General features: G+C 58.0%; 3 protein-coding genes across 4 annotated transcripts in view; 2 read left to right on the forward strand and 1 right to left on the reverse strand.

The window, feature by feature from the left end:
* Nucleotides 1-448: 448 nt before the first annotated feature.
* PDXK (pyridoxal kinase) lies at nt 449-26809 on the forward strand. 2 transcript variants are annotated; one of them, XM_027584099.2, is made up of 11 exons: nt 457-686; nt 11811-11865; nt 17948-18052; nt 18635-18718; nt 19736-19782; nt 20452-20537; nt 21518-21563; nt 23854-23965; nt 24484-24620; nt 26259-26325; nt 26606-26809. In XM_027584099.2, exons 1-11 carry the CDS (start codon nt 600-602, stop codon nt 26716-26718), a joined length of 939 nt encoding a protein of 312 aa, XP_027439900.1. In that variant the 5' UTR covers nt 457-599; the 3' UTR covers nt 26719-26809. The 2 variants fall into 2 exon arrangements, with proteins under 2 accessions (XP_035583705.1, XP_027439900.1); XM_035727812.1 differs by lacking the exon at nt 18635-18718 and having other exon boundaries at nt 449-686.
* A 9868-nt stretch (nt 26810-36677) lies between these two features.
* Nucleotides 36678-40173, reverse strand: CSTB (cystatin B). Its single transcript, XM_027581735.2, has 3 exons — nt 40018-40173; nt 37227-37328; nt 36678-37046 (listed from the first exon to the last, which is right to left on the reverse strand). Exons 1-3 carry the CDS (start codon nt 40081-40083, stop codon nt 36918-36920), a joined length of 297 nt encoding a protein of 98 aa, XP_027437536.1. The 5' UTR covers nt 40084-40173; the 3' UTR covers nt 36678-36917.
* Nucleotides 40174-50633: 10460 nt separating this feature from the next.
* RRP1 (ribosomal RNA processing 1) overlaps nt 50634-67751 on the forward strand; it is a 17219-nt gene continuing 101 nt past the window's right edge. Inside the window, exons 1-13 of the mRNA XM_027585780.1 lie at nt 50634-50805; nt 51995-52077; nt 53597-53654; nt 55328-55413; nt 57297-57358; nt 59612-59741; nt 59836-59900; nt 60085-60245; nt 64516-64595; nt 65219-65316; nt 65529-65548; nt 66420-66530; nt 67302-67751. The exon at nt 67302-67751 is cut by the window's right edge and continues 101 nt beyond it. Coding sequence (XP_027441581.1) covers nt 50673-50805; nt 51995-52077; nt 53597-53654; nt 55328-55413; nt 57297-57358; nt 59612-59741; nt 59836-59900; nt 60085-60245; nt 64516-64595; nt 65219-65316; nt 65529-65548; nt 66420-66530; nt 67302-67534 — 1320 coding nt within the window. The 5' untranslated portion in view covers nt 50634-50672 and the 3' untranslated portion in view covers nt 67535-67751. The remainder of the gene's footprint in view (nt 50806-51994; nt 52078-53596; nt 53655-55327; nt 55414-57296; nt 57359-59611; nt 59742-59835; nt 59901-60084; nt 60246-64515; nt 64596-65218; nt 65317-65528; nt 65549-66419; nt 66531-67301) is intronic.

A 67751-nucleotide genomic window follows, 5' to 3' on the forward strand; every position in this document is an offset into this window, starting at 1 on the left:
GGGGGCGGCACGACCGGCCGCTCCCGGTCCCCTAGACGGGCGCCCCGGGAGCGCAGGGCTGGCGCCGGTCCGCACGGGGGCCGGAGGGGCGGCCCCTGGCGCTGCGGGGGGTTCGACGGCCCTGACGCCCCTGGGGTGGGCAGCGGGCACCGCGGGGCGGGAAAGTCCCGCGGCGCGGGCCGGCCAAGTCGCACGCGCTCCGGGTCAGAGGCCGGCGGACCTCAGACAGTGAATGAGCGACGCGACGGTGCCCTGGCCGGGTGGACCGAGAACCACCCCCACGCCCGGCGTCCGGCCCCGCGGCTGCCCCGCCCACGCGCCGGGAGCGCGAGTGACGCCGCCGCCGCCGCCGCCGCCGCCCGGGCCCAACGGGGCGCGGCTCCGGCTTTCCCGGTCCCCGGGCGGGGCTGCGCGGAAGCCCCGCCCCCACCCCACCCCCCGCGCCGAGCGGGACCGGCGGTTCCCGGCCGCGCTGAGGTCACAAGGAGGCGGCCTGGCGCCCGAAGCGAGCGCCTGCGCCGAGCGGAGCCGAGCGGAACCCAGCGAGGGGCGGACACGCGGACGCCCGCTCGGCCCCGCGCCGCCGCGGCAGGCCCGGCATGGAGGCGGAGTGCCGGGTGCTCTCCATCCAGAGCCACGTCGTCCGCGGCTACGTGGGCAACCGGGCGGCCACGTTCCCGCTGCAGGTAAGCGCCTACAGCCGGCCCGGCTTACGTAACCGGCCGGGGTCCCCGCATGAGGGCCCGCGGCGGGGCGCCCGCCGCCGAGCCCCGTGACCTTGGCCCGGCCCGCGCTCCGCCGCTGCTGGAGCACCGGGGGCCCCTGCGCGGAGCGGGCGCCCGCCGAGCGTCAAGGCCCCCGCGCGTGAGCTGTGGCGCACTCGCCACCCGCGCCCCTGCCCGCAGCGGGCGGCCGGGGGCTCCCTGCCGACGTGAGAATGCGGCGGGCTGCCTCCTGACCCTGCCCCGGGGGCGCAGGAGGAGGGACGGAAGGCAGGTGTTCGCAGGGCTCACCTGCCGCGAGGGGGAGGAGCAAGCTCGCGGACTCTGGCTCCCGGGGGCCAGGGTGGGTCCCACCTTGCGGAGGACTCTTCTGGGGGGTGGTCGCCAAGGAGGCGGATGGGGCAGAGAAGGCCTCCCTGCAGGTGTTGGCTCTGAAGAAGAAAAGCCCAGAGACCGATTCAGGCCCGTACCCTTTTGGCTTTAGAAGCTGCGTTTCAAATGTTTTATAGCCTTTACTTAATGGTGGGCTTCCCTCCCTCCTCTCTTGCCTGTCCTTAATGGGTCTCCCAGGCCAGGTACCCACTGCTTCCTGCTGCGGCCCCAAGGTTATGGCTGGGTGGCCCTTGGAGGGGCAGAAGGAGGCCTGGATGCGGTGGGCTTTCATGCCAGGCCAGAGGCAATACCAGGGTGACGGGCACTTCCCTGCCTTGCCTGCCCAGCAGGAGTGCTGGGGGTGGCCACAGCAAGGTCGTGGCTCTCCTGGACTAACCACCTTTGGCCTGTTGTCCCTGGCCTGCACCCCCGGGGGCAGGAAGCAGGTGTGGCTGGGCCACTGCGTGCCCCCTCGCTCCTTGGAGTAGGGTGGATTGTGTGGGCAGGGTCACTGGAGTGGTCCTGTGCTTGGGGAGAAAGGTGCAGGGTCTCTGAAGCAGGAGCCCACCGGGAAGGCAGGACCAGGCAGGGCTCTTGAGAACAGCTTCAGCCTGCTGTCCCAGTGGTAGGAGCAGCCCTCGCCCTTCTTAGCCAGGGAGCCATGGGAGCTGGCCTTGGCAGAGGTGTGCAGGACCCCTGCTGGCTTCCCTGTGTCCCGTGCCCAGTCCCTCCTCCCGGTCCATCCACACCCACTCTCCTCTTTCTCCCTGCACTGGGCACACCGTTCCCCTCCTCAGCTCACCTGGGTCCTCCAGGGATGCACCCTTGTTCCTTCCAGGCTTCATCTGTAGAATGGGCATGACGCCGACTCCCAAGTTGTTTTAGGGCCAGGGGAGATGGGGTGTGTGAACATCTCTTGGAGTTGCTGGCTACTGAATGAGGTGGGTCGGCATGCCCGGGGCGCTGTGCTCACCCACCACCGTGCAGGAGGACCAGACAGGAAGATAGGGCTGGGTGGCACCTAAGTGTGCCTGGGGCATCTCGTGGAGGCTGGGGCCTCTGCCGGGAGGGGATGTGGGTTGGGTTTTCAGTTACTTACCTGTGTGTGTTTTTTGCCCTAATTTCCTCCTCTTTCTCCTAATTACCGGAATAAGATATAGTGTCGGGGGATGGAGAGGGCTGAGGAGGGGAGAAGGCCAGGGGCGGTGGTCCTCCAAACATGCTCCCCCCAAGCTGGACCCCAAACAGGGCAATGTCAGTGTGTTCGGGCGGCTGTAACAAAGTACCGCAGGCCGGGCAGCTCAAACAGCAGGTGTTTACGGTCCCTCAGTTCTGGAGACTGGAGTCCAAGATAAAGGTGTCAGCACGGCGGTGTCTGCGTGGCGTGTGGATGCTGTGTTCACTTGGTTCCTCCGTGCGTGTCTGTGACCTGATCTCAGGGACACCGGTCAGATTGCATCAGAGCACCTGGTGACCTTATTCTACCTTAATTATCTCTTTAAAGATTCTGTCTTCAAATACAGTCACATTCTGAGGTGCTGGGGGCCAGGGTTTCAACATAGGAATTTGGGGAACACAATTCAGCCCACAATGAGAACAATTTCCAGAAATTTCTTAGTTCACTGGACACACTTAGTGCTTCCTTGAGCAGAGTCTAGATTTCTTACCAGCCTGCAAATGCTTGTTTTGGCCCCGGTTGCTTAGCTCTGGGAGGATCAAACACTTAGTACTGCAGGGTGCTCCACAGGGTCCCATGCGGACGTTTTGCTCCCCACCCCACCCCCACCCCCATCTGTGCACCGCTGGAGCAGAGCCAGGCAGTGAGAGGGGTGGGGATGGCTGCCGAGTGACCTCGGACCAGCCTTAGCACAGGACGGGCTGGGTTGGACAGAGCCTGGAATAGGCTTGGAGGCCCGCACTTGCACGCTCCAGCAGGGGTCCTGAAGGGAATCATCCTGGAACGCCCAGAGTTGTGCTCAGTGGCGGGTATGTTCTCAGTTTGGTCGATCCGGTGGAGCTAGGCTAAGGCAGGCTTGTGCACGCAGCTGAGTGTGGGAAGAGAACTTAGCAAGGGCAGCAGGAGGTGGGCCCTGGCTGGGCCCCACAGATTCGGAGAGACCGGAGAAGCCCCTGTGGGGACTGGCTTGCTGTCCCTTTGTCTTGGAGTTCCGGCTCAGGGACGGGGCACTGCCGACTGAGGCTTTCCAAGCCTCGTGTGCACAGTGAGAACAGTACTCCTGGCAGTCAGCTGGGGCCTCGCTCCCGGGGCACTGCCCGGACGGAGCTCTGCCAGTGGTGGTGGGGGGCCCGTTCCTGGGGTGCTCCCGCCGCTGCACCGTGAGTGTGGTACAGACGTGTGCTGGCTGGAGGCCTGCAAGGCTGGGCTTCAGGACCCTGGTTCCCAAACTGCTTCTTGCCGGGTCCCCAAAACGCACCGCTTGCCGTCTCAGGCAGGCAGCCCATGAGCAGCCGCCCTCCCTGGGCAGAGAAAAATGTCAGATGAAACAGAGGAGCAGAACCTTGACCCTGTTTTTAAATTTTGTTTTCAGGCCGAGTCCAAAGTATATTCTAGTGACCAGTGACAGAGGAGGTAGGACATCAGGCGGGATGACCCCATGTTTGCAGAGCAAGGAGGGAGTAAGGGTATGGTCTTCATGGCCCTGTCCGTGGAGAGAGGGCTGCCAAATCAAGGCCAGACAGGCCGGTGATGCATCAGGGGCGCCTCCCTGTGCACGGCTGGGCCTTCCTGCTGCTCTGGCCTTCGATTCTGGGGCCAGGAAAGAGCAAGGAAGGGTAAGGCGGGGTGAGATGAAGTGCAGCCCGGCCCCTGCTGCCTCCCACACCAGACACTGGTGGGGCTGCCTCCTCTCGGAAATTGGAAACCTAATGTTCTCCCGGGCCCGGCGGTACGGTCCGAGCGAGCCGGCTGCGTGTATGTCTGCATGTTGGATCAGCAGCGCCTACTGTGGGGAGCGGAGGTCCCAGAATCCCCCAGGCAGCCGCGCCACCTGCTTCTGAGATATCGTGGTGAAGTTACAGCAGATCTGCGAGCCTTGGGGTGGCGTGAGTGTCCTGGGGCCAGTCTCCCAAGTGCTGCAGACTGGGGGGATTAAAACCACAGAGATCCTCTCGCCGCGCTGGGGGCCAGAAGCTGAAGTCAGGGTGTTGGTGGAGCCGCATGACATCTGAGGGCTCCAGGGGAGGAGCCTTCCTTGCCATGGACAGGTGGGATCTCTGTGCTGGGGTGGGGGCATCACTGGAGGGTCACAGTGGAGAGGTGCGGCCTTGAAAGGTCACCTCCAGTAGCCTTGAGAATCTGACTTGGGCTTTTGCCTAAAACCCACTTAAATCCCATGTTGGGATCTCCATGACAGTGTGGGGGTGGCAGGGAGTCGTTTATTTCCAGCTTTTCACTTTCAAGAACCCCTGGAGCCTCGAGGTGGCCTTCTTCAGAGGAAGATCTTGACATTTTTTCCTTAGCACTCCTAGGATAGAAGGGCCTTCTGCAGCAGAACTGCATTTGGTAAGAATGTCACCCTGCCCCCTTTAGAAGACATGGTTTTTGCCTTAATGTTTTTCCTGGTGATGCCCATGTTGGCAGACAGTACAACACCGCTGACATGTGGACATTCACATCCTTGGAGGTGGTGTGTTGGGTTTGGAACACGTCCAAGTGTGTTCTGGAATGTTCCTTGTGCTCCAGGACACGTAGCTCTGCTTGCTTCACTTCCTGCCAGTTGTCATGATTCCTGTTGCCCCAGCCTCTGGAAGTCCTCGGGCTGGTCGGGAATGTGCCAGTCCTGCAACCGAGGTGTGGCTTTTGCTGTTTCCCCAAGAAGGTCCAGAATTGCTTAATTTCTAGATTTCCTAACTCTCTTTCTTGGTTTGGGACTAAGGTTTCTGTTGTTCCTCTTTGCTTGTCATGGAGAAAGCAAGAACTTAATTGGTCGCATTTTCCGATCTTTTCCCCCGCCGTGTCTGCGTACGTGTGTGTGTGTGATGAGTATGTGGGCGTGTGTGTGTGTGTGTGTGTGTGTGTGTGTGTGTGTGTGTGTGTGCGCGCGCGCACGCGCGCTGTCCTGTGAGTGGGGCCCTGGCTCTGGGTAGCACTGTGCTCTCGGGAAGGGAGAGTGTGTCTGTGCGCAGGGGGCTTACGTGACCCGGGGGCCGTCGGCTTTGTGGCTCATGGGCTTGGTCATCCCCGGGGCACACCTGTGTGGAACTTCTGAGCTAGAACCAGCCCGTTCTGCTCACACAGCTGTGTGGAAGAGTGACACCGGGGAACAGAATAAATGATGGAGTTTCTCAAGAAGAAAGGAGGCAGGCGTGGGGCCCCGGGCCATGTGGTAGCATCACGTGGTTGGCCCAGGGGGGCAATGCCTCTCTTCCCTGCCCACCCAGAGCAGCCGCCCTGTTCCCTGTCCGTACCTGGGTGCTGCCGGGAGACCCCTTCTCTTAGGGCGTTGTAGCGCAGCCCAGCCCCCAGCAGAACCCGGTCGCTAGCACACGGACCCTGTGCAGGCCTGGCAGGGGGGCGTGGGGTGTGCTTTGAGCAGCACGGGGGTCCAGGGCTGTGACAGCTGAGGCCGGGGCGCACACGTGGGCAGAGAGAGCCGTGGGACCGCAGGCGAGCTGCCGGCCGCCTCAGGGATGGAGGGCTGTTTCCCGTTGGAGGTCAGAGGACAGTGGACGTGGGTAGAGCTGAACTGCGGGGCTGAGTAGTCACAGGAGGCGGGCAGGACAGTGGGCACTCAGCCCCGAGGCTGATCAGGATGCCCTCAGTCACATGACACTCTGGCGTCTCTCTTTCCTAATTCTCATTTCCTGTAGAAGCAGCTCCAGGTCTTGCAAAACAGCCATAGTGAGGATTCTTGAAGACAGTGACCCCCCTCCCCCAGAGGAACTGGGGTGGTCTGGGCAGGGTGGGGGAGCTGTGCTGGAATATTCCAGAGCTTCCCCACTCCTGCTGTTCTGAGTGCTCTGCATCCCTGCGAGGGCGGATCGCCTGCCGAGCTGCTGAGTTAATGACCGCGTCTTGCGTGGCTGTCAGCAGAGTGGGTTGACGATGCGGCAGTGAGGGGGATCTGGCCGCAGAGAACATGAGTCAGCCGCCCAGGGCCCCTCCCCAGGGGCTGGCTGGGGAGAGGGAGTGTGCCTTGTTGTGGGGGCTGCTGGGCCAGGGCTCCGGGTTTTTTCTGAAACGGGAGTTTGGGCTTGCTGGTGGAGCCCGAGGCTGGGGCTTTGGCCATGCCAGCCTTCATCCTGCGGTTCATGGATGGTGGACGCGTCCTAGGAGCTCACGGTCGGTGGGGCGCCCCAGAACCCTAAACCACCCCCGAGTCCGGGGGCTGCGGCAGAGGCTGAGAAGGCAAGGATCCGCACGAGGTCTCGGGGGCTTGAGACAAAGGTAGTCTACGTTCAGGACATCTGCTCACAGAGATATGGGGGTTTCAGAGCTTTTGGGGGGATCAGAACATGGGCAGCAGCTCTGCAGCCAAAATATGGAATCATGGCGTGCGGGACAGGCAGCCAGGGGGCTTCTGCAGGCTGGGGTTTCATGGGTACACCTGGGGGCTTGGGGGGGTGAGGACCATCACGCAGGCCTGGACTAGGTGGTGCGAACAGAGACGAGGCTGCCAGCCCGGTGCTGCTGGGAGGACGGGACTCTGCCTGTGGGCGGGGAGCAGCAAGAGTGGGTGGGGGCCATGGTCCCCCTCCCGTGGCAAGGCTTTTCTTCAGCTGTCCTTCCTGGGCCGAACAGCATTTCTTCCTCTTTTTCTTTCTTGAAGTATCTTTTGCATCTCTCCACTGTGTGCTGCTGGTGTGCTCGTAGATGTTTAAAGAGTGGGGGGTGGCGGAGGCTGATTCCTGTGTGTGTGCCCGTTTCCGCGGTGACCGCACACTGCCCGCGCCAGTGGAAGAGGTGTGTGCGCGGTGGCCCCCGTTATGGGGGATCCTGCCGTAGCCCAGTCGCTCAGGAGCGAGCTCACTGTAAGAGGTGGTGAAGTAATTAGGGAGGCTGGGGCTAGGCAAGTTGTTACATTTGTTTTTCATATGTTTCATGTAAGTTTTGTGACTCTGGCGTTAGGGACAGTTCCACATGAGACGGTCTTGCACCCCTTCCCTCCTCCAGAGGCGAATGCCCCTTCTGTTCCTCCACCCAAACACCTGCTTCCACAGCGCCCCTGTAGTGAGAGTGGACTCCACGGGGTGATCTCCCTGGGGCCCCAGGCCGTGATCGCAGGAGAGCGATCCCCCTCCATGGGGCCACCCACACGCAAATGGGGTTGTGCGGGTGGGCACGGTCGCTGGGCCCGTCTTTAGGCTCCCGTCTCCCCAGGTGCCGTGGGCTCCACCGTTCGCCGCGGCACGATGTGACTCTCACCCACGAGAATACAGACAGGCAGTGCCGTCCCTTAAGTTGGCCTGACACGGGGTTAGTCTTGTCCCTCCGCGGAGCCCACGGGGCACGAGGGACTGTTCCCATGGAATGGGACTCACGCGAAGTCTGTCCGGGGACAGGAGTTTGGAGGTGCGCCGCACACAGAGCAGACGGTGAGCGTGGCTGGGGAGAACCCAGACCACCCGCCCCAACGCTCACCGTGCATCCGGGACACTGCAAGGGACTCCTGGACCCAGAATCAGTCTGTGTGCGGCTCCCCCCGGGGCCCGGGAAGAGGCGGGGGCAGCAGGGTCCTGTCCAGAAGTGGGGACCAGAGCAGTTACCTCCACGGAGGATTTATTAGGTATCAACCGGGTACCACTGTCCCCCGCTTTCCGGAAATTCACAGTAGCCACTTCACTTGTACAAATGGCCTACTGCATGACTACCTCTTTACGCTAACCAGGGGAAACCTGGAGAGGATTTTTGCTTTTATGGAAAAACCATTACTGTACTGACGCAGGCCCTTCATTAAAGCGGAACGGAGCAATGTGAACTTCTAGAAAGCATGGGGTGCCCCTCACTTTCGGCTGCTTTGGCTTGCCCCAGGTTCCCGAGGGCCGCCTGCTTTCGGAAAGCGCGGGAAACCTGCATTCCGAGCCGCGGGGTCTTCGTGGAGGCACCTGCGTGGCCCCGCACCTGGCACCTTCCGGAAGCCGCCGTGCGGCCAGCGGGAAACTGGGAGCGGCGCTGGGCCCGCAGGGGCGTGTGGGGAGGGGCTCTGCCTGGGGTGCGAGCCCACTGGACGGGGCGGGGCCGCCGCGGCACCCGCTGGCTGGGTAGTCGGCCTGCGCCTGCGCAGTGGCATGCCCGCGGTGGTGCGTGCCCTGCGCGCAGCACGTGCACTGAGTAATAAGCCGCGTCTGCTTTCGCTGTTGAAGTGGAGAAGCGGGCCCTGGCCCGGGGCTCAGCTCACTGTTGTTCAGAAGCGCGAAATAGGGACTTCATTCTCCGATCGGTTTGCCAGCTTCAAAGGATTAATTATCTACACGTCCAAAAGCACTGGAGCAGGATGGGTTTTGGCAGGGGTTTCAGGATTTGTGTCACGGTCGCTTCAAAGCTGTTTCTTTAGACTTGATTAGAATCCTAAGGGATATGAAGCAGCGCTGGCTGAAGCTGGGGACAGGAGTGTGTGCATCGAGCAGGCAAATTTGCAAAGGGCCAGTTTTAACTGTAGTTTAACGAGACTGGTGATTTGTATTTTATTTAAGTTCTGATAATATCTGCTTAAATATTTTGGAGAGGCTTGTTAGATAGAGATCACAGGGGTGTAGCTCGTGAGCGATCACAGAGGGAGCTCGCCTGTGGGCCCCCCGCCATGGACAGCGGGGAGTGTGAGCAGCACCCAGACGTCCACTCCCCGCCCCCAGCTGCCCGAGCAGCCTCTGCAGACCAGCAGAGCAGTGGGGCGCAGCTCTGAAGGTTCAGGGGAGCCTTGGAGGGTGGGGTGCGTGGTGTTGGGGTGAGTGGGGGAAGAGGCTGGGACGTCATTGGTGTGCAGGAGAGGGAGGGGACGGCCAGGGACTGGCCACCCACGGCCCTTGGGCTCCTGTCCTCATTGTCTCTCCCACACGCCCGCCAGGCTTTCTCCTTGCATCTCCCCACCCCTCCGCTGTCTCCTTCTCCGGCATAGTCCACGGGACAGCAGCCCACCCCATGCGGCTCCTCTGTAGGAACTGAGGTTTCAGTGTCCCTGTGCCCTGTGGACTATCTGTGCGTCTCCGAAGTTTGTGGAAATCTCTCACGCGCGTCCCCTGTCCTGTCTCGTGGACCAGTGTCATAAAAGGCTCCTTTGTTCTTTCTCATTTTCCTGGGGTTGGGGAGGGAGAAGAGTCCAAAAGTCAGCAGGCTGGGTGAACCTGACGGCATTTGGTTCATGGGGGTGTTAACACTGTGAGGCCTCCTTCCCCTCCTTCCCCTGCGGCCACACCCGCTCTTCCATCAGCAGCTGGGCTCACGCGGCTCCGACGTCCCACACCCCCTCCGGGCGGCTGTCCTGGCCCTTCCGTGGGTGCCTCCCGGTGTTCCACTGCTTGTGTGTGGCTGGTGTGGCTGGGGTCTCCCGGCAGCCCGTGGGCGGCCTCAGCCCTGGGTGTGAACTGAGACCTGGCCCGGGGTGGGAGGGAGTAGAGGGGAGACGCCACGCGCACTGGGGGTCTGGAGCAGGGGGCCGGTGAGACAGACACCAGCGAAGGTGTGGCAGATGTGTCAGCAGATACTCATTAGGCCCTGCTCTGTCCCCACGTGTCCTGAAGAACAGGCTCGTGCCCTGCTGGAGCCCCTGCCCGTCCCAGGGGGCAGCTGTGCAGGCATGGTGGGACTGGGGGCCGGTGTGGCAGAGGAGCCCTGGGGGCCACAGAGGGAGCAGGTGTGGTGGGGCTGGGAGCACTGAGGAGAGGTGAGGAGACAGGATCCTTCCAGGCTGACGGGCCGGCCCCTTGGTGGCCTCATGCAGGCAGGTGCTGGTTGCTGGCACGGGCCCAGCGCCAACCCCAGAGGGAGCTGTGTGCGGGGACAGAGGGGGTCAAGGAGGGCTGTGCTTCCCCAGGAAGGGGTGACACGGAGACTCTGAGAGATCGTGTTGGCCTGGGCAGGACCCGGCAGGGGTGGCACAAAGCAGGCAGAGACGGGGAGACAGGTGCCGGCACGAGGTGAGCTCGGGCCGCCGGGTTTCCAGGCAAGGCTGGTTGTGCCGCACTCATGCCCGCGGGGGCAGGGTTTTCCTGGTCCGGCCTGTCCCAGCTGTGGGCCCTCCCGCAGTGCCGGGTGCCAGGGGGACAGCCGTGCTCTCAACGGGGGCAGAATCCAAATTAACACCTGTCTGTCGTGACATGGTTTCACATGGCTCCAGAGTCAGGGCTGGCCACGAGCCTGTCTGGACTCGAGTATCCCATAGACAGGTTGTGGTTGGAGCCCATGTGTGAGCCCCGCCGCCCGCCCCCTAGCCTGCCTCATTCACACGGGTGGGGGGCACAGAAGGAAGGCCTGAGTGAGGGCAGCCCTGTGCCACTGGCCCCAGGGCCCCACCCCTTGCTCTCGTTGGGGGCCTGCCTGGTTCCCACGGGTCTGGAGGACTTGGGCAGGCCCTGGTACACCGCTCACACTGATGAGGCTTTGGTTTGCTCCTGGGTGTTTGGGCCTCACCTTGTGGTGGCTGGCAGCTCACGGCTTTACCCTCACCCCGAGCCACAGAGACCTTTGTGCAGTACGGGGCAGACTTCCTCAGGCAGCTGGCTCTGGGAGGGATGAGGGACACAGTGGATGCTCTGAGAGCTGTCAAGGGTCCGTGTAGCAGGGCCCTGGTCCTGGGTCTGTCTGCAATGAGGCCAGCCAGGGCCAGCTGGGAGGGTCAGGTGGAAGAAGTCGGTGGGGCTTGGCAAGGACCCAGGGCCAGCGTAGGACACAAAGGCCGAGGGATGGGCTGGGCATTGTCCTGATGCCCACCGCCTCTGACGGTCAGGGGTCACGGGAAGGGCCCCACAGATAATGTGGCTCGTCCCCCAGGGGGCTCCGCAGCCGTCTTGTTGCCTGAGTGAATCCATCCATACCTGCCTGTTAAATGTGCAGAAACGGGAAAGGTGAGCAAAAGGAAAGATTGCTCTGGGATTTGCCACTTGACCGGCAAACAGCTGTCCACACTGGCTTGGGGAGGCATCTGGGCTGTTTGGGACATAACCTTTCTTCCCCTTCATTGAAGGAGGAGCTCTTACTTTTTATAAACTTCCTTTTTTACTCCGTGGCACCTGGAACCTGCCTGCAGTCACCTGTTCCCTGTGCTGTGAGGCGCGTGCCCAGCTGTGGTGCAGCCACAGGGCGGCCACCCGCCCCCCAGGCCGGGTCAGCGTGGCTCCGCACTGAGGTGTCCCGCCTTGCAGCAAGCGGGCCAGGGCTGAAGTGCCCCGGAGGCTCGAGAGCCAGGCTCCTGGGGACGGAGTGGCCAGCTGTGCCGTCCAGCGGGGAGCCCTTGGCCCCACCCCCCCAGAGGGGTCGTGGCCTCAAACCCACATTCTCGAAACAAAGAGGGCCTCACAGCCCTCTCTCCGTGTCTGAACAGATGGACGCCTCGCTGTCTTGCACTTTCAAGCGTTTTCACTTGGCAGGACTTCCAAGGCTTGGCCCTCTAAGCTGGTGGCGCCCCGACATGCTTCCAGACGCAGCCCCTCACCAGACACACATAGCACCGAGGCGCAGACGTTGAACCCAACTCAGGGAGAGCCTCCTGCCTGCCCGCGGGGTCCTGGCTCTCTCACACTTGGTCCTTCTCTGTCTCGCAGGTTTTGGGATTTGAGATCGACGCGCTGAACTCTGTCCAGTTTTCCAACCACACAGGTAAGGCATTGTTGGCCTGAGCAGGCACCGAAGAGCGGAATGTGGGCCGGAGAAAGGGCCTTTAGAAATCTGGGGGCCCCACCCCTCACCTGACGGTCAGGAGGTGGAGCCGGAGGGACCGCCCAGCATGTGAGGGGCGGAGGGGGCTAGGCTGGCCTGGCCTTGGGTGTGGACGCTGCATTTGAATCTCAGCCCGGTTGCTTGAAGCTGAGTGACCCGGTGCAGGTTGCGGGAGCCTCCCGGCACCTCAGTCTCCTCTGTGAAACAGGGACCTGCTCCTAGCACCTGCTGCGGGGCCGAGCCCTCTTCCAGGTGGCCGCGGGCCGTGAGCAGGGCCCCGTGTGTGCATGTGCCACTGGTGGACGGCGAAAGTAGGTCCTGATTTTCTCTGTTAAAAACCAGCGCCTCAGAAACTCACGTGGTGCTGTTGGTCTCAGCGCAGGGGGCACAAGGACACCTGTGCACAGAGGCTTTGAAACAGAACTGCTAACTCTAGGGCCCGTGAGGGACACTGCCCTCAGAAAGGCCCCGAGTTGTCGGGACAAGCTTCCTGAGCCCGCTCCCCACACCCCCTGGCCCCACGGCCTCGAGAGCGGCCTCCCCTATGACCCCACAGTGCCGTAGAGGCAGGGGCATGAGGCCATCCCCTTCCTGGAAACACCCCAACATCGCGTCTCCTGAAGTTACTCTGAGCGCAGACAGAACCGCAGGAGCCCAGAACGTTCTGAAGAGCGCCAGCAGCGTGTGCGGGTGTGCCTCAGCCCAACACGCCTAGGAAAGATAGCCTGTAGCTCTCTGGTGTGGCTTTTCTTGGAAGGGACGGGGTATCATGAGTCATGACCTGAGGGGAAGAACGACATTTGGGATTCGGAAGAAAACAGTTCTCACCGAAAGCCCTTCCCTCCTTTTGCTTTGCTGAGGGTTCTGGGTGCTGAGAAATTGGGAGAAGCCCCGAGAAGTTTAAGTCGATTCAGCGAACTTCCCTGAACCCCACAGTTTCTTTCTTTCTCTTTTATTTTTTTAAGATTTTATTTATTTATTTGACCGAGACACAGGGAGAGAGGGAACACAAGGAGGGGGAGTGGGAGAGGGAGAAGCAGGCCTCCCGCGGAGCAGGGAGCCCGATGTAGGGCTCGATCCCAGGACCCCGGGATCGTGACATGAGTCGACCGCAGACGCTCAACGACTGAGCCGCCCGGGCGCCCCAATCCCACAGGTTCTGTTGGCTGTTTTAACCACCTTCCTTGTTGTTTGTTTAAGTAAATGAGCCAAACCGGCTTGGCCACTAAATGTTGGAGTTAAATTCATTGCTAAATATCACATGGTGCCATAATCAGCATCGGTTCAACAGAAGCCAAGAAACTGCCGCTGCACTTTGCACAGATCCCAGGCTGAGGGAGGGGGTCTCGGGGGGCTTCGGGAGCACGCAGCTGCCTTCTGGGCTCCCACAGAGCCTCTTCAGTTGGTGGTGGACTGACCATCCCAAGGGGTCCTCTGACCCTGGTGCAGAAGGGGTGGATGAAGACCGGACCCTCGAGTGTGTGCAGCCCATGCAGGTGCAGGGGGTAGTCAGGGCCAGAGGGGGTGGGGGCTTCCCGTCCTGTGCTTCCTGGCAGGGCCCCCACCCCAGCCTCTGGATGCCATGCGGTGCCTGCCTGGTCAGGGGGCCCCTCAGGCAGTTCCTGGCCGGCAGTGACCCCGAGCACCCCCACTTGGGCTCAGCAGGGCTGTCTATGCAGCCTGATCCCAGATCTCAGGTGTTCAGTCCTGGGCTTTGGACCCAGAAGTATTTAAGGTCTGTTTTTTTTTTTTTTATCTTGCTCTCTCTATCTTTTTTTTTTCTAAAGATAGATGAAGAGTGTGGTTGTGAAGTCAGGGGGTGGGGCAGAGGGAGAGGAGAGAATCCTTTTTTTTTTTTTAAAGATTTTAAGATTTTATGTGTTTATTTGAGAGAGAGCGCAGCAGGGGGAGGGGCAGAGGGAGAGAGACAGCAGACTCCCCGCTGAGCACGGAGCCCGACACAGGGCTCTATCTCACAACCTTGAGACCATGACCTGAGCCGAAATCAAGAGTTGGATGCTCAACCAACAGAGCCACCTGGGTGCCCCCGTTTTTACCTTTTTATTTAATTTTTATTTTTAAAATTTTTTTAAAAGAGATTTTATTTATTTATTTACTTGGAGCATGAGCAGAGGCAGAGGGGGAGAGAATCTCACGCAGACTCCCCACCGAGCACAGAGCCCGGCGAGGGGCTCGATCCCATGACCCTGAGATCATGACCTGAACCGAAACCACAAGTCACTTCTGACTGCACCACCCAGGCGCCCCATTACCTCTTTGTAAAAAGAACCTGGAGCACTCACTGTGAACAGGTACCCATTAAGGCCTGTGTATGCGGGGAGAAAGTCACTGCACCACCTGTCCCCATCTGTGAGCGTCCTTGCCCAGCACTGAGCCGCTCCAGCTGTCTGGCCAAGGCCTCGCTGTTGTGCTGTTTCCACCATGTGGTCCTACTGTGTACTCAGTGCTTGGCTCACACCGTGCATGACTGGCCAAAACATTTCAACCACATGCCGTCTGTACCCTGCTCGATGAGCGGTCCCCTGGATCACACGCGGGGACCCCTGAGCAATGCCTGGTCACTGCAGAGGCCTCTGAACGCGGCCGCCCACACTGCTTGTTTCCTGGGGTCGGGTCCGTGTGGGGACGTTTCGAGCAGCTCTGTTCCCAAGTACGCAGTCCTGTGAGCTGTGATCCGCTCTTCCAGGTCAGAAAGCCCTTCTTGTTTTATTTTTTTAATTTTAATTTTTTTTAAGATTTTATTTATTTGAGGGGGAGAGAGAGAGCGTGCGCACACAGCAGGGGGAGCAGCAGAGGGAAAGGGAGAAGCAGGCTCCCCACTGAGCAGGGAGTCCGATGCGGGACTCGATCCCAGGACCCCAGGATCATGGCCTGAGCCGAAGGCAGACGCTTAACTGACTGAGCCACCCAGGCGCCTGACCTTTTTTTGAGCAACACCTTTCTTATATTTATGTGCCATCAAGTTAATTCACCTGGTGAGGTGTGTAGTTCGGTGGTTGCTAGTACACTCACAGAGGGAGCGTTTTCACTGCTCCGGGAAACTGTACCAGAGTAACTCCCTGACCCTCACCTTGCCCCCCTCCTCCTGGCTGCTGGACCACTCATCTCTCATTCTCCTCGGATCTGCCCGTTCTGGAGATTTCATATAAACAGAATCACACGATAGGTGACCTTTAGTGTCTGACTTCTTCCACTGAGCCTCATGTTCTCCAGGCTCATCCGTGTGGTAGAGTGTTCCTGTGTGTCACTCCTGGTCATGGCTGAGTAATAGTCTGTCACAGTACGGACAGACCACGCTTTGCTTCTCTGTCCATTTGTTGATCGGCACGGGTTTATGAATCATGGCTGTTAGGAATGCTGCTGGGGGCACCCGGGTGGCTCAGTCGGGTGAGCATCTGAGTCTTGATTTTGGCGCAGGCCATGATCTCAGGGTCGTGAGATTGAGCCCCACGTCGGGCTCTACACTCAGCGCTTGAGATTCTCTCCCTCTGCCCCTCCCCCCCTCAAATAAATAAATCAGTCTTTAGAAACAATGAGTGCTGCTGTTGTGAACATCTTTGTGCACATGTCAGTGTTCTCCCAGTGGATAGACCCAGGAGCACACTTGCTGGATCGGTTAGTAGCTCTGTGTTTGATCACGTGAACGACTGCCAGACTGTTCTCCACGCCGGCTGTACCACTTTTCGGCCCCACCTCAAAGTCTAAGAGCTCATCCCCTTCAGGACATCCTGTTTGACTTGTCTTCATCTTTTGCATTCTAGTCAGCCTAGTGGTGCGAATGGAATGTGTTAAAAAACGAAATTCAACCAAGTAAATTTGCAGATCTAATTGGTTTTGTTAAATGATTCATGAATCGGGCAGCATCCCATCTGGCAAGTAGAGGGGAGCTCCACTGAGCTGAACCGAAGAGAGGTTTTTAAGGACTTATTTATTGATTTTAGAGAAAGAGGGAGAGAGACAGAGTGTGGGGGGAGTGGCAGAGGCAGAGAGAATCCCCGGCAGACCCTGCACTGAGCGTGGAGCCCGATATGGGGCTCTCTCTCATGACCCTGAGATCATGACCTGAGCTGACACCAAGAGTCAGAGGCTTAACTGACAGCACCACCCAGGCACCCCTGAAAGAAAGGTTTTTAAAGGCAGAGAGAGCATTAAAAAAAAAAAGAAGAAGAAGAAAAGAATGTACTAGCAGGGAATACCTTACTTGGGCAAGACAGTCCCTCTAAGGGGAGCAGGGGGTCTATCAGCCAGTTTCCCAGGGTTGAAACTGCAGTTAGCTTCGGTATTAAGTCTTGGTTTACCTACTTGAGGTCTTCACATAAGTGACACCATTCCCAAATGTTTCTTTGAACAGAGCTCATTGTGGTTCGAGTCAGAAATGGCTGTAGATCAGGGCGCCTGGGTGGCTCAGTTGGTTAAGCGTCTGCCTTCAGCTCAGGTCATGATCCCAGGGTCCTGGGATCGAGTCCCGTGTTGGGCTCCCTGCTCAGCAGGGAGCCTGCTTCTCCCTCTCCCTCTGATGCTCCCCCGGTTTGTGCTCTCTCCCTGTCAAATAAATAAATAAAATCTTTAAAAAAAGAGAAAAAAGGCCACAGATTGAGGCCGGAGAGGCTCCATCCTGGGTGAGCAGGTTTTCCAGAGTAGGGCTGGCACACTTTCCCTGTTAAGGGCCAGATAACAAATAACTGGGGCTTGGCACCTTCTGTGCACTCGCGGTGTGAAAGCAGCCAGAGACCACACGTAAAGGACGGGATGCAGCTAAGGTCCAATAAAACTGGAGCTTTATTAACAGACACTGAAAATGGAGTTTCATAGAATTCTCACAAGTCATAGAGTATTACTCTTTTTTTTCCCCCAACCATGTAAAAACGTAAAAGCTCATTTTCAGCTTGGAGGCCACACAAAAGCACGCAGCAGGCCAGATTAGGCTCACGGGGCCTGGTTTGTTGACCCCTACTTTGGGTCCGCGTTTCTCGGATTTGCGGTGGATAAGAACCGGCTGGGGCCTTGCTAAACCTGAGTGCCGGGCCCGGGAATCTGCGTTTCAGATGAGCCCCCAGGGGTGCTGGTGCTGCCAGGCTCAGAGACCCCACTGGGGAGAGGAAGGGTGATGTGCTTTGGAGGAGGGAGGCTTTGGGAGCTCAAGGGTCAGAGGGACATTCCTAGGGGTTCAGGATAGCCACAGTGTGCCAGGGGCCCCCAGGACCACCCCCAGACCTGGCAGTTCGCGAGGGGACCTCCCAGGGCAAAAGCTGGTGGGGAGAAGTGAGACGCCAGGCCCACGCTCCAGAGCCACCAAGTTTTCATGGGTGAGCTGCAGGGTGTCTGCGGTGTGGCCCCAGCCCTCGGCCTGCGTGGGCAGGGGTCCTCCTGCGTGGCAGGGGGTGCCCTAGGAGTCCCATTGGCAGCATGCTCACTGCCTGTGTGCCTGGAGCGAGCAGGGCACCCCGAGAACCCAGGTCACATCTGGCTCTTGGTCAGAGCTCGACCCGAGACCGGCTCCGGTTGCAGCTGAGTCTTGCAGGGCTGGGGTGGCGGGACGTGACGGGCCCTGCCTACCGAGCGTTCGGCCTGGATGGGGGACGTGCACAGCAGAGACTGGCAGAGCGAGCACCCCACGCCCCCCACGCACCCCATAATTCAGGGAGAAGGCCACAGCTGTGTCTAGTGTGTCAGCACGCCAGCTTGGAGAGCTGACCGTCCTTGTGGCGCCGGATCGGTTCTGGAGGGTGCGGGCGCTGGGAGGGGGACGCCTGGTGTCAGCAGTCAGAACTCCGGGGGCATACGAGCCAGGGGTGTTTGCGGGTGGGTGCTGAGGCTGATGGTGTCAGGGCAGGGAGCCACTGAAGCGCGGCATCTCGGGCCTTGCATCAGCCCCCGGGGAGAGCACTGTCCCCTGGCCTCATCGAGCGATGGTCTGGGCCGCGGCGGGCCGCTGGGTGAGGCTGTGTCTCGCACACCTGCCCTGGGTGTCAAGGGCCTGAACGTTGTGCTCTCCCCACAGGCTATGCACACTGGAAGGGTCAAGTGCTGAACTCAGATGAGCTCCATGAGCTCTACGAGGGCCTGAAGCTGAACAACGTGAACAAATATGACTACGTGCTCACAGGTGAGTCCGCGGGAGCTGGGTGCTGGTCCCTGTGTGCCTCGCTCTAGCGGGGGGTGGGCTCGGCCCTGGTCCCGGCCTCCTTCAAGGACAATGGCCTTTGCCACCCGAGTGACCGCCAGGCCCCCGTAGCAGGACCTTGGGGGTCCCGGCCACATGGCGCTCACTCAGATGGGCCATGCTGTGTCACCACACTACTGGGGCCATGTGGGGGACACGTGGGGGTGAAAACACCTAGGTCAGCCACCTACTGCCAACCTGTTGCATTGGTTCCTTAGTCAAGTTTATGGTAAAAATATATATTTGTATTTATGTAGTTAGAAGGGAACATGCTTATTGAAAATGGAAAAGACAAAAGAGGGAAAGTGTTCCTTGTACACTCTCACTTACAGCTTCTTCCGTTCACTTAACACTTCTGGGAAATGCCTGGTGTCCCCTCAGTGACTGCAGACGTTGGGGACACTTTGCGCCCTGCCCACCGTTCTCTGGAGCAGAGTGGCTTTGGTGGTGCTCTTTCTCCTTGGGCGTGGTCAGTTGCTGTGAGCCTTCTGTTTTATGAGGGTTGCCCGGATTTCCCTCCCAAAGGTTACACGAGGGACAAGTCCTTCCTGGCCTCGGTGGTGGACATCGTGCAGGAGCTGAAGAAGCAGAACTCCAAGCTGGTGTATGGTGGGTGCCGGGCCATCACCTCCTCAGGCAGGGTGGACCTGCGGCCCTTGAGTGGTGGCTTGGTCTCCTTCCTTCTGGCGCCCCTCCTTCCCATTCTACCTCCCCCAGCCTGTAAGCTTTGAATGTGCTGGGCGTGCAGGGCTGTGTGCCTTCAGGGCTCTGGAAAGGGTTCAGAACGTCTTCACAGTGACCCTGGTGTCTGTGGGGACAGTTAAGAGAAGTGGGTTGCATACGTGCGGTAATCCGTGTCCGCGTGTGGAGGCTGGAGAGGCCAGACCCTGCGGTTGGGGTATGTGTGGCCACTGTTGGCCCTAGAGAGGGTGGCGGAGGGTGTGGATGTCCCGGGTGGGGCCTGCCTAGTGAGGGTGGACATGCCAGGTGGGGCCCGGCTGTGGAGGGCGAGGCTGAGGCACAGCTGAGGGGCATGCCAGGCCTGTCTGTCCCTAGCCCCAGGCCGCCACACCAGCCCCTAGGGTGTCTGCCCCCCTAAGGCCTCTCCTGCTAAGAGACATGGAAGATTCGGGTTTCTCTTTCCCCCTGGGACTCAGACGTGCACATTCAGGGCTCTGCAGGGCCCCCCGACGTGTGTGACACTTCCTACATCCAGGAGGGAACTCCAGTGGCCTGACGTGGGGGTGCAGGTGTCCCAGGTGTAGAGGCCAGTCCCCCCCCTCAGTTGGTCTGATGCCAGGTCCCACACTGCGGCCCACTGCCCAAAGGGAACGAGCTTGTATGGGGACAGGCGACACTGGCCTCAGCCAGGAGGAGCGCATGGAACTGCTCTTCTGTGTCCCTCTCTCGAAAAAGGTGCAAATGATGGTCAGGTAGAAATCAGAGCATTCAGTCGTCTCGGATGACAAAACACAGAACGCTAGGTGACAAGGCGACTGAAGGTAGGAGGCGCTTTTCCCACGCTGTTAGCTGCGTACGTCAAATTTAACAAGGAAAAGAAATGTTAAGGGCTCTCACCCTGTTGGGAGCAGCGATTGTTAATAGATGCCCTTTGTGTCTCCACAGTGTGCGACCCGGTGATGGGTGACGAATGGAATGGCCAAGGCTCCATGGTTAGTGACTTCACGCGTGTGCTTCCACACATGGGACACTGCACACGTCCTGTGTCATCCTCACCCGGAAGTAAGGGTTGGCAGACAGGGTTTCCCGTGAAGGACCAGAGAGCAGATACTTGGGGCCCTGTGATCCGCTGTATCAAAAAGCAGCCCCGGGCATCTGGCTGGCTCAGCTGGTGGAGCAGTGTGCAGCTCTTGATCTCAGGGTCATGAGTTCGAGCCCCATGTTGGGTATAGAGATGACTTAAAAATAAGATCTTTTAAGGAAAAAAAGCCACAGTTTGCAAAGGAACAGACATGGCCATTTCCTAATAAAATTGCACGTATGGACACTGAAACGTGAATTTCCTATAACTTCTGTGTGTCACAAATGTTATTTTTTTACCTTTCCCCCCAAACACATAAGAGCAGACGGGCCGTAGCTTCCCGCCCCTGACGTCACGTAGAGCAGGGGATGCCATCCAGTGAGGAAGGTGGAAATCCACCGGCGAGGATCACCCTGTGGCTCCCAGAGAGACCTAGGCCGGGAGGGATCGCAGGGCGTCAGCCCGTGCCGGCCGCGCAGCACCCCTGTTGCGGGCCCCCACCTGGACCACGGGGCTCCTCGGCAAACATGCTCTCCTCTGTGCGCATCAGCCTGTGTCCCTTGTCGCCCTTTTCCTTTAGTACGTTCCAGAGGATCTCCTTCCCGTTTACAAAGAGAAGGTTGTGCCGGTTGCAGACATTATAACCCCCAACCAGTTTGAGGCTGAGTAAGTAATCTGAAACCACTACAGCTTTCAGACCTCCTCACGGGGCTTGCCGGTCAGGAAGGCCCTGCCTCAGAGCAGAGCAGAGATCTGGCAGCAGGGTGGGGGACGGGCCATTCTGCCTGGGGGTGCCCTGGCCCGACAACAGCAGCAGGTGGTCATTTCACCCCAAGTCCTGGGATCACGCTGACCCCTAGCCATTTTCCTGAGCAGCAAGAGCCTTTGGGGACAGAGAGGGGAGGAGCTGAGGGCACATGTGGGTGACACAGGTCACGGGTTGGAGAGCCCATGCTAGCTGATGCAGGGGACCATCCTGGCACTCCAAAATCCACATCCCAAATCTCTACATGAGATTAAAAGGAGTCAGCCGGGCCCTCGTGGTAGCGAGCTTCTGGGCCTTTCTCGGACCGCGGGGCCACCTGATGAAGAACTAGTGCGGGGAGTAGGGGTGGGTAATGAGCAGGACCTGGTGCCGTGGGGCGTGTAACTGAGTGTCCACATGGGTTCATCTCTGCCACAGTGCAGTTTCTTGGACCATCAGTGGGGTTCCCCCTGTCTCTGAGGCTGCCTTTTGAAGGAGGGGTGGGTGGGGTGCTTGGACTCCTAGGGACGTGGGGTCCCTGACCTGGCCCGTCCATCCTGGAGGATGGCAGCTCACCCCAAGGACCCTGAACCCTTGGTGGACCTGTGTGAGAGCGGTATGTTAACCATTTGCAGTTTGCATTTTGCATTTTGAGTTTCAGTGGACATCAGTCACTCTCATGGGCCACTGAGGGGCCATGTGTTACTGTCCCTTGCTGTGGTTAAATTTTACTTTCGGCTGGTCCTTAGCCACGTCGCGGTGGTGACCAGGTCTGTGATGGCCAGCAGACACTGAGCTCCTACGGGGATGGGAGCGGGTTACCAGTGCCATAGTAGCTCTGGGGATGTTTCCAGCAGGACCCAGAGAAGCAAGGGCTCACCTATGCTCACCTGTCTTACAGGTTACTGAGTGGCAGGAAGATCCACAGTCAAGAAGAAGCGTTAGCGGTAAGACCTCCCAAGGCCTGGCATGGGACAAGTGGCACCGTGTGTGGTGGGGAGGGGATGGCTGTATGCCCTTGGGGGTGGGGGGTGGGCACCCAGGTGGCTGGCATCCTGGTTCCCGCCGCCAGCCAGCAGGGGCTGAGGGATGTGTTGTAAATTCCCCGGGGCCCCCTGCACCTCTAATGTGCATCTGGGTCTGGGCTGACCCGCTGCCTGCTCTGCTCGTAGCAGGTGCCTGGAGGGGGGCTTCTGGGGCGGCCACAGCAGAGTGCCACACACCAGACAGCTGAGAACAGAAGTGTCTTCTCTGCGGCCCCGGGGGCCAGGAGTCCGAGATCAGGGCGTTGGTGGGACTGTTCTCGGCCTAAATCAGTGGGGAGGAACCATTCCTTGCCTGTCTCCCAGCTTCTGGTGTCCCTGGGTTTGTAAACCCACCGCCAGGCTCTGCCTCTGTCTTCAGTGGCCTCCCGTTGGTGCGTGTGTGTCCCCCTCTCTTTCTGAGGACACGGGGCAGATCAGATCCAGGCCCATGCTGGTGACCTCGTCTTGGCCTGCTTGAATCTGCGCAGACCCTGTTTCCAAAGCAGGAAACAGGAGACACTCCAGGGTTGTGGGCCGAGGGTCTGGGAGACACAGCCTAGCACGCAACAGTCGCAGCATTTCCTGCGCGCTTGCTGTGTGCCCAGTACCGAGAGTCCCGCGCACCCGTGACCCGTGTGTGTGCACGGGAGGTCCGCCCTCCGGACGAGTGTGCCATCGCCCCAGCCGGTGTAGACAGAGAAGAAGAGCCCAGAAACCATCTGTGCCAGGCGAGGTCCGGCAGAGACCAGCAAGAGGGCGTGCGCGTGGCTGGCACGTGGGGGTGTTGATGTGTGCGTATGCACGTAGGTGCGGTGCTGTGCTGTCTGGGCACACGTGTGCAGGTGTCTGTGTGCACGAGGAGGCTTATACAGGGTGTTGGCTTGCACCTTTGGGGCCAGGTGGGCACATCCGGGACCCGCCGCAGGGCCCACTGACGGGAGAGGCCGCCTGGAAGTGAGGCAGGTAGGGTTTCTTCTCTGAAGTTCTTTTCAACTTTCCCCCGTGGAACTTGTTGCTGGCCTGTCATGTAGCCTTAGATGGAGTTCCTGGGCCACGTGCCCGAGCGGCGGACCGGGTCCGGCACAGCAGGGCGCTCCGCCGTCCATGGCTGGGCCCCGTCAGAGCTGTGGCCTCTCTCCGTCAGGAGGCAGATCCGAGTAGCGGGCCCAGGCACGGGCGCGGCAGGCCCGAGGGGCTGTGGAGCCTCTGTCTCCCCCGCGTGCGGACGGAACGGCGGTGCCGCCCTCTCCGCTCTGAGGGCCCCCGCACCCTGGGGCCCCAGAGTCAGGTGCCCGACGCAGCCGCACGCGCCGAGAGTTCGAGGCGGTGCTTTGGGTGGACGCGCCCCACGCGTGAGGCCGGGAACGCACGGCCCGCAGCCTGCGCGGGGCTCTGGAGCAGAGCGTGCCGCCTGAGCGGCCACGAGCCCCGGTCTGAGGCTGTTGCTCCAGGACGGCAGGGCCCTCCTCCAGCCGCGACGGGAGAGCTCCTCGGTGGGAGGTCACCGCCGCGTGACTCCCTGGCCGGTTTTCTCCCCGGCTCCTAGGCCCAGGGCTGAGGAGGGTCGTGGCACAGCCACATGGGGTGACGCGGGGGACCCTTCCGCTGGGCCAGGGGAGCCTGAGTGGGGATCCGCACTGGCCCCAGGAGTGGAAAGCCCGAATGCCAGTGCCCACTTCAGGGTCCACATGAGAGCCTTTCCGGGTCTCCGAGTGACCCCCAGCGGGCGGGCGGCCTAGCGGCTAGCTGCCTCCTCCCTGAGCCCCCATTCCCTGAGAGTAGCACGCCCCTCGGGCTAGGCCAGCACTCTCCTGAGCCCCCGGTTTACCCAGTGGGTGTCTCGTCCCAAGGCCTGTGTCCTGGGAGGGCTTGATGGGCTGTGTGGAGCCAGATGAGAAAAGACAGCCCATCCGGGGCGGGGTTGGCACCTTCCTCTGAATGGGAGTGCAGCTGGGTGTGGGGTCCAGCAGAGGTACGGCTTCAGGCTTCAGGCAGAGGGCATGGGGCTGGTGGCTCCCACCTGACAAGCTGCCACTCAGCACGCACGGGCTGTTTCCTCACGTTCAGAGCCTCTGGTCTCCACTCCGTCAAGCCAAGCCCGGTTAAAGTGCATTCTTGGCACAAGGGCCGGTGGTGCCTGGCTGCTCGGGCAACTGGGAGCCCTGGCAAAGGTGGCCAAGGTGCGGCTGATGCACCCCCTGTGCCCTGGCAGGTCATGGACGAGCTGCACGCGATGGGCCCTGACACGGTGGTCATCACCAGCTCCAACCTGTCCTCCCCGAGGGGCAGTGACTACCTGACTGCGCTGGGGAGCCAGAGGATTCGTAAGTTCTGGGGGAGCCTGTGGGGCCTCACGTGTCGATCGTTAATCATGTAAATGCCACCTGAGTTGGTGTTTCTGCACAGTGCCAAAACGACACACGAGGTCGGGGTCACACTCGCTGCCCCAGAGGGCACGCGGCCTTCTCACCACTCCCTCTGTGTCTGTGGGAGAGCATGCCCCACGCCCCATGCACTCCCGCACACACCCACCCATTTCAGTGAGTCCACGGTCCCTGTGGCTCTAGGCGCCCTCGTTACTCCTCCGGCCGTGGGTTCCCTCTGCATCCTGTCGCAGGTGCTGGTCCCTTTGTGCCATGCCCCCCCAGGCCATCCTGCCGGGGGTTCCAGTATCCACATGCCTCCTGGGGATGGGGCGTCTGGCCCAGTGAGCCCCTGAGAGGCAACGCTGGCCCCCTCCTTGCCACCGTGCAAGGGAGAAGTGGGGAGGGGGGCAGGCCAGTCCCCCGTCCTCTGCTGGCCCAGGGTGTTAGGGCCCACTGGCCGCGTTCTCCTCCTCCAGGGAAACCCGATGGCTCTGTGGTGACAGAACGCATCCGCATGGAGATGCACAAGGTCGATGCGGTCTTTGTGGGCACCGGGGACCTCTTCGCCGCCATGCTCCTGGCGTGGACGCACAAACACCCCAACAACCTCAAGGTCAGCAGGATGAGCCCCTCCCTGCAGGGATGATCTGGGTGCTGCAGGGCCTTAAACAGGAGGACTGCGTACATCACGCTGGGGTCGCCTGGGTCCAGCTACGGGGCCGTCCTGAGCCAGATGAGGTCCCGGGGCTGTGAGCCAAGGCCTGAGAGGGGTCGTTGTGGCCTCAGTGAGTCTGTAACTAGGAGCATCTCCCAGGAGAGCAGCCCAGTCAGCGTTTGCCCTGAAATGTCATTGCCCCAGTGACTCGATAGACTCAGAGGCTGGGAGTCCCCTCCGAGGGATGAGGGACGGGGCTCCGAGGTCAGACTCGAGAGACGTCTGTGTGTCCATCTCACCCCCCACTCCCCACACCACGTGTAAAAGTCCACAAATGCATGTGTGTAGAGAGAAGGCCGTTTTGCACAGGCATTGCTGGGCGAGGGGAGCAGTTGCTGCTGATCTGGTAAATTGGGGTGTGGGGTGTCGGGGGTCTTTCCCGTGTGTTCTGTCGTGAAGCTCAGGAGTGACAGCCGCATTCTCTGACCTCTTTCGGCACCACGTGCAGTATAGTTGCTCTATGACATCAGTCATGCTGTGTCTTCCTGCGGCATTGTTAGAACCACAGAACTGGAGACCCGCTGTGCACAAGGCCACCCCAGCCGTTGGGCCCCTCTCTGCATAATATGGTGGCAGAAGAGGAGGCCCCCATCTCTGGAATGTGCACAGGAGGGGCAGCTGTGAGGGGTGCTTAAGAGAGACAAAGCATGCCTCATCTGTGCTGGGTCCACTGGAGGAAGGAGGAACTTCGAGCTGGGATCTGGAAGTGGGTTCCCCTCAAGCTGTCTTTACTGGATACCAGCAGGGGCCCCGTCTCCCCCCGGGGGCAGGCGCGTACCCTCCCTATGACATCAAGTCCCACTTGTACCACGCAGGGCTTGGGCAGAGCCCGGCCCCTCTTGCCTACAGGGCTCAGGGACAGGTGCTGTGATGTGAAGCCCTAATGTGCTGTGTCCTGGCCGGTGCCCCCCCCGGCCCCCGACACCCAGGGATGAGGGTGAGCACAGACCTGCTGTTTCAGTTGGCAGCCGTGGGCGTTCCGTCTGGTACAGGGCACCTTGGCCAGCTGGTGCCCAGTGGAGGCCTTGCTGCTGGGCTGCCTGAGGCTAAATCCAGGTTCAGCACAGCCCTGGGTCCCGGAATTGGGTGGGAGGGCGTTCCACTCACTTCCCCAGCTCCTGCGAAGCCCTGAGTCTTTGACTTTGATATGCCAGCAAGCAATGACCTTGGCCAACTCTGGGGTAGGAACTCTTTTCTGTGTAGATTCTTTACAACTACTTCATTCCGGAAACACTTGTATTAAGCACCTACTGTACGCCAGACAAAATCGACAGGTCCTAAGTCTCAGCCCTTCCCCAGAGTACACGGGCCAGAGGGAGGCGGTTAATTTTAGCACGCAGGCATTTGCCCAGCTCTCCCAGGATCTTTGTGGTGAGCCATCCCAGGGTGGGGAGCATGTGATGGTAAAGCCAGTGCCTTGGTGACTTGGGGTGGAGACAGTGCTGTGGACGCAGAAGACCCCATCCGGACTCTGGGCATCATGGGAATGGGGGAGCCACAAGGTGTGTGTGTCTCCTGTGCCCCCCTTCCCCACAGGTGGCCTGTGAGAAGACCGTGTCTGCCATGCACCACGTTCTGCAGCGGACCATCAAATGTGCAAAAGGTACCTCCTGGCGAGGGCCAAGGGTGCGTGAGGTGGCTGGCACTTAGAGCAGAGGCGGGGAGCGGGAGAGACAGCTCTGGTGCTGGCAGCAGGGTCTCTGAGGCTCCTGCCGCCACCTCTGGCCTTGGCACAGGGGCAGGGGCCAGCCTGTGGAGTGTGAGCCCGGGATGGGAACTCCAGAGGTGATGTGGGCTGTCAGGGCTCACTCAGGCAAGGGAAGGGGGAAGGAACGTCGGGCTAGCTTCTGCTCTGTCCCTGTCATTGACGCTTTGTCCTATAGCCCAGGCAGCAGGGGGGCTGAGGCCCAGCCCGGCGCAGCTGGAGCTGAAGATGGTCCAGAGCAAAAAGGACATCGAGAACCCGGAGATCGTGGTCCAGGCCACAGTGCTGTGAGGCCCGTGTTCCGCACCCCAGTGCACGGCGTGTGGCGTCTCCCTTGTCGTCCTGTGAAAATGTAGCGTCTGCCTTAGAGCTGTGACTGAAACTTGGTCTTTTTTCCTTTATGAGTGTCCGGCATCAACTGGTCTTATTGTGAAAATGTGCTGGTCGTGCTTTTCAAAAGTAACAAAGCAATCACAGAAATCTGTAATTTGGGGAACGCGGCCCCCCGCGGCTCTACTGTTGGGGTGCGGTGAGTCCCGTCCCGAGTGGGCTGGGGCTGCGGAAGCCCGGGCTCTGTGTGTCCCCAAGGAAGACTTGGGTCTTAGCCATTTGCGTCTGGAAGAATTATGCCAAATCTCTGTGTTGTCTTTCTGACCTGACCCTCTCTGCTCCCACTTCAGACATTTTGTTTGTCACTTAGCTGTTGGGTAGGTCACCAGGGAAGGTTTCCCTGCGGGGACAGATTGACAGCAGCTGGCCCGGCACACCCAGGCACTGTGCAGTCGTGCTGGGGGGCACCTTTCCAGGACCCTGAACATTCAGACTGGTCTGCATGTGTCATGCCCATCTGTGGGCCCAGGGACCTGCTGGGTGACGTGATGGAGACGAGGAAAGGTCCTGTGGGTCAAGGACAGCTTGTGGGAGGGGCTAGCACATTGTGTTCCCTATTTTGTGGCACGGCAGGTCGAGTACGCACTGTGTTTGCCCCCCCGCCGCCTTGCCAGGAACAGATGCATCGAGCCCTGGTGCCGGTGCAGAGATGGGTACAGGAGGGCAGCGGGGGATGCCTGCCCTTCCCTGCTCGGTTCCGCATTCTGTGCCAGCCAGAAGCCAGGAAGCAAGAGGCCCCTCGAAAAGCCAGCTGCAGCTGCGCCCGCCCCTCACAGGAGAGGGTGTCAGCACCTCAGGGAGGGGCTGGGGCAGAGTGCCAGGGGAGCAGCTCCCAGATGCCTCTGGCAGAGGCCACAACCTAGGTTTTGACACCAGGCTGGTTGTCCGCTCCTGGGGCAACCTCCCTGGCCCCACTTTGCCCAGAAGTGTGAGGACCCCCAGGTGTGGCTGCAAGCAGAGAGGGGTGCCCATCCTGAAGACTCAGCCTGCCTCAACCTCAGCACCTGGCCCCCGAGCCCCCATCCCCACTCTGGGGGGTACTCCTCTCCCAGGAGCCCACAGCCCGCAGGATGGGGGGGGCAGATGGCGGCCCCTGGGAAAGTAAGCCCTCCCCAGGGAGCCCCCTTGCATGTGTCCCACATGCAGGTCCTGTCGTGCAGCCCGCACCCCCTTTCTGCGGCAGTTCCCCGTGGCCTCCGGACCACTGCCAGCCCCTCAGTGCCGTGTTCTCCACTCCGATGAAGACTCCCCAGAACCAAGAAACGCTGGCTCCATGTTGTTCCATGCACTTTTCTTTCTTCCCAGTCTGTCCACGTCCTGAGTGTCTTAACTTATGCATGAGTGCCCAACAGCCCGTGCACAGGCTCGGCGGTTGGCTCCCACAGCGGGCGCAGGTCAGGGTATCTGTGTCCCTGTCCTGTGTCCTGGTTCTGAGGACCGGGCTCCGCTTAGCCCTGGGGCAGAGCCCAGCCGCCTGTCACTGCCAAGCAGAGCTGGGGAGATGGCCGTGCCACCAGCCAGCAAGTTTCTCCCCCTCTTTTTTAATGTCGAGAGCAAGGGGAAGGGGAAGGAATCTAAATGTGTCTCTCCCCAGTGGGACGACGGAAAAGCCTCCCCGGAGCTATGGTGTAGGGCAGAAGGGCTCGCCGTGTGTGTCCGGTGGCCTTGGGGCACACCCCGCAAACCCCGTTCGATTCCCTGTTCTTTATCTTTTATTTCAGAGGCTTAGCCTTCGTGTTCCACTCAGCTCCTTTGCTTCCCTTTACTATATGTAGGATGATAATTATTCCACTCATAAAGCTTCCTGTCACATCGTGAACTTTCTGGCGGGATCCAGGACGTGTTCCTCTGTCTCCTCTGACTGTGAAGCCCCGAGCACTGGGAGAGGTGGTGTCGGGCCCTCTGCACTCGGCAGCGGGAACCGGGCGTCCTGAGAGCCTCTGCAGAGTGCGGGGCTCCTGTAGAAACAGTCAGGGGCGCCTGGGTGGCTCAGCTGTGAAGCGTCTGCCTTCGGCTCAGGTCATGATCCCAGGGTCCTGGGAGCCTCCTTGGGAGACTGTCCAGCCCTCCAGCTCCCAGCAAGGTGTGTGTATCCCGTGCTGCTGCTGAGCCCCTGCGATCCTAGGCTCGGTCCTCCGTGCACAGAGAGGCCCTGGCTTGTCTGTGCTTAGAATCTCCCACCCAGAAGTCCACCACGGTCATTAGCAGTGGTTTTTTTTTTTTTTTTTATACAGGTTGGGTCCAAATTAGAATTAATCTTTGTTTCTACTTTCCATAGTTTAGTAACATGCAAAGTAATAATTATATATTTTGAGATGAGAGATGTATTGGTCCTAAATCGCCTGCTTATGACCAGAGTACAGATTTCAATAGTTTTTCAAAGCTTCTGTGAACTTAAAGATGAATTACAAACTATCCTTTTTTAAAAACCATTTTCAAAAATCATTGCCAAGTTGTGCTAAGGTAATCGTGTTAATCTGCATTATTTTTGTAATATATGTCAGCGATGATACAAATGATGCTTTTGTCGTCCCGTTCTTAAACTTGCTGCAACCAGTTTTTAAAACACCGGCTAATTATTCAATGGACTGAGTGTGGTTTGGTGAAACTGCCCTAATGAACACGTGGTGGGTGCTTTTCATGTTCGGCCGGAGGCCAGAGCGCGCTGCCTGCACCATGATGCCTGAGTGCTCAGTGCAGATGTACGATCCCCTCCCACCTCCATCATGCAGGAAAAGTAATGCTGTGTGCTGGAGATGGAGGGCAGGGTGAATCCTTGCCTCTGGGGAGGAGGCGGGGGGGGAGCAGGGCCAGGCGGCTGGGCCCTGGCATCACTGGGTGTCCCGAGGCCACTCCTGACTCTGCCATACCTCCTTGCTCGACCTCGTGTTCACTCCCAGATGAAATGTACGGTAAAGGAGGTGACAGCATTCTGACTGCTGGATTGGCACCATGAGCACACCCTCTCCTTATCCTTCCTGCCCTTTGATGGGACCACGTGCCTGGGGCTTCGGGTCTACATCTGCCTGAATCAGAGGCCCCCTGTGAGCACTCTGTTTCCCACACCAGAAGAGCTGGGAGTCCCTGTCTTCCTTCTCTGCCCCCCACCTGGTTGTTTGGGCGTCCCTTAAGCACGCCTCCCCGTGGGACGGGGTTTCGATGGGAACCGCCCACCCCATTACCTGCCTGGGCCAGAAATCGGGGAAGGAAGTTTGAGTGGGCAGAGGGGATCGTGCGCAAAGCAGGACGCTGCGAGTGTGGTCCTCGCCGTCTGAGTCTAGGTGGGAGCCGTGTGGCGCCCAGGCTCTGCTCTGCCCACCAGCGGGGCATGGCTGCGGAGCCCACCAGTGTTCACTGCATGCCACTTCCCGCTGCCAGGCTGCAGGGGGCCTCCCTTCTCATCCTGTCACTCCATGCAGCTCTTTGCACTAACACTTCCCTACAGAGCCAGGTCCTGTGTGTTCATAGAGGGAGCACAGTAGATGTATGAGCTGGCTGGGCGCTCAGAAGGAACCGCATCCCTGGGCGGGCAGCTCTGGGAGGCCAGGTCCACTGCCCCAAGCCCGGAAGCCTCGCGCTTGGGCCTGGTTGGTCTGGAGGGACGACACTCCCCCAGGAGACCTCCTACTTCATTTCTGCCCCGAGGTCACTGGTCAGGCTGGACCCTGGAAGCACAGGGGCACAGTGATCAAATGCCTGCACACATGTGGCCACAGAGCTGGTGTGCGCATGTGTGTGTCTGTGCTGTGGTCACTTTGTGGCATGGGCAGTCAGGCAGTCGAGCAGTCGGAGTGTCTGTGCAGGTGAGAAGTGTCCTGAACCCGTGTGTGTTTGTATATATAGAGAGCTCACTATGGTTGCAGAATCCAGCCCTGCACTTGCAGCCTCTGCCGGCAGGGGGTGACTAGGCAGGGTCCGGGCCCCACCTCTGTGCTTGCACACCTCACCACCCCTGTAGGGGGCGCTTCAGTAGTGCACAAGGTCTCCAGTGACTGGAGCCCGGTCTTGGGGTCTGCTCCCCAGGGGCTGTGCTTGCAGCGGGCTGGCCAGGTTCCTAAAATGCCAGGCTGCTCGTGCGCGTGTCTCCCTGTGGACTTGTGCAGGCGGTTCTCAGTATAAAACCGTTTCCGTTTTACTGTGTGCCGATGCTGATTAAATCAGTGTCTCATGAACCACCACGTCCCTGCCTGTCCTGAGGTTGTACTCACAAACGACACAACGTGTTCCTTTGCTTAAGACAGAATTTGATGAGTGACTTTAGTTCCGACTTAGAGAATATTTCCAAACTTTGTATTAACAGAAAGTTCTTCCCAGAATTTTCTTTTAAAATTCTGGCAGGGTATGGGCACCTGGGTGGCTCGGATGGTTGAGTGTCTGCCTTCGGCTCAGGTCATGGTCCCAGGGTCCTGGGATCGAGTCCCACGTCGGGCTCCCTGCTCCTTGGGAGCCTGATTCTCTCTCTGCCTCTCTCTCTCTCTCTCTCTCTCTCTCTCTCTCTCTCTCTCTCTCTGTCTTTCATGAATAAATAAATAAAATCTTTAAAAAAAATAAAATAAAATTCTGGCAGGGTAAACACATTTTAAAACCTTTCCCACTGTCAGAGACCAGCAGAGAGCCCTGAGCTCAGAGCAGGAGACTTTGTGTCCGTCCCTGAGCCCCGGCTGCCAGTGAACTTTGGGTGGGAGTGAGCAAGGTCAGCTGCAGCTCCTCTCCGCCCTTGGCCCCACACCAGTATGGGGCAGGTTTCCACCTTCTGCATCCGGAAGCCCATTCTGGTGGGAAAGGCCTTCCTGAGGCTGTGGGCCACTTACCTGGTGAGGGCGTCACTCACTGTCCCTCAGGTTGCCCGTGAAGCCAGAGAGCAAGGGTCCCTGCTCTTCGCCCAGCAGAATTGAGCTGAGGAACAGAGAGGGGAGTCTGCCACCCTAAACCTCTAAGCCGCATGCTCTGCAGAGCCGGGCAGTCTGGGGAGGGAGCTGGGGCGCCCCCCGCCACCCACGCTGTTCTGAGCTGTGGAACAAGGTCCCTGGCTTCAAAGCCACTGTATTTACTTTCTCACGTGGGACCCAGCTCCTGGCACGAGGAGGGTGATTGCCCAGGGAAAGAAATGGAGAGTTGGGCCTGGTCTCAGCCTTCAGCATATCCCAAAGAACAGAGGGGAAGCAAAATGCGCAGCAGGACTATAGACCCCCCACAAAATACCTGGGACCATTGTCCTGACTGGCGGCGTAGATGTTACCCTTGGGAGCGGAAGGTGAGTCCCTCGTGTACAACATCTAGCCCCCAAGGATGAGGAGTGTGTGGATGACGTTGTGAATGCTTTTGACCGTACAGCTGCATGCTTTCTAATTTAGAATTTTAGTTGGGATTTTGGCCAATGATTGCAAAACTGGACAGACAGGAGGGGACCGAGGCGCTGACTCAGAGCCTGGCCAGTGCTGGCCGGGGCCTTCCTGGAAGTGAACTCGGATGGTGGCGGCGGCTGCTGCGTGGGAGAGGGAGGGAGGGTGTCTGAGGTCCAGGTGGTGGTTTGGGCAGCCCCGGGGTCTCCAGCCCTACCCTCCGTGCGTGTGTGGATGTCCATAAAGTCCCTACCGGCACTGTAAGGTCCGTGTCTGTGTGCTATTGACTCATGATTATCCACAAATAAATCTCTTTCTGATGATGTTTTTGCAGTGCAGTGATTTCTTTTCCTGTGAGGAACTCCCCATTAATTATCCCCTAGTACCTGAAGCCCCTCGGCCCCCCGCGCAGCGGTGCTTATTGCTGAGACGCATGGGATGAGGCCCTGAACATGCTCCCCTCTTAAAGGAATGAGCCTGCCCGACGACCCGACCTGACCCCCCCCTCCGAGGCCCCGTTCTCCTCGCTCATCTGCTCTGTGCCCTGGGGGCTGGCCTGTGAGCTCCGCCGGAGGGCGGGGTGCTGGGGCGGGTGCGACTCCCTTTCCCCAGCCCCTCCGGGCCACACTCGGAACCAGCTTTAGCCACTGATCTGTGTCACTGCTCCTTCTGGGTTCCAGTGCCTGGGGTTCCGTTCCCTCACCCCTGGGTGGTGACGGCGCCGGTTGTACTGGCCGGACAGGTACCGGGCTCCCACTGTGATTCACCCACACCTTTGCGAATAAACCCGCAGGCAGTCTCCAGGAACACCAGGCTCCTTGCCTGCCAGAGAGGCGGAGGGGGGTGGGAGAGAACACGGGAATCGCTTTATGTCTTGAAACGTCCCACTCCACCTCTCGACCCCGCTGCGGACTGTCCCATGCCCCTTCGTGGGCCCGCAAGGCCCTCCTGGCGGACGACTGTGTGTGGCCGGCGTAACACACTTCCACAGATGCGGTGGCTTAGAGCGACGCTGACGCACCCACAGCGTGGAGGGCAGACAGGTCACGATAGGCGGGCAGGGCCGCTTCCTCCTGGAGGCTCCGGGGAGAAGGTACTCTCCGCCTTTTCCAGCTTCTAGAGGGGCTGCATTCCTGGCTCGTGGCCCCCCACGTCACAGCCAGCACTGTGGCCTCCGTGGTCTGACTCTGACCCCTGCCTCCTCTTCCGAGGGCACTGGGATGACGTTGGGCCCCCCTGAGAGTCCAGGATCCCCGCTCCAACGCAAGAGCCTTTGCTCAGTCACGTCTGAAATGTCCCCTTGCCAAGTAAGGTAACCTCCGCAGGTTTGGGGCCATCCTCGGGGGGGACCCACTTTAGCCCTCTGCGTCCTGGGGGTGTGAGGTACCCGGGTCCTCACACAGTCACCCGTCTCTGAGGCTCTGCATGGAAGAGCCAGCGGAGGACCACGCATGGCTGTCAAACCTCAACCATCGGGAGGATTCCTGGTTCGGGCTTCCCCTGGGGGGGTTGGGAAGGCCGGCCTGGAGACCACACCACCTCGGGCTTTCCCAGACTGGGTGCCCAGAAAAGAGCCTAGCCTAGCCCCACTCTTGAGCACAGTAGCATGGGGGGCGGGGGTGCCATCCCAGGCTGGCAGGTGAGGACAGGAAAAGGGACCAGGCAGGGAGAGCGAGAGAAGATGCCCGACAGGGTGTGACCTAGCTGGCCGGGCGGCCTGCCGGGCTTCCAGGTCTCCCGTCTTCTCCAATGGGTCGAAGTCCACCCCACAGGGGCGGGTGCCCCTGGGCTTTGGAGGTGTGCTGCCTCGCCCCAGGGTGGGTGTGGGTCCCACCGGGCTGGACATCGGTACCAGAGCTGCCGCAGCGGAGGCCAGGGCAGGTTGGGATGGACGGGCTGGGGACGCCTGGGGCCTGCAGAGGTGGGCCGGGTACGGTACAGTGACAGGAAGCCCTGAATCAGATGAGGAGTCCCCTCCTCCATCATGTGGTCACTTGCCAACCACCTGCCTGCCAGCCGCTGCCAACTCTGTGCTCGGGGCCCCCGTGCAGTGGGGGCGCCAGCTGGAAGGCCATGTACCCGGCAGGCCCCCAGTTCCTGCACAGGGCGGGCACCTGTTTGCATTCCCAGCCCCCACTGGGGGGTCACAGGGTTCCGGACGTTTGCCAGGGCAGCAGGACGGAGACGGCCTCAGCACGGTTTCACTCTGCTCTTCTCTCATGAAGACTGTTACATGGAGGGGCGCCTGGGGGGCTCGTCGGTGAAGCATCTGCCCGCCGTCTCGGGCCATGATCCCGGGCTCCTGGGATCGAGCCCCACATCGGGCTCCCTGCTGCTCCCTTTCCCTCTCCCTCTGTGGGCTCTCTCTCTCTCTCTCTCTCAAATCAATCTCTTAAAAAAGTGCTACGTGGGCATTTTAATAATTGTTGTGATTGTGTTCAGGTCTTTGATTATTTTACAGTAGGATTTTTCATCCTTTTCTCCCCACTTTTAAGAGTTCTTTATACATTAGCAGTATCAACCCTTAATCAGTTACAATTACGTTCTCCAAGTCTGTAATTGGGGTTGTAGATCAAAAGCCTTTGTCTAGCCTGGACTATAGAGGAATTCACACGTTCCTCTAGAATTCTCATTTTTTTCTAGCCCTTGTCTGCTGGAGCCATGTGCCTGCTTTTGCAAGGACAGAAAATGCATGAATGCCACTTCCAAGCAGCTCAGTGAGAGCCTCCTAGGCACCCCGCCTGGTGGTGACAGATTACCCACACCGATGATTGTGTCCAGTGCGTGAGTGACATCAGTTACTTGTTCCTCTGTCTCTAGGCCGACGTGCACCTGATCCCATCTGAGTCAGCTGACTGTGCTTTCCGCTGGCGCCGTGTTCTGGGAGCAGCTAGCGACAGGGTGTGGTGGGGTCTGCTCCTCTGAGCTGGTGGGGAAGCCGGGGGCCCCCTGGAGGGGCAGAACCAGGGCTGGCAGAGTGCGCCGACCTGTCCGGCCCGGGGTGGGGGGGGGGGATGCAGGTTAAAGCTTTGGGAAAAGTGACATTCGCCGAGAATTCTGGGCGGAGGAGAGAGGAAGCTCACCTGAGGGCAGCTGGGAAAGGCGCCCGCCTGCTGGCCCAGGGGGGGCTCGTTCCCACCTGGGGAGCTTGAGCACTGGGGTCTGTGACGCTCAGCAGTGGGCTGGGTCCCTTTTGCAGTCTTCTTGGCCCTGGAGAAACAGATGGTACTCCCAGGGGTGAATGGAGGAGGGCTCAGTGAGGGGCCATTCCAGGCGTTCGAGGGGCCATGGTTGGGGGGGGTGCGTCACCAGCCTGGCACGAAGGGCTACCTGGTGGTAAGTTGCAGAACTAGAGAAAAGTCCTGTCGTAGGGAGACACGGACAGGAACCCCACGGTGGTCCCTGCACTGAGGAACCATGGGGTAGATGGAAGAGCGTACGTCCCCCAGACCAGCTCTGGATTACTGTCCCCATGCTGAGTCGCAAAATATGCTCAGTCTTCATTTCAATGCAAAATCGCTTGACCGCCAAGAATAAGAGCCTGTTAGGAACGCTTTTTATTCTAGTTCAAGGACAGCGACGAGGACACGCATAGCTCGTATTAGGGTGTTCTTCAAAGCTTCGAAGCTGTTTGCTCACCACGCTACCCTAGCGCGCTCTTCCTTCCCTCGAGATCCGGCAGCCCGATCCTGCAGCCGCGGAGCCAGCTCAACGTGCCCCGCGCCGCAGACACAAAGAGGTTTGGGAATCCGAGACCAACATGAACCCTCGAAAACAACTTTCTGCCACGACCCGAACCACACAGACACCTCCCCAAGTCCTCCCTCTCTCCCGACAACAGTAACGTTGTGCCCTTTGCTTACGAAACGGAGACACAGGGCAAACCAAGCACAGGACTGACGTCACTGACGCAGGGACCCTCTGTTGAGAACTGGAGACGTGCTATTGCCCAGGAGCTCCACTGTACCCTGAGCCCACGCAGCTCAGAGCAGAAGTTCAAGAGACTCTGCAGGTGGCCGGTGCTCAGCGAGGCCGACTGACTCTTCTGCACGCCCTCTGTTACCTGAAATGTTACAGCCTCTTGCACACACATCTGTGTATTTCTACCAGAGCGTAAGGCGGTGTGTGAATGTGTCCAAGTACCCTAGAGCTAAGGGTCTAGAATCAGATTTACCCAAATCCTTTCATTTTTATGGGGGAAACTAGAGCCTAGAGACAGGATGGAGTCAAGGCATGAGTGTGGGTAGCTGTGGTTCGAACACAGGCTCCTGGAATCCTGGGTCCTCCACCACCCACTCATTGTGACCTTGGGCAACTCCCGCCCCCGGGGCACAGCTCCGCAGGGGGAGGGCGGGGGCTGGCCAGCTGCAGCCGGCGCGTGACCCACCCCCCCCACCCCCCCACCCCCGCACAGCAGCCACGTGGCGATAAAACCACCACATAAACACGTCCCTTCACCTCTGACGCTCCTCTATGTGATTATGGTTTCAGATCAAAGAAAACACCCAAACAAAGGAGTAAGTTCATAAAGATTTAAAAATATGTATTTAAAGAGAATATAAGCCCTCTCTAACAGTAATTAAGATCAGTGCCTGTGTTGACTTTGTCTCTCCCGCTGAAAGTCAGGAACAGAGTCGCAAAAGAGATGGTGACATCCCCCCCCCACCGCAAGTGGCCCCGTGTAGAAACGACATTTTTGATCCCAGGCACGTTCACAGAGGACAGAACCACATGGACGAGCCCTATTCAGAGTGGGAACTAGAAATACGCCAACTCGTCATGCCTGGCTTTGTTGGTCTGATAGCTGGACAAGGCCACAGGCTTGTTTTCGTGTGGAAGACTTCGAAATACTCGAAGGTGCACAAACTCATCATCGTCAACTTGAACCTGGAGAGATGGAAGGCGGTTAAGGTGAGTGAGGGGCAGGCAGGGCCTGTGACCCCACGTGCCCCTGCTGGGCCAGCCTGCATGCCAAAGGCCCTGGATAGGGGTAGGGGGATCCCTTCGGGTCATCAGCTTCCTGCTTGCCACCCTCCCGGCCACCCGCCACCCGCGGCTGACCCTCACCTTGATGAAGTAGTTCATCCCTGCGACCACCTGGCTTCTGAACTCCACAGCCTTAAATGTAGCATACTTCTTATTTTCCCGTTCTTCCAGCTGGGGTTTAACCTTGGGGAGGGGACAGAATGGAGAACCTTAGTGGCTTCGCTCCTATGAGAGGCGCTCACACAGGCTATTTCTCATGTGAAATGCTACACACTGGATTCCTGTATTACCCTTTACAGACTTTCTGTAACCCGATTGCTCTTTAGAGTGGAGGGACGCATTAACTCTTAGCTCTCCCCATAAAGCGCAGAAAACAATTCCTTCAATCTACCGGTTTCCATGGTCCTATTTCAGTAGATCACTGGCCCTTCCTGTTCTAGGAATATCATGGGATATTTTATTTTTTTTTTTTAAGATTTTTTTTTTTATTCATCTATTGAGAGAGAGAGAATGGTAGAGAGAGAACATGAGAGGGAGGAAGGTCAGAGGGAGAAGCAGACTCCCTGCTGAGCAGGGAGCCCGACGCGGGACTCGATCCTGGGACTCCAGGATCATGACCTGAGCCGAAGGCAGTCGCTTAACCAACTGAGCCACCCAGGCGCCCTATCATGGGATATTTTAATATTGTCACCATTATGGGCACCCGGATGGCTCAGTCAGTGAAGCGTCCGCCTTCGCCTCAGGTCATGATCCTGGGGTCCTGGGATCAAGCCCCGCATCAGGCTCCCTGCTCAGCCGGGAGTCTGCTTCTCCTTCTCCCTCTGCTGCTCCCCGCTGCTTGTGTGTGCATACACTCTCTCTCTTTAATAAATAAAATCTTTAAAAAATATATATTTTTACCATTACAGTACTATATGCAAATTTACAACCTGTTTTCAGTCTTAACACTTGAACAGTTTGTTTGAAAGGCTATACAATTTTTTACTCTTAAAATCAAGAAGTAAATCATTTTCAAAATTTTAAACTAGATTTTACATTAAATTTAAAGGTACTCTTCCATCATATAGGTGTGCCCCAATTCTCTTCACTATTTCCCTACTGTGGGCACTACTGGGCTGTTCCTGCATGTCTCCCATAACATGGGATGCAGCAGATACAGGGCTTCGCAGTAAAAAGCACTTTGCTGCATTTTTAGAGGATTTCTTTAAGATGCAGAGCCTCTGGGCAGAAGCTGATCCTCGTCTTAAATGTCAAATAGTATTCATACTTTTGGGTCAATCCTGTTTTCCAAGGTCTTGGCCTTTTAGGAACCGAGCATCTTTACGGCATAGGAATACAGGTTTGTTTTTTTTTTTTTTTTAATGTCATCTAGTTTAAAAGTTCCTCCCGGGGTTGACAGTAGGCACTGCAGTGTGCAGACTTCGTGAGGGAGGGACTAGGCTAGTTCCAGAGGGTTAGAGGTTTCTGTTAACACTGGCTGCAGGAGGCAGCCTTGTTCCTGGGAGGCAGGGGCGGCGGGGGGTGGGGTGGGGGCGGCGGTCACCATCCCTACACACAGTGAGTCAAAAGGCTGCCTGTGCAGCCTTCATGGAGGCGCCCTTGCTGGGGAGAACGGACAGAAGGCTGGACTCCGGGCAGCCAGGTGGGGAGAAGGCCGGCCACTGCCCGTTGTCACGGTGGCACCTGCCTGTCTCCCTGCCGCCAGTGCCTACCTGCGTCTGAACACTCACCTGAGACCCCTCCTTCGTGCAAGCGCCATGCTAGGTCTGCGTGGAACGGACTTTGCAGTTTACAAAACTAGGCGCTGGGGGTGTGTGTGTTGGGGGTGTGAGTGACACCCTCAGAACAGCCCGGGGGGGCTGGGAAAGGAATCACCTCTCCCTTCGCCGGCTTCGGGACTGGAGGCAGGAAAGCCCCGGGCTGCGGGCAAGGGATGGTAAGGACACCCGAACAGAGGTGGTGCAACAGGCAGCGTGGCCAGGCCTGGACCCTGCTGCAGAAGGGCAGCTCACCGACACCGGTGCCCACCGGGAGAAAGAGGGGGCTGGAGGTCAGTTAGCAGCCTTCAGGGGATCGGGCGGGGGCAGAGGACCAGGGAAGGCCCCAGGACAGGACTGGGAGGTGCTTGTCATTGATTGGCGCGGGTACAGAATGTCTTCGAAGCCGGTCAGTCCCAGGGGGCTCTTCTTGCGTGCAGCCCAGAGTGCTCCCCTAAGGAGTCAGTGCAAGCGTGCAGGAGGGGGCGTCCCTGCCTCTCCCCTCTTGGAGACCTGCCAGCAGATGGGCTGGCCGCCTCAGTTTCCCCCAGCAGCAACACCACTGCTCCAGGTCACTTTCCAATGGTCAACATTAAATGACCTTACACACGTTCGGCACTGCGCAGACAAGTGAGGAATTTCCTAGTCCCGGAAAAGCTGGAGCGGTGAGGAAGGGCTGGGCCCCCCAGCCCGCGGCTGCGGGGAAGAGCCCGGAGCCGCGGCCCAGGCGGGGCGCGCACAGCAGTCGCGGCAAATTCCTCATTTTCACAGGTCTCGTGGGGCTGAGTCACCGCCCTTCACGGCGGTCGGATGGCGGAGCCACCTGGGCCCGGCCGGGGCCGCCCGGCGCAGCGGGCCCAGGGCGGCGGCAGGGGAGGGGCGTCACAGCAGGAGCCCCGGGCCTTCTCCCCGCTCTGGACCCAGGCCTTCGCGGCCCCGACCCGCAGCCCGCCCGTCCCCCGCGCGCCGCCACCTGCTGCGGTCGTGGAGCTGGAACCCAGGAGGGCCGGCCCGGCCTCGGCGGCTGGAAGGCGCTCTGGGAGGCGACCCCAGGCCGGCACCCGCGGGCCCCGCAGCGGGGAGCCCCGTCCAGGGCCCCGCCCGCTCCCGCCTACCTGGTCGGCGATGGCCTGGGTCTCGGCCGTGGCGGGCTGCGAGGCGGTGGGCGCCCCGCACATCATGCTGGCGGCGGACGGAAGAGGAGCGACGAGCGGAGGAGGAGCGGCGGGCAGGGCTGCGCCCAGCGTCCAGGTGCCCGCTCTCCTTAAGGCTGGCGGCGGTCACGTGGCTCGGGGGCGGGGCCGAGGGCGGGGCCGGACCGGGGGCCGGGCCGAGGGCGGGGCCGGGCCGGGGGCCGGGCCGGGGGCCGGGCCGAGGGCGGGCGGGGCCGGGGGCCGAGGGCGGGCGGGGCGGGGCCCGGGGCGGGGGCGGGGCCGAGGGCGGGCGGGGCGGGGCCGAGGGCGGGCGGGGCGGGGCCGAGGGCGGGCGGGGCGGGGCCGAGGGCGGGCGGGGCGGGGCCGAGGGCGGGCGGGGCGGGGCCGAGGGCGGGCGGGGCGGGGCCCGGGCGGAGGACGGTCGCAGTCCTCTCCACTGGGCGCGCAGGGGGCCGGCAAGCACCTGGGGCCCTCACCGCTCGCACCGTGTGGGGACCGGTGGTCGCGTGCTGTAGGGGCGTCCCCGCACTGTGGCTTTGGTTTCGTCTTTCTCTGGCCGGTCGGGGCGGAGTGTCCCCACTGCAGGGAACAGTTGGGGTCAGGCCCCAGGTGGGGGTGGGGGTGGGGGTGGGTTGTTCAGGGGACGGTCTTGGAGTCTCATCCTGTGCAGGGCTGGACGCAGCGTTGGGGTGGGGTAGGGGGCGGGCCACAGGCAAGTGGTGAGCAGGACCTGAGATAAGAGCTGCCCGAGGGCAGGGGAGAGGGGCCTGTGCCCAGCCAGGACCTGGAGGAGCTGGGCACAGGGGCAGGAGGCTGTCGTGGCATCCCAGAGGCCAGGATCAGGCCCTGCCCCGCCTCACCCCCCCTATGCATTCAACCACCCTGCGTCGCTCATCTGCAAGGCCTGGCCCAACACCCCACTTGTGCCAGTCACTGTGGAGGTCAGTCACCAGCATGTGACCCAGAGGGACGGTGGAGGGTGGGCCTGTGTGAACAGAGGAGACACGAAACTGCCCCGGGCGTGGGGAGGAAATGGCTCCCAAGGCTTTGGCCCGGCTGGGGGAGGTGTGGTCAGAGCGAGGCCATCTGGGAAGGGCTAGGTTAGGGCAGGATTTCGGTTAGGATTAGACAGATTCCACCACCCAGGGAAGGGTCCCGCACTTTATTCAGGGCAGGGGTAAGGCCCATGCTTAGGAGCTGTCTGGACAGGACTGGTCTTTTAGAAAGGTCCAGGCCCCTGCCGCCGGCGACCCACCCATCAGTTGACGCTGGCCTCCCCTCTCACTGGGTGCTGACTCTGCAGGAGCAGGCCCACCTTTATCTGCTGGTGGGCCCAACACAGAGCCTCAGCGAGCAGATGTGTGGGGAGACGAGGCTTTCTGGTACCTGCCAGGGGCAAAGCCTGGTTTGTAAGTTCAGGAAGGGTGGGGGAGGTCAGGGGTGGCTGAGCCGTGGGGAGTTGGGAAGGGGAAACCCCACAACCCATTCACAACTGCGTGAATGTGTGAGTGAGTTGGATTTGACTCCATAAAAATGGAAAACTCCTCTATGTGGAAAACAAAGCATCAGAAAATAATTGTCAAGATGAGGAAAGGAAGGCAATTCTCTGGTCTTGTCATGTCCTGCAGCTCAGTGGGCTTTGCCCATCTCTCCCTCCTCTCATGCCTCCGCCCATCCCAGAGGGTTTAGCTCCATCTTGCAATGTGTTAAAAAGAAAACCAACAGGCCCAGAACAGAGCCACTTAGGCCAAGTCGCCAAGCCAGGACTTCATCCCTAACCTAACCACACCCTTCCCTAGTGCCACCCTCCCCCAGCAATGTAGTCCTAACCGGCCAGTGAGGAATGTTCCGGTGGCCACCAAGGAGGTACCCGGTCCCATGGGCCCTCTCCCTCCCCCCAAGGAAGAGGAGGAAATCTGGGGATAAGACCCCTGCTCCTCCCCCTGAGGGAAGGTGACCTTGCCTGAAACCATCCTTGCTTTTCTTTCTTTCTGTCTTTCTTTCTTTTTTTTTTTTTTTTTTTTAAGATTTTTAAAATTTATTTGACAGAGAGAAAGCCAGAGAGGGAACACCAGCAGGGGGAGCGGGAGAGGGAGAAGCGGGCTTCCCGCGGAGCAGGGAGCCCGATGCGGGGCTCGATCCCAGGACCCCAGGGTCATGACCTGAGCCGAAGGCAGACGCTTAACGACTGAGCCACCCAGGTGCCCCTGAATTTTATTTTATAACAGATGCCTCCTCAGGTCTGATGCCTGCTGGACCCCGCTCCTCATGTGCTGACATTTTACAGATAGGAGGCTACACCCGGGGAAATAAGCAAAGCGAACCCAAAGGAGAGCAAGCAAAGCCCGCTTATTCAGAGCTGGCTGCAGCAAGGGGGCCCCCACCCGCGCTGGGGGTTGGCAGAGACTCACAGCAGACAGGGGTGGCGGACGGCTTGTCATGGAAGGAAAGGAAGACTCAGGTGTGCTCTGTGGAGTCTGTGGGTGGGATACTACAAGCTGGGCATATCCTGTGGGATTGATTTCAGGGGCGTATTCGGTTTTCTCTGGCTGTCTTGAGTTAGGAGGGGAAGAGAAGATGGCAGTCACGGCCGACTCCTGACTGGTCCAGGGGTGGGGCTGCAGAGGCCTGTGGCCGCGGTCTGGTTGCCAGATGCTTCTTATAGAGGTTGTGGGTCAGAGTTCTCTGGTCCCACGTACGCGGTCTGGCCGTCGACCCTATGCGTGGTTGGTCTCTCGTGCTGCCCTCGGAAGCCAGGGTTTTCTTACTGCTGCAGGTCTGGGTCGGCACGGATGCTTGCAAGCAGCCAAAGAGAGCAGGCTCTGGAGGCCAAATGCTCGAGGGCAGATGCAGGCCTCCCTCGTACCTGCCGTGCGGCATAGGACCAGTTGCCGAACATCTCTGGCCCCCTCTGTGGGGATAATACTCAGAAGCAATCTCACAGGGTTTTGAGTTTAAGTAGTAAGTGAGTTAATCAGTGTGAAAGGTTCGGGACAGCATCCGAGCCCCAGGGCGGGCTGATAGTGTTATTACCGCGACTGCCTCTAATTCGTACACTAACTTCAATCTGTCCCGTAATTAGCATCACTTTTTCCATCCAAAGGCCCTGGAAGAGGCTAAAATTTATCTCCCATTCCTTGATGCCCCGGGTTCTCATCTTGCTGGAGCCAGAGAAAAAGACCAAATATTATGTCTCCTGGAGCCACTCCAGGGCCTTGGCTGTCACTTCAGCCTGAGATCTGTGAAGTCTCTGACTTCCCGGCACGTGGGAGGCAAGGGGTTTTTTCTTAGCGTCCCAAGCTTCCTTCTTCCTCAGCAAGATGCTCAGCTCCTTTGCTTTCCTCTCTGTGCTGTTAGGCAGGTGATCCACGCGCCCGCTCCCGGAGCTAATCAGTTGGTGCTTATGTTCCCTCATGCAAAAAATTGTCATCAGAATGTGTTGCTAATTAAATTCTAGCCCAAGAAACCCTTAAAAAAAAAAAAAAAAAAGGAAAACAGAAAGAAAAGGAAAGATGGAACATTTATACAACTAAGCATTTACCGGTTACCAGTTCATCTTCACTAGCAAGGGAAGTAACAGTGAAGATAAACCCAAAACCAGGTGCCCCACACGGGCACACCAGGGTCCTGCCTCCCACACTAGGGTGCCTGTCAGGCCTGGCCACCTTCGGTTGCTGCAGACTGAGTGAACCATGGCTTTACATCTGAGCCAGGGCCCTTGAAGGGAGCCAGCACCGGCCGAGGCAGCCCTGAGCCCCTCTGGAGGGGTGGAGCGAACTGCAGAAATTGGGACAAGTCAAAGGAGCGAACAGATGCAGAATCTTAAAAGGCCCTTGCTGTAAACTAATGCAGGACAAGGGTTTCCTAAGTGAGGAAGCCTCCGCAGAATCAAAGGGAAGGAAGACCAGGATCCGGGTTGGGGGGCAGTTGACTCTCTGGGTATGCCTGGTGCACCTGCCCTGGGCACGCCAGGGGTTCTCTCTGCGTCTCCTAACGACCTGTGTCCTTGCTGGTGTCCCCAGCAGCCAGATGTGCGGCGTCGGGTCTGGTCTTCACCGTTGTATCTGTCACACAGGAGGCCCTAAATAAATATTTGATTCTCACACACGTCTGTAAATCACAAATAAAACCACAGTTGGAGCAATCAATGCCAGGAATCAGGGAAAATTCTTGGATGGAGAGAAAATTTATAAAAATTTCCATCCCAGAATTTAGAAGCCCCTCTGTGCCCAGCCCCCATCCATAACAAGGGGCCGTGTTGTTGGGGGGAAGTGCTTCTAGAAGGGCATTTCCCCATTTCCCTGCCCGCTGCTCCCCCAGCTGCTTGTTGAAATGCCAGTTTGTAGGCTTTCCTTGGAGACTCGGGTCCCCGGCGGCTCGGTGGGGCCCAGGTGCCACAGAGCTGTTCACAGTAGCCATCTCTGAGGGTGGACGTAGGCATTTAATAACTTTGCTCCCTGTGATTTTCTGTATTTTTCCAAAGCTTTATTTAAACAACTTTTTGTTCTTAGAAAAAAGAATTGTCTTATTTTGGAATACTGCTTATTCTTGAGAAGTTAATAATACCATGGGAAAATGCTAGGTGTGTTACTGATAGCAGTTTCAAAACTGTCAATATCGTGTGACTAATATAATTACGACGTTATATTAATAAATTAATGTCTAATTAATAAAAAATCGTATGCACAGAAGAGAATGAGCAGCTATGTGCCAACTTGTTCCTTCAGACCCTGAGACTGTGTCTGGCTCCTTCCTGTAACTTTTCTTATTTCCCTAATTTTCTATAATGAAAAATTGAGAGCGTAAACATGAGGAAGAAGCCTACGTGCGCTCCGTGAGTGAACGCGTTTGAGTCCGGAGAGAAGGTCTACAGACGGCCGGCTCGGGGCTTGGGTGAGGAGGGTGAGGGCCCTGGGCGGGCCCCCGAGCAGAGTCCTGGGGAGGACGGCGGGCTCTCACACCCTCCCGGGCACCGTGGGTCGGCCTGAGCATATCCTTGGCCTTGTCTCTTACAGGCTCTGGGCAGAAGTGTAACTGCTGAGCCTCTTTGCTCACCTACAGAATGGCAAAAGTCATACCTCCCTTGCAGCATGGTTTTAGGGTTTACTAAAGGCGGGTGCAAAGTCTCATGAGATGGTGGTACTATGACTGATTTTATCTTCCTTCCCCCTTCTGTAGCGGGATCCATAGTGTCTCCCTGAAAGTCACGTGTACCCGGAACCTGAGAAGGGGACGTGAATTTGGAAATAGGGTCTTGGCAACTGTCATTAGTTAAGAGAGGTTACTAGTGGGGCGCCTGGGCGGCTCGGTTGGTTAAGCAACTGCCTTCGGCTCAGGTCATGATCCTGGAGTCCCGGGATCGAGTCCAGCATCGGGCTCCCTGCTCAGCGGGGGGTCTGCTTCTCCCTCTGACCCTCCCCCGTCTCATGCTCTCTCTCTCTATCTCATTCTATCTCTCAAATAAATAAATAAAATCTTTAAAAAAAAAAAAAAGAGCGGTTACTAGTGGACCAGGGTGGGCCCTAAATCCAATGACCGGTACGCTTATAAGAAAACCAGAAGACACAGCGGCACGGGGGAGGAGGCCGCATGATGAGGGAGGCAGAGACTGCAGCAATGCAATGACAAGCCAAGGCTCGCCGGGAGCCTGGGGGAGGCAGGACGGGTCCTCCCCTAGAGTCTGCGGAGGGAGCAACACACGGGATCCACAAACAGGGATTTTTCTGCCTTCCAGAAACAAAACACAGGCAGGACCAGGGTGAGAAGTGGGCCTACATGATATTGTATGGAAATATGATGGTCCTTACTATTTGTGGAATAAATAGGCATACTTGTGTGGCTAATTTGTACCCAGTGAGCTGTTCACAACTGTCCTTCACACTGTCACCACCTGACACTGTCCTGGGTGCGGGCGGATAGACACACACAGCTTCGCCTTTGTGGGGCAGACACAATGGGGTAATGTGTGTACCAGTTGAAAAAGACACCCATTCCTCAAATTCCTGTTAGACTTTCTTTTTTTTTTTCTTTTCTAATACTTAAAACTTTTTATACCGAAATAATTTTAGGTTCCAAAGATAGTAGAGTTTCTGTAAACGTTCCCTAAATGTTGGCACTGTACATGAGCAGAAACAGCAGTTTTCAGAAGCAGGAAATAAGCCTGGCTTTACAACAGATGAACTGACCCACAGCACTGACTCATTCACCATTGTCCCGGTAAAGTCGTCTTTCTGGCCCAGGCTCCTGCTACACTGCTGTGCTGTCAGTTTCTCAGTCTTTGTCTTTCAGGATCTTGATCCTTGTAAAGAGTATAGATCACCTTTTTTGAGGACTGATTCTCTTTGTGGCTATTTCCTCATGATCAGGTTGAGTTTTATCGTAAAGGAATGTGGGGAGCCAGGGGCATTGACGGGCATCTCAAGGACTAGACGGTTTTCCTTCAGCTGACTCATTCACAAAGCAGGTGCACGATGCGTGGGTAGCGGGGCCATAAGTCAGGCTTTTGGTTCAAACAGAGTTTATGTACAGTCATGCTGACTTAGACAGAAATCTAAACTGGCTCCCCTTGTCTATCAGGCCTTTAGAGGGTTGTTGTTGTTGTTTTTCTAACCACAGTGATGCTGTGTCCTTTCAGTGCATCTTATTGAGGGTACCTGGTGTCCATGTGTCTTCTCCCAGGTAATACTGACTTCCATCTTGAATAAAGTGGTGTCTGCCAGGTTTTCTCCACTGTAGAGTTACTACTTCCCTATTGTAACCAATAAGTACCTTTGAGACTCTGCAAATATACTTCCTATCATACTTTTGCCACTAATTTTAGTATCCGTTGCTGGTTCTTGCCTGCAATGCACAGCAGACTTTGAAAAGTTTCCTAAAGAGGGATAATTTCACATTCAGAATAGAGCACATTCATTCATTCATTCATTCATTCATTCATTTTTTTAAAGATTTTATTTGACAGCGAGAGAGGGAACACAAGCAGGGGGAGAGGGAGAGGGAGAAGGAGGCTTCCCGCTGAGCAGGGAGCCTGATGCTGTGCTCGATCCCAGGACCCCGGGATCCTGACCTGAGCCGAAGGCAGATGCTGAATGACTGAGCCACGCAGGCGCCCTATTCATTTATTTATTTTTAAAAAGATTTATTTTGAGAGGGAAAAAGAGAGAGAGTGTGCCCGCAAGTGCAAGCAAGCATGGGGGAAGGAGCAAAGTGAGAGAGAGAATCTCAAGCAGACTCCCCACTGAGTGTGGAGCCTGACACGGAGGCTCAATCTCACAACCCTGAGATCATGACCTGAGCCGAAAGAGTCAGACGCCCAACTGACTGAGTCACCCAGGCGCCCTGCACATTTATTTTTTAGGTACACTGGATATGATGCAAATCTTTCATTAGCTGGCAGCATCCAATAGCTGTTTATACCATAAAGCCTATTTTTAAAGTAGATGTTGGTGCATTTTGTTATTTTGGTGAAATTTCATGTCACAAATTCACTATGTGTTTAAAATTGCTCTTTTCTTAGGCTTGGTTGTCTTCCATCTTCTTTTTCCTGTTTTAGGACTGTTCCCAGCCATCACGCTGCACTTTGTATAGCGCACGAGTGTGTCTCTTCATTGCCCGACCTTGTCTTGTTCACGTCACTATTTTATAGATGGCATCTAAACAGTTGGTGGAAGAGTTCATTCTGATTCTAAAACGAGTTTCTAGGGGGCGCCTGAGTGGCTCAGTCGGTTAAGTGTCTGCCCTCCGCTCAGGTCATGATCCCGGGGTCCTGGGATCGAGCCCCGCGTTGGGCTCCCTGCTCAGTGGGGAGTCTGCTTCTCTCTCCCTCTGCCCCCCACCCGCTTGTGCTCTGTCAAATAAATAAATAAAATCTTAAAAAGAAAACCAGTTTGTAAAATGTTCAACTTTTTGTCATGAAAATCTCCAAACACAGAGAAAGTTGGAAAAACAGGACAACACTTGTGCTCCTGCCACTTGAGTCAAACTTTGCTAACATTTTGCCACATTTGCTTATCTACGAGTGATTACTGAGTTAACTTCCGGACATCCTGACACTTCACTATCACCACTTTGTAGTTATTTCCTAAAGGTAAGAACATCTTGCAACATCCGGTACTGGCAGACTACCGGCTGTGGGCCAGATCCATAACGTCACCTGGTTTTGTTTTGTTTTGAAGTAAGCTCTATGCCCAACATGGGGCTCAAACTCACGCCCCCAAGATCGACCGTCGAATGTTCCGACTGAGCCAGCCAGGCGCCCCACATACCACCTGGTTTTGAAAATAAAGTTTTATTGGTACACAGCCATGCTCATCCTTCACGTCTTGTCTGAGGCTGCTCTTGCCCCACAGCGGTCGTTTGGCCCGTAATTCTGGAAATACTATCTTACCTATAGAAAAGAGTTGACCTAAAACCTGACTGCTCTCCTTACAACCTCATGCTCATAAGGTTGGCTGGTGTCTGAGAATGTGGATGTCAAGAGGGTTCCCGCCACGATGTGATAAGAGCGCCTCACTGGGCCAAAACCATTTTTACCAGGTAAAATGGGTTTATTCAGGAATAGCAGAGAATTGTAACTGGAAACAAGCAAGCTACTGAAAAAACCACAGGCTAGTCCGACAAAGGAGAAAAACTCTGTTTTATGGGGAAGAAGGAGGAAGTTGGAAGAGTTTGTTTTGACCAGAAGTCCGTTGGAGAAAAGCATGAGTTCGTGGTGATGATGGCTTCTCATTAGCTACATTGCAGAGGTGGCCGATCTCTTGTAGGAGATGCAGGATGCATCTTTCTCTGTTGGGATCCTCACTGGTGATTCTCTCCTGTGGAGGATTCTTCTGCATCTGTGATTGAAAATTCTTCCTGTAATTGTGGTTGAGTGGTGGGGATCCCCCTTCTAGCTTCCCAACTCCACTTGGTGAGGTTTCCCTTCGTTAATTTTCACAGGCTTGTGATGAACACCCACTCTCCTCCCTCTGGGAGTCTGGAATTTTGGTACGAGCCAGGCAGAGGGTTCCCATGTGATCAGCCCCTGGTAGAAGCCTGGCACTGATCTCTGACCAGCTCCCTGCTAGATAACATCTCACAGCTCTTTGCTGTGAATTAAGCAAATTCTGTGTGACCCCACCAGGAGAAGCTTCTGGAAGCTTCCTCCTCGACTCACTCAGCAAGCCTTTTCCCTGTGCTGATTTTGCTTTGTATCCTCTTGCCTTAATAAATCACAGTCGGGAGTCCTCCTAGCAAATCAGGGAACCTGGGGGGTACTCATGGGGTCCCTGGACACATAGCCCTTTATAGAAAAATTCTGCTGAACCTCATTCTACATAAACACCGTCACGCCCTAGAAAAGAAACAATTATCCTGTACCATAATCTACACATGGTCTGTATGAAAGTTTTCTCAATTATTTCCAAAATGACTTTTTAGCTTTTTCTTTAAACCAGGGTCCAATCAAGATTTGTATGTTTCACTCCCTCCTCTTACACGTATTCATCCATTCAGTCCTTGTTTATGACACTAGCTTTGTGAAGACATCAGGACAGCTGTCTTGCAAACTGTCCTGGACCCGAGTTCGTGGTTTTCTCACGCACTGTGGGTAGCCCTCCTCTACATCCTGAAAGCAGGGGTGCAGACCTAGAGGCTGCGCGAGGTTCAGGCTTATCTGCCCCACAAGTGATGCTGGTGTTAGCCAGCGCTCTTGCTCCAGTAGATGCCAACTGTTACGTCTTGTCGCACTTTCTTGAGACATCGACAATGACCAGACCGTTGTAAACACCTGACCGGAAAAGCCCGGAGAGCAACAGAATATGCCTAGAAGCCCACTTGCCACACATCCCCTTCCCCGCCCACGATCAGGGGCTGAGCACATACCGAACCCCACCCTTGACCACGCACTCTCTGCCTGCTCTCTGGCATGCGCCCCCTGACCCTCTCTCTAGAAAGCTCTCGGTGTCCACCTTGCGGGCGGTGGAGAGGTCCGCGGTTGGGGCTGGAGCCCGCCGCCTCCGCCGCCCGCCGGCGCCCAAACTAAATTCCTCCCTTTCTCTTTTCCAAACCCTCCCGCGTCTTGCGTTATCGGCTTCTCTGGTGAGGAGTTCATCCGAGTTTGTTCGGCTTCTCCTGGTCCAGGCCGCTCGAGTCCCAGAAGGGCTTCCGTTCCTTCCCCGAGTCAGCGGCTGGGACAGGCCCTGGGGCACGCGTAAGGGCGCGCCGGCCGTGGCGGGCCACTTGGGGCGCGGCTGAAACCCGCCCGCGCCACCGTTCTCCCTTGGCCGTGGCATTTTCGGATGACTTTCGCCGGAATCAGTGGTTCACGGGGGCTGCACAGGGTCTTTCTCCAGTCCCTCACCGGCCGGGGTGAACTACAGTCCCCTAACAGGCGCACGCTTCATGGCCTCTCCTTAATCACGAGCGTCCCGAGCGAACGGACCCTCGGCAGAGGCGGGCGACGCGGCCATTACGGGGCCCGGCCGCTAAGCGGCGGTGCCCGTGGTCCGGGAGAGGCGGTCGCGGCCCTGTGACGTCATGCGCACGCCGGGGCGAGCCCGGCGCGGTCGTGTGACGTCGCACGCGCGCCCAGGGGAAAAGCCGTGGTCGCGGAAGCCCAGGGGTCCGGGGCGTTCGCCATGGTTCCGCGCGTGCCGCTCCCGCCGGAGATCCAGCTGGCCCAGCGGCTGGCCGGAAACGAGCAGGTGATCCGGGACCGGGCGGTGAAGAAGCTCCGGAAATACATCGTCGCCAGGACTCAGCGGGCCGCAGGTTGGCGCGGGGCTGGGCGGGGTCGGGGCGCCTTGCGAGGCCGGGCCGGGCCGGGCGGGATGCGCGGGGCGGCCGGAGATCGGCGGAGGCGCGGCCTGTGTTGTGTGTGTGTGTGTGTGTGTGGGGGGAGCCTCCGAACCACGTGGGTCGTCCACGCCGTCAGGCCCGCGCGGCGGCGTCTGCGAGGGTGCCTCCCACAGCCCCATGCCCTGCCTGGCGAGCCTTTGGCGCGGCCCCCCCACCCCGCGGGGAGCCTGCGCCCTCTTCCGACGGTATACCCTGTTTTCCCTGCTACCCGCTATTTGGGCGGTCGGAGCGGCATTTGTTGCTGTTGGCAGTTCTCTCTTCGTATAATTACTGGGTTGTGGTCTGAGTTAGAGTGCAGCGGATCCTCCGCCAGGGCAGAGGACGTGCTTCCTGTGAACTGGTCACTCTAACGCTCGTTCTGAAAGCGTGGCCCCCATGAGCAGCATCGGCGTCACCCCGACATCTGTTAGAAAGGCAAATTATGAGTTCCATTCCAGCCCCAAGGAGTCAGAAACTCTGGCGGTTGGGCCAGCAGCCTGGTGTAAGAAGCTCTCCAGGTGGAACACTACGTTAAAAACTAATGGTGTAATGTATGGTGATTAACATAACAATAATTTTTTTTTTAAAATAAGAAGCTGTCCAGGTGATTTCCATCCTGGTGCTAAAGTCTGAGAACCACTGCTTCAGGAACAGCATGCCAGACACAGAGTTAGGACCTCCATAAATATTTCAAGCGGTTTTATATGTCTGTGTGTCTTACTAGTTTGAAGGAGTTAATTTTTCCTTTTAAAATTTGAAGCATAACAGAAAAGTGCACAAACCGCAACGTGTAAAGCTGAATGAGTCATCACCAGCAAATCCATGCAGTGTTCAGTGTCCACAAATGGAATATGGTGCCTCGGATATGGATACTTGTAGATTCTTAGTGTTTATTGAATAAAGGGCCGTTACGTGGAGGAATACTAACAGCCACAGGTCCAGCGGGTTCTGAGTTGAGAGGATGGAAGGGAGGGGAGGGAGAGCCTCCAGGAGAGGGGAGGGCCAGGTATGTTTCCACTTAGAGCACTTTGATCTAATTCAGGCACTCACCATTTCTCTGGCTTTGTTCCTGGCAGTAAAAAGTTGGGTTTGCTTTGTCTGAGTGTCGCTGTTCTTGGTGCAGGTGGTTTCACTCATGACGAGCTGCTGAAGGTCTGGAAAGGACTGTTTTATTGCATGTGGATGCAGGACAAGCCGCTCCTCCAGGTGAGTGTATGAGGAGGTAGCAGAGGCATCCGCGGGAGGACAGATGGGCGCGTGGTTGACCCTCATTTTAACGCCGCGAAAGACACGGAGTTACGAAGTTTCATAGCTTCGACACTGTGTTTGTTTATTTATTTAGGATTTTATTTATTTGATGGAGAGAGACACAGCGAGAGAGGGAGCACAGGCAGGGGGAGTGGCAGAGGGAGAAGCAGGCTTCCCGCGGAGCAGGGAGCCCGACGCGGCTCGATCCCAGGACCCAGACGCTCAACGACTGAGCCACCCAGGCGCCCCTAGCTTCGACACTTTGTTTACAGCCAGAGGGCCGAGGCCTTTGGTTAGAGTGTGGTGGTGGTGCTGAGGGGGGCACTGTCATGACAGGTGGCTACCAGCGCGGGTGTGTGCCCCAGGTGGCAGACAGCGCCGAAATAGGGAACCAGGGACAGAATCCAAGTCTGCTGAGAAACGGGTTTTGTTTTTTTTTTTAATTATTTTTCTAAAAATTAGACTATTTTTAGAGCAGTTTTAGGTTCACAGCAAAATTGAGGTGCAGAGAACTCTCAAACAGCCCCTTCCTCCACACGTGAACAGCCCCACCCAAACCGGAGCGGTGCGTTCGTTACAGGTGATCAACCTGCCTGACGCGGACCGTCCCCAGAGTCCATAGTGGGTGTGAGGGTTCCCTCTTAGTGTGTGCATTCTGTGGCTTTGGACAAGTGTGTGGTGACATGCTCCACTACGACAGGCTCGTACAGTGCAGTTTCACTGCCCTGAGATGCTAGTTTGTTTTTTTTTTTTAAGATTCTATTGGTTTATTTAGAGAGCATGCATGGTGGGGGGGGCAGATGGGAAGGGACAGAGAATCCCAAGCGGACTCCACACAGCGTGGAGCCCGACACAGGGCTTGATCTCACGACCCTGAGATCGTGACCTGAGCCGAAACCAAGAGTCAGATGCCCAGCTTCCTGAGCCACCCAGGCGCCCCACATGTTGGCGTTTTTAAAACAGTGTCAGAGTGAATTGTTTACTTTTTTAAAAAATTACCTGGTGGTGAGGGTACTTATTTAAAATGCAGACTCCTGTGCTGTATTTGATGCCCACCGAGGGGAGGCTCTGGGACTGTCTATTTAGCAAGTGCCCTAGGGGATGCTTAGCACAGTGACGCAAGCAGTGCGTAGTTTCTGGGGTCTGGTCAGTCTCTTCCGGCTGGTCAGGTGGCCCCATCTCTCCTGTGCCGTCCTTTGACTGTCAGTCTCTGTTGCTTGAGGCTCAGCCCCGGTCGTGGGAGCAGTGGCTGCCCTTGCTTGTGATGAGCTTCTGTTGGTTCTGGCTGCGGGGGAGGCCTCTTGCAACAGTGTGGCTTGCAGACCTGAAGCACGCTGGGTAGAAAGGCTGGTGGGAGCTGGTTCTCGTGGTGAGCGAGTGGAGATTTAGTGTGGTTGTCTTTCTGTTGTGGCCTCTTGTTGTAAGACCATGTTTCTTCAGGGTCTGAGGGAGTTTTTTCTACTGTTTACTACCCCAGGAGGAACTAGGGAGGACCATTTCCCAGCTCATCCATGCTTTCCAGACCACAGAGGCACGTGAGTACCCTCGCCCCGGAAAAGCCCTTTGGGCAGGGCAGAACTGCCGAGAGTTGGCTACCAGACGTGGAAGGCTTGTGTTCTTAAGATGCAGAGCAAGAGGGAGGGCCCTGTCTTGGCTTACGTGCGAAGCGTTGTTCTCAGTGTTCAGCAGTATTAACTTGTTTATCCAACGTGGACCTAGCTCGAGGCTGAAGGGCCAGTATCTTGCATTTTAAAATGAAAATGGAAATCTAGTGCAGTGTGGCCAAGCTGCTGGACCGAGTCGGCTGATGGCGGCATTCCCTCAGGGCGCTTCCCCGACCCACCCGTTTTTGTCCTGTCCAGGATCTGTAGTTCTCAACCCTGCTGCCTGCCCGCTGTGATCACTTGGGCATCTTTAGACATCTTGACGTTTAGACTCTGGTCCAGTTGAATCAAGCTGTGGGGGTGGAGCCCGGGCATCTCCCTCTGACGCTCGGGGTGGGGAGCCAGCGCCCCTGGCAGAGGTGGCTGCGGCTGTTGCTGGTGAGGCCCCGGTTACCAACAGTGGATGGGTTTAGTTCCGTTACAGTGAAGTAGGTAGAGTAGTCACAATTAGGGACGGTAGCTACTGTCTCAATTTGGGAGTGTGTCATTAGCATCTGAGTCATTAGTGGAGGTCCGTCTGCCATAGTTTTTACCTTCTGAGAACCTGCAGAAGAGTTTCTGTGCTCAGCAAAAGGCCAGGTACAAAACATTCACCTGGTGACGGTTGAATAGGTTAGTGAACTCGGGCTTGCCCATTATTGAACCATCTGACCGACCCTTTGGTGTTGGAGAAACTTGTAGCAGGAGATCAGGGAGGCCCCATTTGTCTCCCGAGGTCCAGGCGTGGGCAGGGCTGGTTCCCCAAGGCCTCTCTCCTGAGCGTGCGGATGCCGCCTTCTCCTGTGTCTTCACATGCTTGTCCCTCTGTGAGCATCTGTGTGCTCATCTTTTGTAAGGATACCTACTTCACTGTAACGGAACTAAACCCATCCACTGTTGGTAACCGGGGCCTCACATTGGTGCAGGGCGCACACCAGTGACCTTATTTTACCTTAACTACCTCTTTAAAGACTTTATTTTCAAATACAGTCTTATTCGAGGTCCTGGGGTTAGGGCTTCAACATGAATTTGGGGGACACAGGTTAGCTTGCAGCACTGTGTGTCTGACCTATGGTTATGGGGGGGGTTTGTGCCTGATGGGTTAGTGGATGTAGTGGGGCCAGGCATGGGGGTCAGGCAGGGTCCCCGGCCCGAGCCAGGAGGGGGAAGAGCCGGCCCATGGGGGTTAGGCAGGATCCCCGGCCCGAGTAGGGGAAGAGCCAGCCTGTGGGGGTCAGGCAGGGTCTCCGGCCCAAGTAGGGGAAGAGCCGGCCCGAGCAGCCCTTCTCTTTCAGTGGCTTTGCCAGCTCTTTGCGCCTGTTCTTCAGAGAACGTGGCAGATTGAGGTTGTGGCTGGGCTTTGCTTCTGTTTCTGAGGTTCCTCCAGCCCCATTTCTAAGCCCAGTTCCGAACACCCCTTCTGAGTGCAGCAGACTGGACTGAGGACCCCAGAGGTTGGCCGCACATGATGTCCTGAGCAGTTTTCTCCATATTGTCTCACCTCACTTCCCAGAGCGGCTTCTGTGTTCCCCTGTGATTCTCTTTGGCCTTTTTTCTTCCTGCAGAGCACCTGTTCCTTCAGACATTCTGGCAAACCATGAACCGCGAGTGGACAGGCATCGACAGACTGCGCCTGGATAAGTTCTACATGGTGAGGTTGCCCGTGGCGGCGGCAGCGGGCCTGGGGGGCGTGGGGGCGGGGCTGGGCGAGCTGGGGGCACAGCCCCGAGCGATGGGGCCTCCGAGCGTCTCCGGCCCTGGCAGGGCTGCGCCCTTGAGTACTGTGACCCGTAAGTCTTGAGGGCTGAGGGGGGTGCACGGGCCTAGGGTTGCCCGGCATGTGCCCTGTCTCTGAGGGTTGGTTCGCGGGCAGAGAACTCAGTACTTAAACAGCGCACAGATTTCGGTTCAGAGGAGGAGATTAAAATGGCCTGTCTGGGGAGGATCGGGGCCGCAGCCTTGCATCCCCGCTGGAGTAGCCGCGAGCCCGTGAGTGCCAGCAAACCTGCATGGAGTTCATGCCCTAGTCGTAGACCCTTGTCCATTTGTAGGGTGCCCAGCTGGGAAGCTGCTTTCTTCTGGGTGAGGATGGTTTGTAGAATTGTCGTATGCAGAATCCCCTTTTTCTTTCTGATGCTGCGTTTCTCAGAACTTAGGTTACTGATTTGCCCTCAGAGATGCAGGAAAATTGGGAGATTTACAGACTCCGTATCCCCACATTTGAACCACACTCCTTTTCCCGCAGCAGGGTTCACTGGGGCTTAGGATAGTGTCGCTGTCTGAGAGCAGATGACCCAGCGGGTCATTGGCTGGGCCTCATTGAGGACGGCCGCCTTTGGGGCTGCAGTTACTCGTGGTCTGCCACTAGGATCAGCTCCCAGCTCAGACTTGGCCCTGGGGTTATGTGGACACTGTGTATCTCAGATGTCAAGGTGAGGACCAGCTAGTGGGCAAGGCATGGAGCTCAGGAAGGGAGGAAGATGGAAGCTAAAGCATGTGAGGCCGGGGGCAGGGGCCAGGCTATGCACTTTCACAAAGCACGGGTTTACCAGACAGAGGAGTTTCCCTAAGATGGAGTTGCTGCGTGCTTGATAGGATGGCTTCTGTCACTTTGTGGGGACCCGTATGACTGCACCCAGCAGTGCAGCCCCCTGGAGAGGCGAGAGGCGAAGCCTCTGGCGGCTCTAGGCCCTGGGAGTGGTGTCCCCTGGGCCCCATGTGTCCTGGGCACACCTGACGGCCAGGAGACCCATCCCCATGTGCGTCCTCTGTCACTTTGCACTCCTAGACCCCTCTCTGGGTGTGCCACCTCACATCTCGGCGGTAGGAAAACTGGCTGAAAAAGCCGTGAGCTGTTGTTGAGGGGAAACCGGGAGTCGTGGGGGAGGAGTCAGGATTCCTCGTAAAGGAGGAGCTTTTTTTTTTTTTTTTTTTAAGATCTTATTTATTTATTTGACAGACAGAGAGAGGACACAAGCAGGGGGCAGCGGCAGGCAGAGGGAGCGGTAGAAGCAGATTCCCCGCCGAGCAGGGAGCCCGATGCGGGACTCGATCCCAGGACCCTGGGACCATGACCTGAGCCGAAGGCAGACGCCCAACCAACGGAGCCACCCAGGCGCCCCAAGGACGGGCTTTTTTAAGGGGGGGAGTTTCCCCTCTGGGGGATGAGAGAGAAAGCAAACACTTTCACTGTCTGTTGGGGAGAGAAGTCCTTCAGAAAGCTCAGAGGAGCCTTTCCCAAGGGGCTCAGCCTCCCCGGGGAGGACACGCACTTCCTGAAATGGGGACCGTTCATTTGGCTTTCGTTCATGGCCCAGCAGTTGCTCCCCAGGGTGTCCGCTGTGAGCCCGAATTCCTGGTGCTCTTGGAAAGCGGGACCATCCCAGCCTGGGGGCAGTGACACCTCTGGTGTCCTGTCCAACAGCTCTGGAGGGCCTGCTCTGCACTCTGGGCCACTGAGATGACTGGGGCAGAGGGGCTTCTGGGGAAGTCCGGGCTGTGCCCCGCTAACGAGGGTCTCCGTTCATGCCACAGCTCATGCGGATGGTCCTGAGTGAGTCCTTGAAGGCCCTGAAGACGCAGGGGTGGCAAGAAAGGTTGGTACTCACGGCACATCCCGAGAGCAGCTCCTGCTCACAGGCGAGCCCGTCGTGTCACTGGGGCCAGGGCCATATGCTTCTCTCCTAGTTATTCATCATAAAGAGATGTCAGTCTTCCCATTAAAGGGTGACCCGATGGTGCTTAAGATGAAGGCATTTTTAGAATTATAGTTTGTGCGTGTGTTCACAGAAATGAATGTTTTCAACCTTGAACGTAAGTTCTTAACTATGAATCCAAATTTAGTTCTCTCATTATACTGTTTTTCAGTATAATTGATGCATAGCCAAGGGGCTTTTTTTTCCTCGTTTTTTGGTATAACATGGCATATTGAGTTCTGTTATCAGTGGTATTTGCTTTGGTTCTAGAAATTTTTAATTTATTCAGACTTGTCACTTTTGACAGAGGTGCTTGTGATGGGGGTAGTCCGTGTCCCCCAAATTAAGAGGCCTGCGTTTTGTGGCCAGCATTGGGCTTCCCCTGGCCCCGGGCCAGTGGGGCTCTGCCGAGCCCGATCTCCTCCACCCTCTGGGGACCCCGGGGAGCACGCTGGGGCAGGGCCGGCTGAGCTGTGGCTCCCGGTGATGGCAGCTGGCCTCTGGATGTCAGGAGGCAGGTCGAGATCCACAGCACCAAATGGGTTCTGAGTTCACATTTTAAAGTTTTTAAAACTAATTTAAAGTTTCGTCTCTTTACAGTTTTTTTCTAATTATGAGAGTGACATGTTCCCAGTATAAGGAACTAGGAAAACTTTTGTAAAATGAAGGAAAAGCAACGCGAGCTCCCAGCATAAGGATTTCTCAAACGCTTCTGTGTTGTGTGTGCAGGGTGCACGGTGGTGTCTGAGCAAGCAGGATGTCTGCAGACTCCTTTTTTATTTTACTGATGACATGTCGAAGGCGCCCCTCGTGTCAGCGCCCTGCTGCGTGGTTTTGAGGGTGGGGCAAGAGGAAAGAGACTTGGAAACCATATATTTTGAGTGGTTTTGTAATGAAACGGTACGCTAGACCCGTTTATTTCCAGTCTGGACACGACCGTCCCCGCCAGCTCCCAGCCCAGCTGCTTCAGCAGAGCGTGCGTTCCCAGAGAGCGAGGTTACATCCTCGCCCAGGCCCACTTTTTCCCCATATAAAACAGACTAGCAGGAGTGGCCTGTAGTTCCCTGGGTTTTTCTGAGTTTAGAATTATGATGAGTGACGTCATGTTTAGGGCAAGGGTGCCTCTGCGGAGCCTGATTTTCACCCTCTTAATTCCTGCGAGGCGCCGAGGCCAGGGCTCTCGCTGTCAGGACGTAGGATTTGGGTCTCCGTAGGTGGCTAGTGCATGAGCAGAACCGAAGGCTGAAGGGACGTTTTATCTCTGATAACTCTTGTGAGAGGAGTTCCTTCCTCACCGCTGCTAAGAGATGCAGAAAGACCCTTTTGAAGAAGCCGGTAGCCTCCGATTGGCCCGCGCCGCCTGTTCCTGTAGCCTGTCCCCGTTCCCGCACAGCCGGCCAGCCCTGGTTGGTTGGTCAGTGTTTGTTACTGTCATGGCCTGGGAGCAGGGCTCCCCTTTCCTGAGCCGCAGACAGCATCCCTTCCCTTCTGTGGTCGGGAAGTCCCCAGTGCTGTCCCGCAGCCGCCTCCCGCCCCGGGGCTCATTACGGAATGCGTATTCTCCGGTTCAGGTGTGGTATTCAGAGCCCCCATGCATGTAGGCCAGCAAAGACCGGTCGCCAGAGCTTTCTGACCCCAGAGCCGCAGGCCTCTGAGGCCACCAACAGCAGCATGCTCAGGGACGGCAGACGTGGCCAGCTTGGGGACCACGACTCCGTGCAGTGGGACTGGGGGAGCAGCTCTTCCCCGTCTCCTTTCTTTGCCTTTGCTCCGCCCTGGTGCGGGCTCCTGGGCAGTTCCCCGTGAGGACAGAGAGATGCGAGACGCGGTGGTGTAGCCTCTTGTCACGCCAGGCCTTTCTCCTTCCACTTGTGGTCCCCGCACAGAAGGGAAGGCGTGTGCGAACGTGTACACGCCTGGCCCTTTGTAGCTCAGATGCACCCTTGCCACGTGTGCAGGAGCCGACAGTGGTCACGTATCCGTAATCATGGGTCCTGCGTGCTGGAGCAGACCCAGATCACCAGGCCGCCTCCCGTGGGGGCAGGGCGCTGGCCTGTGATGGTGTTCCTGTCAGAGCTCCCCGTTGGGTGGGGGACGTCACAGGCTCGTAGCCTGCTGTGGCTGCCCGCCGTATTGGCCTCTTTCCTTCCTCAGGCAGATCGAGCAGCTGCTGGAGCTGCTGACGACGGAGATCCTGCACCCCGACAGCCAGGCCCCCAGCGGGGTGAAGAGCCACTTCCTGGAGATCTTCCTGGAGGAGCTGAGCAAAGTGGGCGCCGCTGAGGTGAGGCCAGTGGGCTGTGGGCGGCTGCTGAGGCCCCCCCACCCCGTGCTCACGCACAAGGGACTGAGGCAGCCCCCCCCTCCTTTCTTTGTAGCTGACGGCAGACCAGAACCTCAAGTTCATCGATCCCTTCTGCACGATTGCTGCTCGGACCCAGGAGTGAGTGGCAGGGGGCTTCCTCCGGCCTGGGTCTTCTTTCTCACAGGGTTCCCCCGTCAGGAAGAGAGAAGGAGTTGTGTGTGTGTGTGTGACAGGGTCAGCGGAGTGGCCGCTGCTGGGGCTGGGGGGTCAGGATGGGCATACCCAGCCTAACGGGCCTGCTCCGGCACCTGCTGTCCCGCAGCTCCCTGGTTTTGCATAACATCACTCGGGGCATCTTTGAGGCGATCGTGGAACAGGCCCCGTTTGCCATCGAAGACCTTATGAATGAATTGGACGCACCGGAGGAGGAGGGCGTGTCGGAGGACGATGAGCGCGGGCAGGATGTGCTGTCCGGGGAGCCAGGTGAGGGGAGGGTCAGTGCAGCCAGAGTGGGGGCGCCCCTTCTGGCCCGGCGAGCTTCGGTGCTTGCGGATGTCCCTGCGTCCGCTTCTCGTCTGGCCCCCCTGTCCTCAGCCTGCCCCCGGCCTCTGTCCCCGGCCCGCCAGCCGGGGTGTGTCCTCCCTGTCCGGGCCCCGCCCCGGCCTCCGGCTCCCAGGGCGCCGTCCTGGCTGCCTGTCTCCTTTCTCACCCACCGCTCCTGCCCGGTGCCTCTGCCCCGCTCACCCCTGCTCTCTGGTCGCCACCCTCCATCGCCCGGCCCGCCTGGACCTCCCCACCCTTACCCTGTCTCCCTCCCTGGGTTGCTCCACCAGATGTCTTACTTTCTGGCATAAGTCACTTAAAATTACATGAATTGCTTATCTGTCGTTCGTGGCCCTGTCTCCCCAGCGGATGCCGGCTCCCCTAGGACCGGGAGGTCTGTGGATTGCAGCTGCGTCCTGGTGCCGGGAGCAGCCCCAGCACAGTGCCCACTAGATGGGGAAGTGAGCAAGCTGAGGGACGGAGCCTACGAGGGGGAAACATGCCATGGGGGGTGTCCCACTGAAGGCCTTTGGGGTCAGGGCCTGGGCTTCGGCCTGGACCGTTGACCGTCTTGATGCTAATGTGGGTCCTTGTGGGACATGGGTTAATCTCACGTGCCCCGTGGACTGGGGGGTTGTGTCCCGTGGCTGCAGGGGTGCGTTTTCCACCAGTTTTAGGACTCTTCCCTGCCTCCCACTCTTTTTTTTTTTTTTTTTTTTGGTGGTAAAATACACACTGTGTGAAGTTTACTATGTTAATCTTTTTTTCTAAGACACATTTGTTCAGTGTGATCAGATGATCAGTCGTGATCAGATTATTGTATTTAGCGATCAACAGCATGGGTGGAAAAAAGATCTACATTAAAACCTTTTGTTGGAATGCTTTACGCTTTCCACAGAACAGAAACTAAAATATTCTGTTATACTGTTAGTCACAAATCCAGTCCTCGAGTTTTCTGCCCACACACACAGGTGTTTGCAGCAGCTCGGCCCTGCCGCCACGGTGCATGGCTGAGGTCCCAGGTCTCTTGTAAGCCGTAGCTTCCCTGGCACTTCTGGGGCTCTCCTCTGGCTCCCCCCCTCTGGCTCCACCCTGTGGCTCCCTCCTGTGGCTCCCCCCCGCCGTGGCCCCCCCGTGGCTCCCCCTGGCTCTCCTCTCCTGCTCAGCTGTGTCCTGGCAGCGATGAGAACCTCCTGTCGCTCCCGTAGCTCCTGCTGCTGCCGCCGCTGCCGGAACCACCACGAACACCTTGTTTCGTGGTTTGGCAAAGTATTGGCCTCCATCACCTCAGGGGCCAGAGCTCCTGCCTCCAAAGTCCCCTCCTTTCATGGATCCAGAATTTGGAAGATTGTTGTAACTGCCAAAGTCATCACAGCTTCTGCCGGCCACAGAGTTGTCACCCTGTCATTACCAAGCCTGTTAGAGCAGCCCCTGACCCTAACCCTAACGAGCCACAGCAGTACGCCCCACGGCCACCACCCCCACCTTGACTGCCCCCAGAGCCACCTCACCCACCGCAGTACGCCCCACGGCCACCGGACTTTCCAGAACCACTCGGACCTCTGGCTGGAGGAAGCACTCACCATCTCTTGCTTAGGCAGGGCTTTCCTTGCTTCACGGCTGTGGTCATTCGCAGTCTGGTATTTCTGAGTGACGGTCTTGTCTACGCAGTCACGGTCATCAGATGTTACAAGAGCCGAGCCTCTCTTCTTGCCACTGCCTCACTCAGTCATGATGTCCATCACTCAGTTTTCCCATAGTGTTGAAATAATCTTCAACGGTGTTCTTCAGTGTCGTCCTTAATGCCGCCAACAGAGATGTTTTTCACAGTTGAGTAGGCAGCAAGCCTCTGAGAACCCTCTCTTGAGACAGTCGTCTTTGGTCCGGTAACTCTTCCGTCCCCCTTGTGGGCCTTGCGTTCATGGCTGCCTCCACCTCCGTAGCGGCGCAGGTGACAAACCCAGAGCCTGTGGGGCGCTTGGTATTTGGATCTCACGACCCCACAGTCCGAGAGCATCCCCCATGGCTCAGAATGGCTCCTCAGACTCTCACTGGTTGTTTGAAAGCTCAGACCTCTGGTGAAGAGCTTCCACAGCGGTCCAGGCTCTGGGAAGCTCTGACTTAGGACGGCGGTCGGCAGGGGCACTTGAACGATGCTTCCTCGGCCCCATCCGTGGGCAGGAGAGATGTTGACCATGTTGACGTGTTAAGTGCATTCACAAGCTTGTGCAACCATCACCGCTGTTCATCTCCAGAACTTTCCATCTTCCCATACTGAAACTGTCCCTGTTAAACACTGTCGTTTCCCCTCCCCACACTCCTTCCCCAGACCCCTGGCACCCACCTTCTACTCTCTGTCCCTGTGGGTCTGACTGCTCTGGGTCCCTCCTGTGAGCGGATCACACAGTGTCTGTCCTTCTGTGGCTGGCTGGCTTCGCTGAGCGTGGTGTCAAGCTTCGTCCCTGTCTTAGCACGTGTCAGTTTCTTTCCTTTTAAGGCTGAGTGATATTCTACTGTAGGTATGGCCGCGTTATGCTTACCCGCTCACCCATCAAGGGACCCTTGCGTGCTTCCGCGTCTTGGTTCTTGTGACTCATGCTGTAGTGACCTTGGGTGAACAAGGGTCTCTTGGAGACTCTGTTTTCAGTTCTTCGGGGCAGGCTCCCAGAAGTAGGATTGCGGGGCCACACACAATTCTTTTTTAAAGTTTTTGAGGTCCCTCCCAGTTCCCACAGCAACTGCATCACTTTATATACCCACCAGCATTGTGCAGGGATCCGATGTCCTGTTTTGTTGCCAGGAGCCACCCCCACGGGTGTGAGGGGGTATCTCACTGCGGTTTGGGTCTGCACGTCCCCGATGACCCGGGGACGTGGAGCATCTTCACACGCTCATTGGCCGTCTGTGCATCCCTCTGGAGACGTGTCCGCTCAAGTCCTTTGCTTTCAGGCGAGTCGTGTGCTACTGAGCGTCAGGACCTCTCTCTGCATTCTGGATGCTCAAGCCCTGTCCGGTCTGTGATTTGCAAATATCTCCCCCCATTCTGTGGGCTGCCTTTTGGATAGTGGCTTCAACGCACAGAAGTTTGAGTGTTCATAAAGTTCAGTTGGTCTCTTTTGTCACGTGTGTCTTCAGTGCCCCATCTAAGAAGTCATTGGTGTGGCCAGTCTCATGAAGGTTTTGCTCTGTGTTTTCTTTCTTTTTTTTGTTTTTAAGATTTTATTTATTTGAGAGAGAGCGGGAGAGAGCACACGTGAGGGAAGGAAGAGAGAGAGGGAGAAGCAGCCTCCCCGCGGAGCAGGGAGCTGGACCTGGGGCTCCATCCCAGGACCCCGGGGCCATGACCGGAGCCGAAGGCAGGATACTCAACCTGCTGAGCCGCCCAGGCGCCCCTCCCTGCTCGGTGGTTTTGTTTTTGTTTGTTTTTTTTTAAGCATTGTATTATTTGAGTTCTTACATGTAGGTCTTTCATTTCCTTTAAGTTAAATTTGCCCATGGGCCAGGGACCCGGTTTTGTCCTCTTGCCTGATCCAGCACCGTTTGTTGAAGAAACAGTCTTTCCCCCAAGAATATAGATTCAAGGCTTCGTTTACCTGCTGCCAACTCTGACCACCTGCTGGAGTGCTCCTGGGTGGCTGTGTTCACGCCGCCTCCACCTGGGCTCCTAACATTTCCTCCGGCCGTCCTGTGCACCTTGCCCATCCCGTCCTTCGGTAGCCCGAGTCACGCTGACACGGGGGTGCTGGCAGGCCCACTGCGCCTGCCTGTGGCCCTGCCGTTCTCATTCTCTGTGCTAGTCGCCTGCCTGTTGTCCAGAACCATTCTGTAGGCAGTGACATCAAAGCTCAGATGATCGGAAACACTGTCTCTGTGGTCCCTTGATCCAGGCTTGCCCTGTGGCTGGACCTAGCTCCCCTTCCTTGATTCTGGAATTTCTGACACTACGTTGGTTCTGTAAGACATCCACACGTAATTCCTCTTAATTTCGTTGTAAGGATGACTGCTCAGCCCCTTCCTCTGGGACGTCCCTTTCAGTGGCACCTCGCCCCTCCGTGTGAGGCTGCCCGTACCCCTGCCCCAGCCTACACCTGCACCTCTGCCCAGCTCATGGGCCCTGGCACCCAGGGCTCTTGGTTCCCAGGTGTTTGTGTTGGGGCGCTCTGCACGCTGGGCACGCATCTTTGAGTTCACGGGGGCCCTTTTGTTCCAGGCTCCCTCCCTGGGGCTGCATGCGATAGGAATGAGGCGCCGCCGGGAGATGGCGAGGACAGCGTGGGCCCCGTCCTCCAGGTGGGTGGCCTGGGCTCTCGGGCCTGGCTCTGCCTCTGCACTCCGTGAGGGCGGGCGCTCCGGCCCCTCACGTACAGAATCAGGGAGGCCTCGAAACCGGGGCTGGGGGCCGGCCGACAGGGCTTGGGCTCCACTGCCAGTCAGCCGCCTCAGGTGTGCTCCCTGCTCGCGTTGTGCGGCGTTGGGCAGAGAACATGGCAGTGGCGAGAGGTCGCCCCGGGTCCCGCTCGGGGTCAGAGCCCAGCAGAAACAGAATGCTTACTAAAAGGCTGTGAATGTTGATTACGTGTTAAATTAGTCAGAATTAGGGACATTGGCTTACATGACGTCCGTATAAGTTAATGCGATTTGTGTTCTTTCTCCCTGTTTCAACGTGGCTGCCCGAGGGTGTAGTCGCAGAGGCCAGCCCGGGAGCCCCTCTCACATGGGGGCGGCAGCCCCGGGGAGTGTGCTCGCTCCCTCGTGTTGTACGCAGTGTTTGTGGAGGGGATTCGGGAGGACTTCCGGGTGTGTCCTTGTGACCTGACCGGAGGATCGATCTGCGCCTCATCCATGTGCGCTCTCCGCTCGCTGCACGTTCCCAGAGCACCTGGGAGGTGACTGCGTCTCTCTTTGTGCCACAGTTTGACTATGAGGCCGTGGCCAGCAGACTGTTCGCCGTGGCCAGTCAGCAGGGCACCCCTTCCCAGAACCGGAAGCGCCTCTACAAAGTGATCCGGAAGTAAGTTGCCCTGAAGGTGGCTGGCAACCCCTCCCTCTCCCCTTGGAGTTGCCCTCACTCTGTTCCACCGGTCTCTGGGGGGGCCTCCGTCCGCCCTCAGAGCGCAGGTGGAGGGGCGTCATCGAGGGCGGCCCCCGGGCGGCTGACGGGAGGGCCGCGTCCGCCCTCGTGTGGAAGCTGCAACCATGGTGAGCTCCTGTCCCTCCTTTCAGGTTGCAGGACCTTGCTGAAGGTGAGCATCTCATGCTGAGACCCTGGCCCGGAACACCGTCCTCCTCCTGGGCGCACCAGCTCCCGTGGTCGCCCTTCCAGTGGGACTAATCGCTGCACAGGCAGGGCTTTCTCTCCGGGAGAGGGGGCTTGAGCGGTTCTGCAGCTCGTCCTCACCCCGCTCGGTGGCTCTCGGATCCGGGTGTGTGCTGGAGTCCCTGGGAGGCTTGTTTTGCTCAGTGCCAGCTGCCAGGGCCGGGGCCTGAGAACCTGCGTGTCTCGTGAGTTCCGTGGCCTGCCCTGTGGCTGGTGTGCGGTGCAGCAGATCTGGGCACCTCCCTGTGTACGCCCGGTGCGGCCGATGATGAGGCCTAGGAGTGAAGATGGGCCTCTCCCCGGTTTCAGTGTGAGGTTTTAGGCGTAGAGCAGCGGCGCGGGGGCTCGCGGTGAATACCCGCATGGCCGCCGCCTTGGCTCTGCCATCGGTATCTTCCTGTCGTTGCGCTGCCCTCCTTCCCTCCATCACACCGTCCCCCAAGGTTGTCGTGCTCCTTGTGAGCTCAGGTTCGGTACTTGCAGGTAACGTTTTCGTATGGTGATGTGCATGAATACCGCGTACGCGGGATGGGGTTTCCGTGCACAGACCCCCATCGACATGGAGAGCGTCGCCGTTGGCCCCTTCTCAGCCTGAGCTTTTTAGGGAATCGCCGGCGATGCGGCGTGAGCGCTCTGGAGCCTGGCTCGGGCTGGCGCCTCACCGCACGCACGGCCTGGAGTTGGCGGTACGAAGCGCAGGGAGGTGGTGCCGGTGTGGTCGTTCGCGGCCCTGAGCGTGCACACTGAAAACACCCCAACCTGCCCTCGGCCTCCTGATGGCCTGCCTTGGTCCTTAGGCCTCTTCCCAGAGGATGACGTGCCGGAAAAAGCCTACAGGAACCTGCAGGAGGAGGGGCAGGAGAGGAGGACAAAGAAGCGGCCTAAATCCAGGTCACAGAAGCAGCCAGGTAGGACCGGCGGTGTCAGCCGGTGGTGGGGCTTTGGTGCCTGCAGTCTGTGTCCCCTGCCCCCCCCTCCCCAGATCATCCACAGGACTATGGTTAGACCCCCGCTGGGGGCTGCTCTGCCCTCGTCACGCCCCACGTCCTGCTGGGGCACGGGGCTGCCTGCTGCCGTGGAGATGGGCTCTGTGCACCGCAACCCCCAGGGCAGGAAAGGGCTGCAGAAGAGGGGCAGCTGGCGGCCCCCCCGGCTGAGAGCCCTCCCGTGGCTGCCCATGTGTGCTTAACGGTCTCGGGTTCTGGGGTCGGCCCTTTGAAGGGTCTCCTGGTTTGCCCTGGTTCTGCTCCTACCTGGGCCCCCTCCGTCCATGTTGGCTTATGCCTGGGCCCTCTCTGCGGTCACTGGCCTGGCTCATGGCTCCGTTGTGCACCAGGTTGAGCCCACTCCATTCTGGGTTCGAGCCTGCCCACCCTCTGAGTCATACCTCCGCAGCCTTTTTGCTCCCGACTCTGCCGGCCTCCTGGTTTTCCTGAAGGCCTGCTCCGGTCACCCGGCCCGGCCGGGAGCCAGCACCATGTCACATCTGCCTGACGGCCGTGGAACTTCACATCCACACTGGTGGGGCGCTCTGGCTGGCTGGGGCGGGTCTGCTGCTGAGGCCTTTGGGTCCTCTTCTGTGTCCTTTGTGTGGCCCTGGAGCTGGCGCCTTCGGTCAGAACGGAAGTGGGCTGACCAGGCCTTCATGGTGCCTCGTTCACGTGGCCTTGCTGTTTTAGGGAAAGGCAGGAAGGAAGACTCACGGCCAGACCCGAGCTCCAGATCCAAGAGGAGGATGGGGCGGCAGCAGGGCTCGGGGACTGAGCCCACGGGGCCTCAGGAGCAGCTCGGGGGCCCCGGTGGGAGAGGGGCTCGAAAGAAGAGGCGGCGGCTTCGGGCAGGGGCCAGAGTGAAGGTGGCCGGTTGCCAGGAGCTACAGACCAAGCGGCGGCCGCTGCAGAGCCGGAAGTGACCCCAGCAGGCCCAGCACACGCAGGGGGGCCCTCTCCCTGTGGCTCCTCCATTTTGCGCTGAGTGGAGTTGGGGCGCAGGACCGTGGGGCCCCGCTCCCAAGACTCTGGACACGGATACCCGCGGCTCCCTGACGTACCGTGTTAGAGGGTGGGGCCCCTCGCTCACTGCCTGTGCCGCAGAGCACGGACGCCCTGCTGACGTTGGTCTGGCCAGGA

The sequence above is a fragment of the Zalophus californianus genome, chromosome 1 (assembly GCF_009762305.2).
Source record: "Zalophus californianus isolate mZalCal1 chromosome 1, mZalCal1.pri.v2, whole genome shotgun sequence".
In the NCBI taxonomy this organism is placed as follows: Eukaryota; Metazoa; Chordata; class Mammalia; order Carnivora; family Otariidae; genus Zalophus; species Zalophus californianus.

Coding starts and splice junctions, on each gene's coding strand:
- PDXK (XM_027584099.2), top strand. CDS start 600: ATGGAGGCGGAGTGCCGGGTGCTCTCCATCCAGAGCCACGTCGTCCGC. Junction 19,783..20,451: donor GGAATGGCCAAGGCTCCATG/GTTAGTGACTTC, acceptor CTTTTCCTTTAG/TACGTTCCAGAGGATCTCCT. Junction 24,621..26,258: donor AACACCCCAACAACCTCAAG/GTCAGCAGGATG, acceptor CCTTCCCCACAG/GTGGCCTGTGAGAAGACCGT.
- CSTB (XM_027581735.2), bottom strand. CDS start 40,083: ATGATGTGCGGGGCGCCCACCGCCTCGCAGCCCGCCACGGCCGAGACC. Junction 37,329..40,017: donor CCCAGGCCATCGCCGACCAG/GTAGGCGGGAGC, acceptor CCCCTCCCCAAG/GTTAAACCCCAGCTGGAAGA. Junction 37,047..37,226: donor GGATGAACTACTTCATCAAG/GTGAGGGTCAGC, acceptor CCATCTCTCCAG/GTTCAAGTTGACGATGATGA.